Source organism: Hibiscus syriacus, unplaced genomic scaffold (genome assembly GCF_006381635.1).
Source record: "Hibiscus syriacus cultivar Baekdansim isolate YM2019G1 unplaced genomic scaffold, ASM638163v2 tig00110418_pilon, whole genome shotgun sequence".
Lineage (NCBI taxonomy): Eukaryota > Viridiplantae > Streptophyta > Magnoliopsida > Malvales > Malvaceae > Hibiscus > Hibiscus syriacus.
Genome location: NW_024062730.1, coordinates 1,173,590 through 1,245,678, shown reverse-complemented (window position 1 = coordinate 1,245,678; position 72,089 = coordinate 1,173,590). Strand labels below are relative to the sequence as shown.

General features: G+C 33.3%; 6 protein-coding genes across 7 annotated transcripts; 1 reads left to right on the top strand and 5 right to left on the bottom strand.

Annotated features, from left to right (window-relative positions):
* Positions 1–28,986: 28,986 nt before the first annotated feature.
* LOC120124488 (zinc finger protein BALDIBIS-like) lies at positions 28,987–31,584 on the top strand. Of its 2 annotated transcripts, XM_039143151.1 has the most exons (4): positions 28,987–29,393; positions 29,472–29,868; positions 30,435–30,629; positions 30,660–31,584. In XM_039143151.1, the coding sequence occupies exons 1-4, from the start codon at positions 29,315–29,317 to the stop codon at positions 31,147–31,149; spliced, it is 1,161 nt and encodes a 386-aa protein (XP_038999082.1). In that variant the 5' UTR covers positions 28,987–29,314; the 3' UTR covers positions 31,150–31,584. The 2 variants fall into 2 exon arrangements, with proteins under 2 accessions (XP_038999082.1, XP_038999081.1); XM_039143150.1 differs by having other exon boundaries at positions 30,435–31,584.
* A 3,673-nt stretch (positions 31,585–35,257) lies between these two features.
* On the bottom strand, positions 35,258–36,249 carry LOC120124491 (fasciclin-like arabinogalactan protein 12). The gene has a single exon (XM_039143153.1). The coding sequence runs from the start codon at positions 36,158–36,160 to the stop codon at positions 35,396–35,398; it is 765 nt and encodes a 254-aa protein (XP_038999084.1). The 5' UTR covers positions 36,161–36,249; the 3' UTR covers positions 35,258–35,395.
* LOC120124435 (fasciclin-like arabinogalactan protein 12) lies at positions 35,396–36,160 on the bottom strand. Its single transcript, XM_039143113.1, has one exon. It carries the CDS (start codon positions 36,158–36,160, stop codon positions 35,396–35,398), a length of 765 nt encoding a protein of 254 aa, XP_038999044.1.
* A 3,347-nt stretch (positions 36,250–39,596) lies between the features above and the next one.
* Positions 39,597–40,819, bottom strand: LOC120124489. The gene is made up of 2 exons (XM_039143152.1): positions 40,519–40,819; positions 39,597–40,448 (listed from the first exon to the last, which is right to left on the bottom strand). The coding sequence occupies exons 1-2, from the start codon at positions 40,817–40,819 to the stop codon at positions 39,730–39,732; spliced, it is 1,020 nt and encodes a 339-aa protein (XP_038999083.1). The 3' UTR covers positions 39,597–39,729.
* LOC120124434 lies at positions 39,730–40,819 on the bottom strand. The gene is made up of 2 exons (XM_039143112.1): positions 40,519–40,819; positions 39,730–40,448 (listed from the first exon to the last, which is right to left on the bottom strand). Exons 1-2 carry the CDS (start codon positions 40,817–40,819, stop codon positions 39,730–39,732), a joined length of 1,020 nt encoding a protein of 339 aa, XP_038999043.1.
* A 3,922-nt stretch (positions 40,820–44,741) lies between these two features.
* On the bottom strand, positions 44,742–46,526 carry LOC120124433. The gene is made up of 3 exons (XM_039143111.1): positions 46,208–46,526; positions 45,027–45,450; positions 44,742–44,778 (listed from the first exon to the last, which is right to left on the bottom strand). Exons 1-3 carry the CDS (start codon positions 46,524–46,526, stop codon positions 44,742–44,744), a joined length of 780 nt encoding a protein of 259 aa, XP_038999042.1.
* Between the last annotated feature and the right edge of the window lie 25,563 nt (positions 46,527–72,089).

Genomic DNA, 72,089 nt, shown 5'->3' with positions numbered 1-72,089 from the left:
AGATGGGTATAGTTCTTAAAGGATTATGATGTGATAATTGACTATCATCCCGGAAAGGCTAATGTGGTAGCAGATGCTCTGAGTAGAAAGACGTTTGCAGATTTACGAGCTATGGATGCAAGATTATCTTTAACGGGAGACGGTGGTCTTTGTGCAGAATTAACCCTTAAACCAGCATGGTTGGAACGAATAGGAGAATTGCAAAGTAAAGATGAAATGTGTTTGAAAAGAATTGAACAAGTAAAGAACAAAGAGATTAAAGATTTTGAGATTAAGTCAGATGGAAATCTATATTGTAAAGGAAGAATTGTAATACCCGACAATGACGACTTGAAGAAAGAAATTTTATCTGAGGCTCATTGCAGTCCGTTAACGATGCACCCGGGTGGAACCAAGATGTATATGGATTTGAAGGATCGATTTTGGTGGTCAGGGATGAAGCGAAGCATCACCGAATTTATGTCTAAGTGTTTGATATGTCAACAAGTCAAAGCCGAGCATCAAGTTCCATCAGGATTATTGCAACCGCTTTTCATTCCTCAATGGAAATGGGAAAATGTTACGATGGATTTTGTTTCGGGGTTACCCTTGACTCCGAACAAAAGAGAATCAATCTGGGTAATTGTTGATCGATTAACTAAGTCAGCGTATTTCCTTCCGGTTAGAACATATTTCTCTATGGAAAAGTATGCAGAGCTGTATATTAGAGAAGTTATTAGATTGCATGGAGTACCTGTTTCCATAGTCTCTGATCGAGACCCTCGATTCACTTCTAGATTCTGGAAATCTTTGCATGAAGCGTTGGGAACTCGTTTAAACTTTAGTATGACTTTTCATCCTCAGACTGATGGGCAATCAGAGAGAACTATTCAGATATTGGAAGATATGTTGAGAGCATGCGTAATGGAATTTAAAGGATCATGGGAAAAGTATTTACCGCTGGCAGAGTTCGCTTACAACAATAGTCATCAGTCGAGTATTAAAATGGCTCCCTATGAAGCTCTTTATGGAAGGAAATGTCGTACGCCTTTGAACTGGTATGAGCTCAAAGATAAAGAAGTGCTTGGTCCTGAGTTGATTCAGGAAGTAGAAGAAAAGGTCCAGATAATTCAGAGTAATCTCAAAGCTGCAACAGACAGACAGAAATCATATGCAGATCTAAAAAGGAAAGAAATTGAATTTCAAGTTGGAGATAAAATGTTTTTAAAAGTGTCTCCATGGAAGAAGGTGTTGAGATTTGGTCGAAAAGGAAAATTGAGTCCTCGGTTTATTGGACCATATGAGATTGTAAAGAGAGTAGGACCTGTAGCATATCAGCTAACTTTACCACCTGAGATGGAAAAGATACATGATCTCTTTCACGTTTCAATGCTTCGAAGATATAGATCTGATCCTTCCCATATCGTAAATCCAGAAGAGATCGAGGTACAACCGGATGACTTATGAGGAAGAACCGATTCAAATTTTAGCACATGAAGTTAAGCAATTGAGGAACAAGACTATTCCTTTGGTCAAAGTGTTGTGGAGAAATCACAAAGTAGAAGAAGCAACGTGGGAGCGTGAAGAAGATATGCGACATCAATACCCTCATTTGTTCGTGCAATAAAAATTCGAGGACGAATTTTCTTAAGGGGGAGAGATTTGTAACATCCTCCATGCCGGGTTAGTGATTAATTTGCAAAGTTTCAACATTTGGTGATTTAAGTAAAATAATGGAAGAGTGTAATGATCTATTTGAGTTATTGGTGTAGGATGAATTATAAAGAAGGGGAATTAAGAGGGCAAAGGAGTAATTGAGTAAATGAAATAATTAAATATCCTTAGGGTGATATTATAAATCACGTGGGCATTGAGATAAGCATTCCAGACTCTTCTCTTCTTCTCTTCCTTCTCCAACCGTGAAGCTTGCAAGTAAAGGTAAGAATCTGAACCTTGGTAGTTCCTTTGATTTTTAGCTTGGAAATTGAAGTTTGGATGTTATATAAGCTAAAGGAAAGCTTATATGACATTAAGACAACAAGATAAGTGTTTTAGAGATAGATTTGGAAAATGAGTTTTTAGATGAAATTTTGATATGAATGAGTTTTTGAAGTTTGAATAAGATTTTTGACTTGTCAATAAGCTAACTAAGAAGCATGAGGTATTAGAATTCAAATTAGAACATGTTAGAATTTGGGTTAGATTCTTAAATTCTACATGGAGAATTAGATTTCTAAGTTTTAGAAATATTTAATGGATAATAATTAGCTTAAGTAAGAGTATGCAAGTTAGGAAATAAGAAAGAGGATGATATATGAAGTATTAAGCTGAAAAGAGTGGATTTGCGGGCATAAAAGAGGATTCTGGGCAGAGTGCATCGATGCATATTCTTAGTGCATCGATGCATAAAGTTTAAAACCCAGAAATTATTTGAAGGTGTATCGATGCATTGGTAATGCATCGATGCACTCTTTTAAAATAGAAACATCGAATGCAATTAGTGCATCGATGCATAAGTCATGCATCGATGCATCCCAGTAATAATACAACATCGAATGCATTTTATGCACCGATGCATCAGTAGTGCATCGATGCATACCCTCATTAAAGGATGAAATTGGCTTTTCTATGAGTCTAAGGAATGATAGTTTAGAATATATTAATTAGTATACTGATAAGTATCATTGAATTATTATGTAGATACTGAGCCTACACGAGTTCGGGAACAATCTACAAGTAGGATCGATCGAGGAAAAGGCAAAGAAATATAGGTGAGTGCATATGCATAGCATAATTATAGAAATATACTCCATTCTAGACTTGTGATAAGTCTAGATTTTATATCTTGGTACATGAGCATATTCTGTATTATGAGACATGACATGAGTTCATATAAAATGCATTATATGACATGACTATGTGGGAAAAGTTATGAGCTATGTGAAAAGGTAAGAATTTACATGTCTACGCGATATAGACTCCGTGAAATGTAAAAGCCCATGTTATGTAGATGAGAACTATAGGTATAGTTGGCATGCCAAGGGTAGAGGGTCTACGCGGTCCTTCGAGACATATGTATATTCTTTGGAACATGTGTGAAGTCTTGAAAGACACATACTTGATCCCTAGTATATGTATATGATTCTTAAGGAATTCTATGTGGTCCTTATGGACATCATTATATGGCACTACGGTGCAATTCTACGCGGTCCTTCGGGATATATATATTCTTTGGAACATGTGTGAAGTCTTGAAAGACACATACTTGATCCCTAGTATATGTATATGATTCTTAAGGAATTATATGTGGTCCTTATGGACAGCATTATATGGCACTACGGTGCAATTCTACGCGGCACTTCGGTGCATTTATACGAGCTGTGGTGACAGCATAGTGCACAACCTCACATTACTCAGATACCTTAGGTTCTCAGTATGATATCATGGGCCAATAAACCTATTAATACAAATTCATGAATGTTAAAGTCATACGCTTACAGGTATGGATATTGATGATGTAGACTACATTGATTAAGTACATGTTTGCATCTTATTTCATATGATCGTGACATTTTCATTACATTGCCTTGTTATTATTATTGCCTCACTAAGTCGATGACTTAGCGTGTGAGTGTTTCACACGTAGGATCCGAGAAAATAGACGAGACAGGTGAAGCAGTTTGACAACGTTACTCCTGCAACCACCAGATCAGAAGCAACTTAATCAGTAGGTCATTTTGTTATGTAAATGGCAGTTGGCATGTAATTAAAGGGTTAAGTTGTGTATGCTCTGAATATTTTGGTAAACTTATATTACAATATGTATATTATCATATTTTCTTAATATAAGTTCAAATATTTTGCTATTATTTGTTAAAAGTTGTGTTTTAAAGTCAATGTAGTATCTCTGACTCATATCCGAGTCGGGTACGGGTTGGGGGTGTTACATTTTTAGTATAATATTAAACAAATTTACCTCATTACGTAGAGTATCAACCTCATTCTGTAACGATGAAACAATCTCGCGTAGAGCGGCAACCTCATCACGTAAAGTAGATACCTCACCACGTAGCGCACCATTGTCATCACGTAAAAAATCCACCTCACCACGTAAAGACCGAACCTCATCACGCCATACACCATTATCTTCACGTAAAGTACCGACCTCATCACATAACTCCCCTAACTCATCCCGTGGAGGTGGAGAACAGGGAGATAAATGTCGTGACCTCTTTTCCGGTCGTCTATCATGAGGTGATGGTGGAGAAGAGGCTCGATGATGTGATGGAATAGGTGATGGTGGAGGTGGAGAAGAGGCTCGATCAGGTGATGGCTCCGGGTGTCGAGCTGTAAAATCGGCCCGATTAGGTGATTGCTCTCGAAGTGGGGGTGCTCATCATCCGTCCCATCAAAAAACCGCTTACTAGCTCGCCACCAATCAGTGGCAAGCTCAGCCTCTGTGGGTGTCAGCCTCTGTAATAGATAGTTGGCCTCCTAACAATATAAAAGCTCAAACAAAGTTAAACTTGTACTAATAATAACTTGTTTATATATGGTATTATTTATGTGTTAACATACATCATTCATCGTCGTACATGGGAGTAACTCTTCCCAATCCAACATGCGGATCCTCTTCCAGGTAATAGCCCTAGGAATATCATTTGATCTTTTTATCGCATATGTCCGCATGCTGGGGAAAGCCTCAAATATCCAAATCTACAAAATAATATAATACACAAACATTAGTAATTATTAAATAATTAATTATAATTTTGGAAACATTATATAGATATTCTTACCTTAAAGACCCAAGAAAAGCCTGTCAAAGTGTATTTAGAACCATCGCCCCGCAAACTTTTTCGGTCCTCAAAGGCAGACGACAACTTCTTTCAGGTAGCTTTCCATAGATATGAACCCCACGGAAACAGGTTCCATGCATTTAGGTCTTCTACAAATAATATTAGGTCCTCAGAGATAGGTTGTCTGCCCTCTTTGCCTAAAAAGCCGACATGCAAAAGTAATAAATAGCATACTCGGACAACATCAAGGTCATCCATCCGAGTAAAACCATTTTTAACAAATAATCTCTTCAAGTCGTCGATGTGTAAACTTGGCTTCGACTTTGCCAGCTCAGGAAAAACCCGAGATAACCATGATGGGTGGGAGATATGACTAGTGTACCGGGTTACTTCATCGTGTCCGAAGCGTAGACCAGTGATTAAGAAAAACTCCTCCCGCCCAAAACAAATGAAACCATATCTCTTCATCACCACGTTGTATCCTCTCGGGTAGATCGTTATTCATGGTCTGAAGAAACAAATGTGTCAACATAGCATCTCCACCCGTATGTTGTACTTTCAGCCATGGCCCGAAGCAAGTATCCTCAAACAATTTTCTTTGTAGAGGTGTAAGCGTCGACGCAATTTTAGTGGCTAGTCTTAATTTATTCCTTAAGGTCAATGCAGCCGAAAAAAATTTCTACAAAAACAATAAACATACCAAGTTAGATATACCAAAAACTACAAATTATGCACTATAAACAAACATGATATTAAACAGTGAAAACAAAGCCAAATATGTTTCAAACTAGCACGGTATTCCCATGCTGTCATTATTCCATCATAGTTCACAAAATGCATCAAATAACATTCCAGAAGTAAGCACTTATATAAACATTTAAAAGGACAACATATAGGTTTAGTGCAGGTTCAAAGACAACATAAAGAGTAGTAGTTTATTCTTGAAACTTAAATTAGCAACACTGTGAAGTTAGTATTTGTCTTTGTTTTGTTTTTTTGTTGAAGTAATGCAATTCATTCAAGTTTCAATTTGCAGAATAAGAGTAGTTTCTGAAACTTAAATTCGCAACGCGAAACTAAAATCGCGTTGTGATTTTCATTTTCACGTTGCGATTTTGGTGTTGCGATTTTCATTTTCGTGTTGCAAATTTAAGTTTCAAAAACTATTCTTCTGCAAATTGAAACTTGAATTAATTGCATTTCTTCAACAAAAAGATAAAACAAAGACAAATACTAACTTCACATGGTTAAAGACTAAACAGTTTAGCAGTATTGGTAGCAAACGAATGAATTTACTAAGCAATCTCAGTGAAATGGTTAATCTTTATATATATTGAAATTATCAGTAGATTTATCATCAATATAAGAAAAATCTAATAATAATACAAAAATTTCAAAATAAAAATAAGAGATTAAAAAACTAACCCTCGGTGGTTGATTTTCTATTTCTGACCGTGAATGGTTGTGAGGGTTGCTCTGAGAGATGGAGATAGATGAATTTCGCCGGAGATGCGGACGAATTTCGTCGGAGATGGGGATGGATGTCGTCGTAGAGAGTGAGAGATGGAGATGGGACTGAGTTGTGATTTAGGGTTTTAGGTTATGATTTGCGATAATACTGCTTACATTTGTGTTGCGAAATTAATAGTGTGTTTCGCTTTGCGAATTTGACTTTTGTGTTGCAAATTTGGCTATCGCGTTGCGAATTTGACTTCTGTGTTCGCTTTGCGAAATTGGAAACTGGGTTGCGAAATTGGAGTTCGCGTTGCGAATTTGTTGATCATTTTGGCAAATCTAAAAAAAGTTGGTTAAAATCGTATATTATAAGGCATTTTTGGTCACTGGTGTTATTTTCTCTATATTATAATCATCATATTGTACTCGGGCTTTTTTTTTAAACAAAATACTTAGGTGGCGTTTGGTTCGCTGAAATGTTTCTGAGGGAATTGGAATCTGTGAAGGAATTGGAATCTGTCAGGAATTGGAATCCAATTCTATATTCTGTTTGGTTGGCGGAAAATTGAATTAGAATCCAATTCCATATTCTGTTTGGTTCGCAGACATGTCATATGAATTTGATTTCAGTAATGTAAAATGACAGGATTGCCCTTCTTATTTTTTTGCTTAATTTTAGTTTGTTTTATAAATTACATGTAACAATATATTATAAAAATATTTAAAAAAATAAATTTTAATTTTATTGATTGATTATTCATTTCAATAAATTATAAAAAACATGCTAATAAACATCATAAGTTAAAATCATCCCAATTAGGGATGGCCATGGGTCGGGTTTTTGGTCCACCCGACCCGACCCGAGAACAAGGGAACCTCCATCCGAGACCCGACCCGACCAAAATAAAGTTTCACCCGACCTGACCCGAATATATGAATTAGAAACCCGACCCGAAATAATAAAAAATTATTTTTATTCAATAAAAACAATGACTTAATTGGAAAAAAATATATATAGAGAAGGGTATTATTATAATTATTTCTAAATATATATAAGGTAAAATTATATATTTTTTGGGTCGGGTCGGGTATTTTTCACCCTAAACCTGAACCCGGCCCGACCCGAATATCACACTTAAAAAAGACCGATTGACCCGATCAAAATAAAGTTTCACCCGACCCGGCCCGAATATATGAATTAGAAATCCGACCCGACCCGAAGTAATAAAAAAATATTTTTATTCAATATATGAATAAGTTACCAAAAGATTGATGAGGGTAGTATGGTCAAATTTCAATTCCCTCCAACAAGGGAATTGAATTCCATCATAGAATGGATGGAATTCACTTTCCCTCATTTGATGGAAAGTTGAAGCCATGAGGAATTCCAATTCTCTTCGAAAACTTGAACCAAACATGGGAAAGTGGTGGAATTGGATTCTAATTCCCCCTAATTCCAAGTGATTCATAACAACCAAACGTCACCTTAGGATTTGTTATTAGTGCGTAATCACCTCTAAAAATATCTTAGTCTTTCAAAAAAAATGAAAATATTTTTTTATAGAAAATTGCTAGTTTTATTATAAATAAAAGATCTAGAATTACAATGAAGATTTACAAGTATAACCGTAAATTAAAATATATTTAGGACATTTTCTTATAACTATTGACACAAAAACTAGTCACTAGATCACACAATGACCAAAGAAGGGAAGTTTTAAAAACATAACCAAAAAGCTCGAACAAAATAAAGATACTAACAAATCATCGGTAAACAAACCACAAAATGGGATGAAATTACTAAAAACCATCGAAAAATCATAAATCATAGTCAAACAACATGAGAAAACTATAACCGAACGCAAAACACGTATCCAAATAATCTGAGGATCCAAAGTTAGGAAGATCAACATGATAACAAATAAGCATCACCTTGATCTGTGTGGCGATATTAAATCCAACTCTGGGAAAAAGATAAACAAAAACAACAACCAAATGACTAATCATTCTTATTAAAAAAACTAAAAAAAAAGAGAAAATAGAACTGACAATCGACAACTATCATTAAAATCGATGTTACCACAGACTAAAGAAAATCAAAGAAGAAAAAATTGATTTGATCTATAGAAAATAACACAATCTGTAAAAAAAAGAAAAAAAAAGAGAAGAGAGATGCTAAGATTAACATTTGAAAATAAATATATGTGAAATGATGAATTCAAAAACATTTTCTTAATGTGGGTGCATATTAAAATTTTAGAGTATATATAACTCAATTAGTAAAATAAATTATTAATAAAAATTTACATTTTAGAGTAGACATTTACACACCTTAATATAAGTTTGTATTTTCTAATGTATACACGACATGTAAATCATAAAACTAAATTAGAACGATGAAAAGATTATTATATATGATTCGAGTTCCGAGCTACTATTTTTCTTTTTAAAATGAAATCATAATATCATATTAATTATTTTTATTAAATTATAAATATATTTGTTAAAGTGTACTGGAATTGTTGGGATAATAGGGTTTTGTTTTGTGGAAAGTCAATTATTGGCTGAAACAAAAGGGGGCAATTCAAAATTGTCTTGGAGAAAGAATAGCGACCCTGCATTTGCCATTTTACCCCTTCTTACATTTTTCTTCTTCTTGTGCTCCCTAAATCTCCTACAAAACTAAATATATGTTCTCCATTTAATATAAAAAATAGATTTTATTTTATGATTAATACGTAATAATTAAATATGGAAACCATAGGATAGAATTTAAAATATAAAATTATTTTAAGAGAGATACATTTTCCCATTTGTTAATGGTTGGGCCAAAGCGTGGGTAAGTATGTTCCCATGTTAGGGCCTACTTTATGTCGGCATAAAGAGCAAAACATGGGCAAACATGGCCTAATAGGTCAGACGGATAAAAAAAATTGGTCTATTAGGTCATTTCCAAAAAAAATTTGGTATCTACGATATTTTACTTTTACATTGACTTGAAATTTATTATGTTGATATGATGAGTTTTAATAAAATATATATTTTTATTTGAACTTGTCACCCTGACTTAACACATTTTCATAAAAATATATATTATTAAAACTTACCACGTCGATGTGATGAGTTTAAATAAAAAATATTATTTGAGCAAACTCTTTATATTAGTGTGACGAGTTTATTGTAATATTTTCATAAATCCCAAAATAAAATTTGAGTTGACTAATGAACTAATATTTTTATCCGCTTAGCTTATTGAGCTACGTTGCCGTACAACATATGCCCAAAATTGTTTGAAGTTATTGGGCAAATGGGCCGACGTGTTTTCCAATTTATGCCAGAGGTGGTGGGTCTCCCTCCTCCCAAGCCTTGTGTTTTGTCGTACGCTGGTGTTATTAAAAAAATGATAATTAAATTTATCAAGTGATATCGATTAAAAAAATATTTTCTTTAGAGATCTTAAGTTCACACAGTTATATTTATAAAATATATGTGTATATATATATATCAATTGATTAAAAAAATAGAACATATATTACATTATAATCACTTCAAATAATTCAATATTTTTTGATAATTTATTTTAAATTCGATGAATTTCAACAACTTTTTCCTTAAACATTTAAATTCAGGATAGATTAGAATGAGTTGTAGAAGGTATAAAGTTGGAGTCGAGATCGATGGATAAAATTCTTAGATCAAAATCAAAACAATCGAAAATCTGATCTGTGGAATAAAAATATTTCATTTAAAGTATATTATAATTTTTTTGAATTAATCAATGCTATTTGGTATATTGATTAACTAATTCAGATAGAATTTTGTAAAAACTTATTATAGGGCGATCTTCATGGATGAACATATGATTTTATGTTATAAGGTAAACTTCAAAAATTTTAAAAATAGATAAACTTATAAAATTTCAGTGGTGAAAAACAAAAATACATAAAACATTTAAAATATATGATAATTTTAAATTTTCAAAGAGACAACTGTCCACCCACTCCTCGATCCATTTCTAGCTACACTTGTTTTGATACCTAAATAGGGTAAATTACATGTTTACTCACTTAACTTTACTCTCTTTCTCCCGTTTCACTCATCATACTTTTAAATTTTTTTAATTTGCTTACTGAATTTTATACATTGAACTTTTTTTGTCACTCGACCGTTTTCTTAGTAACGAGGTGTTTATGTGTCTTATTTTAATAATAAAACATGTCACATGTTTACTCACTGAACTTTACATTCTCTCATATTTCACTGACTGTACTTTTAATTTTTTCAATTTTAATTTAACGCCGTTAGAAATTTAACGGTCGAGTGACAAAAAAGTTCATTATCTAAAGTTCAATGAGCAAATTGAATTTTTTTTCTTCTGAAAATACGGTAATTTAAATAGAAGAGAGAGTAAAGTTCAGTGAGTAAACTTGTAATTTACCCTACTTAAATACAAATGATATTACATTAACCAGTTGGACAAGACAACAAATGTCCCCAGATGGGCCAGTATTTATTTGTGAATGTGTGATGTGTAAGGTCACTCTCTTTTACATGTCGAAATTGCATGTTTGCAGTTAAAGAAAGCAAGATTAGATGGATCATACAAGGTTAAATCTTTATCATACGAATGGTGCCAAAGCTTTGGAATGCGATAGTTCATTGAGTCGTAGTTCCTTCGAGTTGGGTAGTTGGGTGGCTGCTTCCTTCGCGGCACCGTAACATGTTTGACGTGATCGTAATGCAACACAACACTCGTTCTATTCATCCCTCCAATTTCTTTCATTCATAACTCTTTGTTTTGTAATGTTGGTTTTGATTCATTGAACGACTTTAATGATTCGTTCTATGATATAAATAGTGTATTGTTCTCCTTAAAGTTATCAAGTTCAAGCATTTATATTTGCAGGGTATGTACACATTAGCAATAATTCATTTTTTAAAACATATACTAGCTTATAAGCATCATAACTAATTTTTTCAAAAAAGAATTAGATCATTTTAAAAATATTAGTATTAATATATATTCAAAAAATAATATTAAACAATTAATGTTATCCAAGTATATAATATATTAACAAAGAATATCATTTTATTTCTGAAAAATACATGTAAACCCTAAACCAGATTAGGCCTAAAGTGCCATATTGGGCTACCGATGCAACTCTTGATTTTCAAAACATGCTCATTTTCTTTTCAAATATGCTGAATGATATCATAATTAAAAACATAGACATCTATTATATAAACAATTTATAAAACCGGAGCTTTGTGACACATAAATTAAAATCAAAATAATACAAACTGTGTTTAATAAATTGAATAAATAAGTAAGGTTCTATGAATACATATGCTCACTAAGCTACGGTACAGTACTCTGTAGGAGATGCTGGAAGTCTTGCTGTGATGGTGTTCCACGAACTGCTCATGCTACTAACCTGCAAATGGAAAACATCCGAAGACTGAGCTTACAAAGCTCAATAGTATAATCGCTAATCTAGAGCAATATAACAATTTAATAAGCGAAAGCATGCTAAAGGTATGATACTAAGTAGTAGGTACATCCATGATATGGATCAAGTGGTACATACTTAAGGTTTAGTTATCCTATCCCTAAAGTAGGGGTCACATGCTTCCCTAAATCCTCTGACAGGGGTCTCTAACCCTAATTTCTGAATCTACTATGCATTATCTAAATATGATATTGGGTCTACTGTGCATTATCTGAATGCCATGCTAACTCTGCTACGCATTATCTGAATGCAATACTGACTCTATTGTGACTGACACACTAGTTGAGGTAGGCATCATGATGCGGCTGAGGAGCTACATCTTGAAGTTCACACACCCCTATATCCTGCCGAAATACCCTTAGGTACCTAGGTGAGATCCGAAACTACATAAAAAATACACCAGACCCTTAGGTATACAGGGTGAGATCCGGAGCTACATAAAAAATGTACACCCCGCCAACTTACTCCGTTGAGTCTTGGGGCATCTGCGTCTAGTTGGCAAGAGAAGTGCCTTGGCACTGTCTGGTATAGACATCCTGAAAACAAGATAATCGCCTTAATGCTAAAGTAACTCGGGTGTCCTGGTTGTTTCTTTAGTGTCACACAAAGGCTAGTTTTATGACATCATAGCTATTACTGTTTCTAACATTACTGTTATGGTTTCTGTTTCTAATTGATATCTAGCTCGTTCTCTCATATAAAACACTATACGATGGTTAATTAATTTGTTACTACTGATAATCTATAATGCTATGATTGTTCTCTACTTAAGGGTATTTTAGTCATTCTCTAACTCTAGGAAAACCTTTATGCGTTCCGAGACTTCACGACGATTATTGTGGTTACTGCTTATTAGTTGTGGTTTTGGTTAGCCCGATATCTGAATCGGGTTCTTTTCTGGGTAGCGATACTCTATTCGCTAATCCTACGCTTTCCCTCAATTCGCCCTCGAATTAGATGAATAACTATACGTCCAACATTCTCGTTCATTATTGCAGTATACGACACTGTTGTTTCATAATCTAATTATTTGTCATACCTCTCGTCGGTACAACCTATGTATTGATTCTCCATTCATAAATGTTTGTTACATGTTCACTGAAGATACTTGGATGTGCTAAGCCTACTATGGTTACTCTGGTTGTAACCCACTCCCAGGAGTATCTTTGGGCCCCTTTGGCCATTTACACCCCTTACGGACTAAGCTTTATCCTTACAGACCATCCCAAGCTCTTATGGACCTTAATCGGGTAAAATATGATCATCTGAGGTAGGTAGTATCGATAATCTAGTTGTAGTATCGATACCCTATGGTAAAGTATCGATACTCCAATTAGTATCAGTACAAAAAATGCACTCTATTGTGAAAATAAGGCCTCAGTATCGATACTGCTACCTTGAGTATTGATACTATAGAGGCAATATTGAAACTCCACTATGAATATCGATACTCTCTGCCTGAAATCCCTAATATTTGCCCTAATTCATACAATATCGATAATGTTCATGCCAATATTGATACTCAAACCCTAAAATGGATATTTGTTGAACTATATTTTGATATAACAATTAAGGAAAAATGTTTTTGGACTTGAATTTAATTTATTCAAAGTTTTCAAAAATAATTCAAAGTCCTTAAAACTTGGAATTAAGCATAAAATGATTTTCTGGCAAGAAGTATCGATACTGTTTTTACAGTATCGATACCTCATAAATAGTACTGATATTGATCATATGGTACTGATACCAAAGGTAAGAGAAATATTGATACTCACTAGGTAGTATCGATACTACTATCATTGCTCAAATTCTAGAATGCAAAATTGGTACCGATACCCAAAGGGATACCGATACTACTGTGTATAGTAGTATCAATACCATATGCATAGTATCAATACCATGAGGCTCTAACGGTTAGTAACAAATAATTGATTTAAAAATAACAAAGGTACTATTGATACTCCCTTTAGGAGTACCGATACCCTTGTACTGGGAAGTTTTATTTTACAAAGATTTCATCCCCAAAAGGCTGAAATCAGTTCCAACGGCTAGAAAATACCACAACTTCATTCCAACATATAAATACAAGTTCAAGACACTTGAAGAAGGGTTAGAACACCTATCCAAGCATTCAAACACAAGAGAATAGTTTTTCAATCTTATTTTATCTCTCTTGTAAATATTTGTGTTTTAGTGAGCTTAAATTTGTAAACACCCTACCTTTGAAAGGTTTCTTTTGTTTACTTTTATCATTTTTTAAAGGGGTTTTTGGTTCTATCTTAGCCAAGTGAAAATATAGGGAGTTTGTAAAGGTTACTCTTGATCATTGAAAAAGAAAAGAACAAATTAGTGAATTTGTTAGAAAATCCTTATTGAAGAGTTAATGCAGTGGAGGTAGACTTAGTTGAGAAGTTGAACCACTATAAATCGTTGTGCAAATTGTCTATCTTTCTAATCTCTTTACTCCCTGAACACAAAAACCAATTCAACACCTCTTGGCAAACTCTTTCGGTTGTCAATTCGAGCTTCTGCAAATCCTAACAATATTTTAAGCTCGGAATACACCTAAAAATCATCCTAAATGACTTGGGTTGGTTTTTAATCTTGTTTTGAATTCATAGTAAGTTGTTTAGGGTCTTAAGGTTTCCAAAAAAACACATTATTAACATCTAAAACGTGATTTTATCTTGAATTCAAATGTAATCCCTACTATGCTCAACTACACAAATCTTAGCAAATACTTGAAATTTATGAAAGTTTAATACTCCAAAGGATTAGAAATACACTATCTTGTTGATTGAATCTCGAAATAAAGTTCCTTTAGCTAGCAACCATCTTCCACCATAGCTTAGATGAAAACCCATTACCTTTTCTTCTAACCAAAGAACCCAAAACCTTGATTCTTTAAAATAAAGTTGATAGGGGGTTATAAATGAAATTGAAATTTTAAAGGGGGTAAGAAATGGTTCAAAGGGCTCACTTTTTGCTTAGAGAGCTTGAGGAGGAAGAAGAAAGAAAATGGAATGATAACTCCGTAAAAATGATATATTTAGGTCATTTTCACTTAAGTTATTGATGTTCTTAAAGATCATGTAGGGCTTTATAGATGCATTTAGGAGCATATTATTACATTGGGTGGTTTAGATTTATGTGGCATATTATTTTGTAAACGGTGTTGTTTTACGGGGAAAGTTATATTTTACTGATGATGTGCAGGTTGATGAAGCAAAGGGTGATCATGGAGAATTGCCGCAACATTCCCAGATAGTGAGCAAAGGAGGATTGTCAAGACAATTTGGGATGACTAAACATAAGGGAAATGTCGCAACTGCTATGATGATATTTCTGGGCGCAGAAAAATATAAAAGAGCTGATGATATTTTCATCAAAGTGCCAACTGTCCAACACTCACATGATTTCTATTACTAACCACCTAAGAGGAGACCACTGTCACCTTTGTACATATTTTCACATGAGGAGAATGTACCTTAGGTTATGGAAATTTTTGCACTAAAACCTAGGATATTCCCTTAGTAAAAATAGAAAATGTGATAACAAAAATAAAGAGGGTTCTTTTAGGAAATAGTGAGCTAAGCAAGAGTGAAGGGATGACTAAAGCTTTCATATTTTCAAAAGGGTTCCTCCATAGCCAAGCTCAAGGGAATGGCAAGCTAGCGTTCGAGAGAGTCTAGTGTCACTAAAGTGGTATTCGTGGTGGTCTGAGGAGCAACCGACAATACACGTTGGGAGTTTTCTCTACCATTGTGCTTTTATTTTCATTTGATTTATTGGGTTGTATGGAACACATTATTTTCTTGGATATTTCGAACCCCACCATCAACTAAACTTTATTTGGTGTGAGTTATCATGAATGATTAAGTATTTACTTTAATGAATGATTTAAGTTTTTATGTTTTCTATTTGCTTTGCTCATTGTACTCAATGTCTAAAGATTGTAAGAGCTATGAGAGTAGCCATTTCTTAGGTAAAATTCTTGGTGTTCGAGAGAAACTAGGTAAAAGATTATTAGTGTTTGAGAGAAACTAATAGAGGATTGTTGTGTGTTGTGAGTACTAAATATTGGACGTAAATTATATGTAAGTATACATAATTGAACAAGTAATACACTGATGAGTGAGTATCGTCTGAGTGAGTATCGTCTTTACAGGGATTGGAGAAAATTATGAGTCAAGTCAAAGTAACAAACTAATTTATCTATATATAGCTAGTGGTATGCACAAATGATTATGTTGAGGCAAAATGAAATGTACGTTGGTGGAATTGATTTGGTGGTGTGAATATGTAACAAATGGAAATGTCGTGACAATTTGAATAAAAATGTTAAGGCAAAGTGAAATGATAACTTGAGAATTAACAAAAATGACTTTATAATCCTCTCACAAGTAAGCTATTATGGGAATGATTGATGGGGTCAATAAGGAATCCTAATGCTTGTCTTTTAGAATGGTCTAAAATTTTATGGTTCACTTGCTCGACAGAGTTCACTAAGAGTGCTCCTACGCTATCTCTAGTCATAGAACCTGGCAGACGAGAATGCCACGAAAAATCCTCTTGGTCTGAGCAGTAACATATAACCTATCGAATAAGCTCAACTCCTATTAGTCGTTGAAATCCTACCTTAGTTTCTCTCGAACACTAATATTGGATTAGACTCTAGTTATTAGCAAAAACCCATTGTTCACTTGATCTTCCTCTAAATTATCTCGAACACTAAGGATCTTTAATTTAGTTTCTCTCAAAAACTTAGTAATATACTTAAGAAATGGTCACTCTCATGCCTCCTACAATCTTAAGTAATTCGAAACAATGAACAAAATAAGTGATAAACATAAAAACATCAACATTTCATTAAAAAAAACACTTAATCATTAATCATACTCCCCATCAAATAAGTTTTAGTTCATGAGAGGGTTTGAATCATCCATAAAAATAATCCGTTACATATAACACATCAAATAAAAAGAGAAATTAAGCAAAAAAAGAGTGGAGGAAAACTCTCAACGTGCACTGTTGTGAGCTCCTCGACAACTATGAACCACCTTAGCACCACTTGCTCCTCTCGAACACCAAAATCGACACTACCTCAAGCTTGTTAATTAGAGGAACACCACAAAGAAATAAAATATAAGGAAGAAAAAGAATAAGCTTTTCAACTGCCTCTTTATCTCCAAAATGGAAATTAGAAGATTGTGGAGAAGAAGCCCTTTCATTTGTGGTATCATAATCTATATATACCAAGGGAATATACTTAGGTTTTTGTGCCTAAATTCCAATGGTATCCTGAGCCATATTTCGCACATGTGAGGAGTAGTAAAATAGTTGCCCAGTGGACCCCTCATAGGCAATTACAGCAAAGAACACGTAGTGAAAAAACAACTAGCCTTGTGTAAAAATATCTTCAACTTCTTTGTCATTTTTTGCGCCTAGAATACTACTTCATTTTAGTTCTATTTGCCACAACAATTCTCCTTGCACATCACCTAGAAATGCCATGGTTTTTTCATCTAGTTTGCCACAACAATTTTCCTTGCACACCTTTGCTCTTAGAATATGTGCATCAACATCTAAATCAAACCTTGCCCATAGAATAACACCAATCACAATATAAAATACCAAGGCAAAACAAATCCACCAAATGCAATTACATGCTCCTAAATGAATCTATATGACCCTACATGTTCTTTAAGATAGCCAGTAACTTAAGTGAAAATAACATAAATATAGCCTTTTTACAGAGTTAGCAATGATCGACGTGAGAAATAGGTTTTAGCTACTAACTAAGATCTAATCCACCTTAGAGATAAAGATAGGATTTCACCGAATAAAATGAGTAGCTCTGATTTGATATGTTTGATGTTACTACGTTTAAAAGGTATTGCCGTGGTATATTTATCTGTCAGTTTCTTTGACTAGAGATAGCGTAGGGACACTTTTAGTAAATTATGTTGATCAAATAAACCATAGAAGCTTGAATCATTCTGAGAGGTAAGACTTAGGATTCCTGAGAAACTCCACTATTCATTCCTATTTTAGCTTGTTTGTGTGAGGATTATTAAGTTTGCTTGTTTATTTCTAAATTCTCAACTCGTTTTGCTTTGATATTTTCAGTTGTTTTTATTTCAAACACATCTTCAATTGTCACGACATTTTCATCTGCTACATTGCCACACCATTACATCTCATTTTGCCATTACATTTCCATTTGCTACTCATCCACACTACCACCAAGATTCCACCTCCATACATTTCATCTTGTAACAGCAAAATTATCTATTCATACCATCATACTAACTATACTTATATAATTTAGTATTAGTGCTTTAACTTAACTTGCAATTTTCTCCAATCTCTGTGGGAACGATACTCACTCATCACTTTATTACTTGTTCGATTGTGTATACTTGCATATATTTTGCATCCAATTTATAATACTCACAACACACAACAAGTTTTTGGTGCCGTTGTTAGGTATTAGCTATTTGAAGTTTAACAGTTTTTTTATAGTAATTTTATTTTACTTCTTTATTTTTGTATAGTTTTACTTGTTACTTAAATTCTCTTTTTCAGGTGTTAATTGGTGTATGACCAGAGGAGAACCCAAAGAACAATTGGTACGGATTGAACCTAATATCGAATAACTTTTTAGACAAATGAAATATGCTCAACGTTCTCAAAGAAATATGTTTAGATTGAAAAATCAAGGAGGTGACCAAGTAGAGGATATTTCATATCCAAAAGTTGCACCAAATCCAAATGCTGGGAATGTCGTGTGACCTTTAGCTATTGGAGATCACTTATCTCCTATATTATATGATCTCAACCCTAGCATTATAGCACTTGAGATCTAAGCAACCTACTTCGAGCTTAAACCAGTCATGTTCAACATGTTGAATTCTATAGACAATTTGGCAGCATTCCTCATGAAGATGCAAGCAACACATTCGTGCTTTCTTGGAAGTTTGTTATTCTTTTAGGCAAGAAGAAGTGCATGAATATTTGTTAAAACTTAAATTATTTCCTTATTCTTTGCATGACCGAGCGAGGGCTTGGTTGAGTGAAATTATATCCAGTTCAATGGAGTTGTGGTCCGATTTGTGCAAAAGCTTTTTATTGCGGTATAATATACCGAACATGAACACTCAACTCTAAAATGATATAACATCGTTCTATCAAGTTGACGACGAGTCAATATATGAGCGTTGGGACCGATATAAAGGATTACTTCGTAAGTGCATGAACCATTGATTCTACAACTAGACTCAAGTCGTGATGTTTTATAATGGAGTCAAGACACCCACGAGGATGATGCTAGATGCTTTGGTAAATGGCACCTTACTAGAAAAATCACCTGAAGAGGCTTTAGACATCCTTGATATGATTGCAAACAATGATTAACAGTTCCTCTTCAAGGCTCGAAACTGAGAGGAAGACACACAGGACATTTGAGCTAGATACTAATGATTTAATCTCTGCCCAACTCTCCGCTGTCACAAACATGTTGAAGAGCTTGCAACGTTTCACTAAGGTGAAAGAAGTAAAGGTAGTCATCTCCGCATGTCTATTATGAGGTGACAATCATAATGAGAGTGAATCCCAGACAATCAAGAGTCCATCAATTATGTGGGGAATTTCAACGAAACAAAAACAACAACCTCTACTCCAATACCTACAACGTAGGATGACGTTAGCATCCAAATTTCTCATGGGGAAATCAATGATCCAATAATGCTAGTCACCCCGCTCGACAACAGAATGTAAATGAACCTGTAACCTTTCAAATGAATATGTCATGGCATAATTATAACATGGGGATGCGTCTTCATCTAATACCAACTCACTGAAGGCTACCATGCAAGATTTTATAGCAACCACAAAGACTATACTACAAAAACATTCTAAACCTATCAAGAATCAAAGAGTTTTACTACAAAGTCAAGGAACATTGCTGCAAAACCATAGCTCATCTCTAAGAGCTTTAGAGGGTCAGATTGGCCAAATTATCGTAGCATTATAAGAAAGTCAACTAGGTCACCTAACTAGTGACACTGAAGTAGCTAAACCTCTTGGGAAGGAGCAATGTAGTGCACTCACCCTAAGGAGTGGTACCCAAATTATTCAAAAAGACAAGTTTGGGGGAAGGAAGTCAGACAAGTCCACCCCATGAATATGTAAGTAAAACTAAAATTGCCAAAAGAAATACTCGAAGAGAAGGACAATTATGAGGGTTCAACTAGTGAGTCTATTGAGAGAGCATACAGAAATGCCACAGTAAAAGTCGTTCCCACACCATCAGTAGAAGAAGTCAGACTCCCACCTCCCTTCCCTCAAAGACTAAAAAATCACAATGATGAAGTGTAATTCAAGAAGTTTGTTAACATTTTTAACCAATTATATATTAATGTTCTTTTCTTGGAAGCTGTAGAACAAATTCCAACTTATGCTAAATTTCTCAAGGAAATTGTTACAAAGAAGAGAAAAGTTGAGAAGTATGACTGTTTCGCATTGAGTAAGATGTTGCCGAAGCAAAAAAGATCTGGGCAACTTCATCATTCTATGCTCTATAGGAGACAACTATGTTGGAAAAGCACTGTGTGACCTTGGATCAAGCGTGAATTTGATGCCCAAATCAATATTTTTGAAGCTTGGGATGAGAAATACAAAACCCACATATGTTATTCTCCAACTAGTTGATCATTCCCATGTTTGTTTTGAGGAGAAGATTGAGGATGTCATAGTTAGGAATGGGCATGGGTTGGGTTTTGGCCAACCCTACTTGACTAAAATTTTTCACATCCTTCACCTGGCCCTAAAAATTTACAAGCTATGACTACGAGGGAAAGGTTGGGCTTTGATCGTGGGCTACCGACGAACACACAGGTGGTGGCAATGTACGTCACAGGTGATCAGAGAAGGGTTGATCGACGACAGGGATGACTTGGGATAAGTATTGAATAGTTTAAGGGTTTTGTTTGTTTTTCAGATGGGGAATATAATTAGGGCTCTCCTCAAGTTTAGGTAAGTTATAATTTATTTTATTATTTAAATTCAAACAGTTCCCTAGTCCCAACAATATGGGCAAGGTACATCATCACTTATGGGTCATAGGTTCAAGGCATGTAAACCACACATTTTTACAGGTAAGGGATGGGTAAAATCATGCCCAAGTCCCTAAACTTTCAAAAATTTCAAAATCTATCATAAACTCGTCGAAGTATTACTAATTGGTCCCAAAAATTAAGAAAAATTAATTTAAATTAAAAATAATTTAAAAATTGGGGTGTAACAAGTTCATTCAAATTCAACAATACAAGTCGTTGGTCAACAGGCAGACGGGAATCAACGGTCACTAGGCATTTAAAATTTCTAGTCGGTTATAGCTGTTGAGGGTAAGGCAATAAATAAAGGTTTAAAATTTTGGGTTTTCACCAAACCTTGAATCTAAAAAAATCATATATTGTGCGAAAATTCAAAAATTTGGTAAATCGAGGATACATGTTGTGTCTGGATAACGCTCATGTTTCATCGATCCAACGGAGGTTGGACGATGATGAATGGAGTATTCGTAGTCGGGGGATGACAACCAGAGAACCGCACGAGCCCGTTGTCGCAACATACGTTGTGCGAAAATCACAGAAAATGGCCACCCGAGAATATAAATGAGTGACGAGTTCCAAGTGACTGTTGCTGCCCATTGCTTTCCGTTGACCAACGACTAGTATTTTTGAATTTAAACGATCTCGTCACGTCGAGGTGACAAGTTCGTCCTATTTTTTCTTTAAATTTACAAATTTCATTTTTATTTTTAATTAAACAAATATTTTAATGACTCGTCACCTTGACGTGACAAATCATTATAATACCAATAAAATAATGGCCTACATAGGGTCCACTACGCAGAGACCAATTAAAAATAATATCAGATGTAACTCGTCACCTTGAGGTAACGAGTTCGAGTTGGACTGTAAAAAGTGTCGTAGTCTCCAAAATAAATTATGGGTGGGCCAATACTCCAAATAATTGATCCGCTTGGGGTATTGGGCCAAAAAACTCAAAGCATTGTCTCATTGATCCTAAAGTCAAGCCCTACATATTTTATGAGAAAAGGGAGAAAAGCCCAATACAAACTACAGGCAAGCCCAAATTGTAGTCCGAAACATACTAATTAGCGATGACAACTCGCGTGTATTGGAGTTTATGCATTATATTAATAATAATATAATATTTTTTTATAAATTACAGTTTTTTTATCTCATTTATGTTTTCCTTCACGCCTGGTTAACATTGAGTGACAAGTTTGTAAGTTGTAACCAATCGATAACGTTAGTGATCGATTTGTAACTTTTAAAACTTCAGTGAAAAAAAAAATTAACTCAAACATTAGTGACCAAATGTATAATTTACCTTTGTTTTTCCTACTTACAATGAAGTAAAAGTAATGAATTCCAAAGAAACGAGAATCAATATCTGAAAATGCAACCCAAAAGAATTGGATTCAAATGTCAAATTATTATGAATAGTTTTGCACGATATGTGGTGAAATTAAATATTCTGCGCTCAAAGAGTAGCAACAATCACCACTAATATAAAAATTTAAATTTTAAAGTATTTAACATATAATTATAAATTAGTTAAAATTTTAAATATAAATTATTTAAAGTAAATTAAACTAATGATCACCTAACAATTGTCCTTTTCATTTTAATCAATATTTTTGAAATTTTGTCAATCAGGCTACTCAACTATTTAAATGCATTCAATTAAGCCACTTGCCGTTAATATTTAATGAAGAAGCTGATGTGACAGTTAAAATATTTTGTATAATTACACATTTGGTCAATGTTACTTATATATTCTATCAATTTGGTCTAATTTCAATAAATTAAAATAAACCTAACCCTCAAATCTTTAATTTTAAAAGGTTTTAAAAGTTACGACATATTTTATATTTATAACAAAACAAAATTTTTACTAAAATTTTCATTTATGGTTCTCAAAAGCATCCCGTCCATGGATTAATTTAATTACCAATAATTATTGTTCAACTGAAGCACAATTGTTGCATAAATCTACATGCATGCTACGAATTTTCATCAGGAAAATTGTTACAATTAGGAGTGCAATTACCGAGCCAAACTTTTAAAGTAGTTGAAACTTAAACCAAGTTTCAAAATCAAAGAAGCATAATTGTTGCATAAATCTACATGCATGTCACGAAATTTCAACAAGAAAATTGTTACAATTAGGAGTGCAATTACCGAGCCAAACTTATTAAGGGAGTTAAAGCTCAAACCAAGTTTCAAAATCAAACTCGAAATTGAACCGATCACTATTCAAACTCGATTACAGCTCGTCTAAATAAAACAAAATATAAACTCTATTACAACCTATCTTACTGGAACATAATATAATCATATGAACATGGATTAATTTAATTACCCACAGAACTTATCAAATACGAATATTTCAACAAATATATGAAGTGTCTAAGCAACATAGATTTTGTTTTGTTATAAATATAGAATATGTAGTAACTTTTAAAATCTTTTAAAATTAAAGATTTGAGGATTAAGTTTATTTTAATTTATTAAAACTAGGACTAAATTAATAGAATATATAAGTAATAGCGATCAAATTTGTAATTATACCAAATATTTTAACTACCACATCAGCTTCTCCGTTAAATATTAACGGCAAATGGCTTAATTGAATGCATTTAAATAGTTGAGTGACATGATTGACAAAATTTTAAAAATATTGGTCAAAATGAAAAAGGACAATAATTAGATGATCATTAGTATAGTTTACCCTTTATTTTAAATAATTTATCTTTAAATTTTTAACTAATTTATAATTATATGTTGAGTTATTTAGAATTTAAATTTTTATAAATTAAATTAATGATGCTCTCCATTAGTGATTCTTGTCGCTGCTCGTCAAGCGATGTAGAGTTTTCGTATATGAAATATACCTAAGTCTAATTTTCTAAAAGTTTCTCTATTTTATAAAATACATTTTATCGATAAAATTATAGTGTGTGGCAAAATAATAACTTAAAAGAATTATTAAGATTAACAGTAAAAATTAATAGAACAATTTAACTGATTCAATTTTGTATTTTAATAATTTAGTTGATTTAATTTCTCAATTTAAAGATTTAATCGAACATAAAAATTAAGATGATTAATTGATTTTTTTTACTCCAAAAGTTTAAAGACATTAAACTAGGGATTACAATTTAACCTAAAATCAACGAATTTCGATCTGATCTAACATGATAAGATTAACTTTTTTAAATCAAGTTTGGGTTCATGTATGATAGGTTTAATTTAGAATAAGGTAATGTCGAGTTTAGGTGAAGGGTGAAAACCTTCGGCTCGACGTGAGGGTAATAATATAATTTTATATAAATTTATGGATGCTATAATACTCTCTTTCTCTATAATTTTTTAATTAAATCCTTATTTCAGTTGAAGTCTTGTACTCTAAAAATTTAGATTGGATTGGATTCACATAGAAGATATATATTGTTGGAATCGAGTCAAGTCGGATGAAGGGTATATATTTTTTAATTGAATACAATCCATGTGAAGATTATATATATTTGTTGGATTAAATCAAGTCAAATTTAAGTAAAAATATATATATTTTAGGTCAAATCAAATTCACAAAAAATCTAACATAAATTAACTCGTTTCCATCTATACTTTAAAGTAAAACACTCTAGACCTAATTTTTTTATAGAAGTAACTAATTTTATTTAAAATAGAAAATATCCCAAATTACAATAAAGATTTACAATAACAATCGTAAATTAAGTACATAATTAGGAAAATTTTCTATAATCTTTAAACCAAAACTAACAACTTAAGATCACATAAGGACCATACAAGTAAATATTAAATCTAACCAAGAAATTCAAACAAAAATAGATACAAACAGATTTGATCGCATCGACAAACGAACCACAAAATGGATCAAACTATTGAAAGACGACCACCAACAAACTGCAAATTAGACTTGAACTATGTGAAAAGTTATCAACGAACTCAAATCAGGTATCCAAATCCAATCCGAGAGTCCAAAACAGAGAATATCAATAAGATATGTGATAAGTGTCATCTTATCAGTCGTGACGATGTCAAATCAATTCTTTAAAAAAAAGATAAATGAAAAAACGGTTAAAAACCGAAAAACATGTCAAAAATATAGAAATTAACATACGAACATAACTGAAGCATATATGATATGGAAATAATATGAATACAACAAAAATATATAAATTTTAATTATCTATATAAAAATTTATATTAATTTGTAACACCATGAATACAAAAATAACATAAACAAAATATAATCTTATACTATACTATCAGTATACCTCTGCTTCTGATTAGGGGGTGTAAATTCAGATGTCGGATCTAATATATAAAACTTTGGATCATTAAAATAGTGATATGTATCTGAAAAAAATCAAATATCCAAATTTTAGGATATATGAAAATTAATATCAGATCTTTATTCAGTGTTTTAATAAAAATATTAAAGAATTTCAAAATAAATAACTAAATAAATTTTAAAATAAATAATTAAACAAAATGTTTAAAAATAACAAATAATTGTAAATATAAAAATTTATTATAAAATGTATTTTTTTTATTTCAATATGTTTATTTCATAATATCTTAATAGTTAATATACGTATCATTTACTAATATATCTAACATAGCTACTGCTTGGTCGAATGAAGCTACCTGTAATCATGCTAATAATATCTAATATTTATACTTGGATCATATAAAATTATATAATAAAAATATAATCACCCCAATAGCCCATTATCATTGTAGGCTGATATTGTTTGAAAGTAAAAACAAACAGTCCAGTTACTATTGCAGGCTGAGATTTGGAAAAGTCTTCCATGAAATATAGGGCTATTGGGTTTAGGGCTAAAGCCCCATTAATTTGCTGATATTTGAATAATCTGAAATTAAGATTTTTTTTATTTGTATCCAAGGGCGGAGCTATGTTGGGGTCCAAAGGTAGGGATGGGCATGGGATCTGAACTCGATGAGTTTCGACTCGACCTAACTCGATTGGATCAGGGTTTTTTTTTAAATCGGGTATAGGTCGGGTCGGGTTCGAGTTTAGGGTGAAAAACACTCGACTTGACTTCAAAAAAATATAATTTTACCTTATATATTTAGGGATAATTACAATAATACTCATATATATATATATATATATATATATATATATATAAATTAAATCCCTAAATAAAATAATATTTTTATTACTTCGAGTCGGGTCAGGTTCGAATTTTATATCAAAAAGTTGGATCGGGTTTGAGTCAGGTGGAGGGGATATATTTTTCAGGGCATATCAGATTGGGTGGAGGGTGTAAAATTTTCGAATTGGGTCGGGTTGACCAAAACCCGACCCGTGCCCATCTCTACCCAAAGGGGTCCTGGCCCTTGTGAAAATTTTATATATATGATAGATTTTAGTCTAACATTATTCTCATTCATGTAAAAATAAGCATTTAAATTTCAAAAAAAATAAGAATTTATTAAATATTTAATCAAGTAGAGGCGAACTAAAGAAAAAAATGTCATATTCTCAAATTTTATGGTCTAATAACAATTTAGGTCAATGTAAGTTAGATTAGACGGATTATACATTGTTTTATGAATTTCAAATTTAAATACTTAATAAGTCATTGTATTTTTCTTAAAAACTTCAATATTTCAACTCATACCAATATTTAATTCTAGCTCCGTCTTTATTTGCATCCAATCTATTTATAAATATTTGGTCGAAATTATTCGGAAAAAAAATTAGATTAGATATTCGAATATTCAAAATGTATTATTGAATTATCGGATCAGATATTTTTATATACCCCTACATTTGATATTATTGATAATCTCTTTCGTGGGTCCCCTCTCCATTTGCCTTACGCGTTTTGTCTTTGTCGACTCGCTTCTCACGAGCGCCAACCTTTCCAATCTCTCTCAAACTTTCCACCTTTTTTATTTAGGCTAAACTATGTATTTAATATTTAAATTATTATTTTTAATCATTTTAATAATTAAATTTTTAATTTTTTTAAAATCATACTTAAAATTTAATTATTATTTTATTTTAACACCCTTGTTAAAAATTTAACGCATTTTGATCCATTTTAGTACTCAAACTTTTATTTTTTTTTTCAAAAATTAACATTAAATTTTGAACATAAGTATTAAATAAAACAAAAACTAAACTTTAGGTATGATTTTGATAAAAATTAAAAGTTTATATACTAAAATGGGCCAAAATTGATAATTCAGATACTAAACGTGAAATTTAACCTATTATTTATTTATATTTTCTTTGTATTATCCAATCTATTAGTCTATTGTTTTAAATATAATTTTATAAAAGAAAGAGTTATTCTCCCAATTCAATTTATTTATTTATAAATCTCAAAATATAAATCTCTAATTTTATTTAACAGTTTTAATATCTTGTCTCACTAAATTAATTTATTATTGATATTTAATTATTGATATTTTAAACCCAATAAGAAAACCTCCCGGCTGATGCTTGTCGTTACACTCGTAACATTAACCATTTTTCTTTAAAATATCAATCTTCAATCACAATGTGTTGGCTGTAAAGGCAACTCACTTTTCATTCAATAATTCCCCTCTCCCCAAATCAATTTGATTCCATCCTTTTCAAACCTTTTCTTCAATATTTTAATTAATACCTAACTTATGAAATATCACTAATATATCTATTATTTTTTCAGTAACTTGTTACTATTTTAAAATTAGTTTAATACAAAAATAAACGTATAAATTGTATCCAAAATTAATTTTTCGTGTCTAAATATTTTTGTTAAAAATAAGTGCATAGTGTTTTCTCCGTTACACTTTTAGGTGTCTACCGTTAAAAAAAACTAATAAGTTACATGTGTCAGTTTATATTTTTTATTTTTTAAAATAAAATATTATTTAAAAAATTTGAACATGACATGTGTCACTTAACGAGTTTTTTTAACTGTATGCACCTAAAAGTTAATAGATAGACTCGGCTCAACACGTCATTCATGGTCCCAACCAATAATATTTTTCATATCATTTTTTTAAGGTGAATATTCACCTCTTTCCTATGTGTAAATAAGGAGTATCTATTTTAAAACTAATAGATGCGATTCACTGGAATTATAAATGATGTGGTGAGTCAGATCCATGAAATATTTTCTCATATCCTTCACTTATTTGGCCCAAACTTATAGCTGAAATTCTGCATTCTTTTCTACATATCAATCGAAGGCAACTTTTTGTAAGAACAACTGAAACTCCATGCATGTGGGTGTATGTTGAATTGGAATGCTTTGTATGCTAAATGTTCATAATATGCAAATGCCCATTTAAAGCGAATGAATCATATTAATTTAAACTATAATAAAAATATAATTATAATAAAAATATATTTTATAATAACTCATTATTAATATTTTTTTATATAAATCATGAATTTTATTTACTTTTTAAGTAGTTAAAGTAAATGATTAAGTAATAAATTATTTTTTAAGGATATTAGTATTAAATTATTAAAATAAAATATAAATACATAATTGAGTGGAGCCCATGTATTAGTAACGGTAAAATTATAATTTGTTTTAAAACGCAAAGTTGAAAAAGAAAGAGCTAGAAATCCTAGTCTTTGCGGTTGATTTGAAACCGTCGTTTCCAGGATAATTTTTATTTTATTTTTTACCCGTTTGACATTGATTTTGCGGTCGAACTTTTTAGCTAAAATTGTTTTTAGAAAGCCACACCAATGTAACTTTTCAAATTTCATTGGTCAAAACAAAAACTAAACCAAACATTAATGACTATTAGTTTAGTTTACCCTTTTATTAATTCCCACCTTTCTTTTCAATCTAACCTTTTCTATTTTTTTGAGGTAATATCTTATAATAATTTTTTTAATAATTTATAACTTAAATATATCTATAAATACAACTATTTGAATATATGATCTTTAAAAACAACAATCATTTTTTTTACTATACCCATTTGTATGTGGTATTAGAGTGTTATTTCTATATAAAATGAATTAAAAAAAGGTGTTCCATGTGACTCTTTGGCTGACTTGGAAAGAGAAGCCGTGTAGGATAAGGTGGGAGAAAGGGATGGCCATGGGAGCAAGAAAATATTCTCTCCACCTAGCTTTCTTTTTGGAGTTTTCTTCTGGGTTTTTCTTTTAACCCAAATTTCAAAACTAACTCATCTACCAAACCCCCCCAAGAAACATCGAGTTCAAATATCAACCTTTCATTAAAAAAAACAATAAAAGAGAATTGTTGGGTTGTGTTTATATTCTAGTAAACCCTATTATTTTCTTGTACTATCGTAAGTTTCTGAAGTATAAGATTAGTTTTCCTCAAAGCTGCTTCAGCTTGTGGAGTTTTGGTTTTATTTCGTGCACTTACTTTCGGTATAGATTTTCTGTTTTTTCAGTGGTTGATCAGTTCATCAAATCGAGAAAAAAAAAACGATGTCTCAAGAACCAAATCAAAACCCTAACCCTACTGTCAATCCAACGAAGAGGAAGAGAAATTTACCAGGGACACCAGGCAAGTCTGTTTATCAGATTTAATTTTGTTTTGAGAACTGTTTTTTATATGGGTTTTAATTCTCTTTTTATTGATCAGATCCAGATGCTGAAGTTATTGCTTTATCTCCAAAGTCTCTAATGGCGACCAACAGATTCCTGTGTGAAATCTGCAACAAGGGTTTTCAGAGGGACCAGAACTTACAACTGCATAGGAGAGGTCACAATCTGCCGTGGAAGCTCAAGCAAAGAACCAACAAAGAAGTTAGGAAGAAAGTTTACATCTGCCCTGAGAAGACGTGCGTCCACCATGATCCGTCGAGGGCACTCGGTGACCTCACTGGTATAAAGAAGCACTTTAGCCGTAAACATGGCGAGAAGAAATGGAAGTGCGAGAAATGTTCCAAGAAGTATGCAGTTAAGTCGGATTGGAAAGCTCATAGTAAGATTTGTGGCACTCGAGAGTATCGTTGTGACTGTGGAACCCTCTTTTCCAGGTATTATACAAATAGGGTTGTAAATGAGAATAAAGAGATTAGAGATTCTTTGAGTTTGATTTAGTCAACACTATGTTCGAATGAATTCAACTTGAGTTTGAACTCAACTTGCCTTCTAAACGAACCGAAATGAGTTACTTGATATCCAATTAAAAAATTTCCCGAGTAACTCGAGTGATATATTAAAATTTTAGTTTTTTTAAAAATTAAATTATTGATAATATTAAAATTTATATGTTTTTTTAAATGTAGTATAAGATTTTCATGTATTTAAAATTCATGTTTGAGTTTGAACGTCAATCGAGCTAAATATGTGAATGTTTAAAGTTCCAGTTTTTCAAGTTGGGCTTCAGTTTTTGATTTCGAATTCGAGTTAAACTTGACAATTTTAAGCTCATCAGCTTCTGAGTTTAGTTAAACTCAACTTTGAAATTTTTTAGTTGGGTAAACCTCAACTATATTCGAGCTCAACTTAGCTCATTTATAGCCCTATATATATAGTTTAGGGTATGTTTTGGTATGATTATTTTGTTGAAGAATTAAATGGCCATTTTTTTGTCATGCAGGAAGGATAGTTTCATTACACATAGAGCTTTCTGCGATGCATTAGCTGAAGAAAGTGCAAGATTTAGAAACGATTTGATTAACATTGCAGACCAACCTAATTCCCACCTTATTAACCCAATTGGTAGTATTCAAAGCAACGTCGATGCTTATTTTGCACCCAAACCTACAAGCTTGACCGAAATGGTTGCACCAATGAACGTTTTTGGTTCATTATCGCAAGCACAATGGCTCAGCCAGTACCCACCACAAGCATCATTGCAACGAGTACCCAAGGAAGATGACAACAAGGGAGATTTGTCGGAATCTATAACATCTTTATATTCGAATAATACTCAGAACTGTCTCCGACAAAACAATACTCACATGTCAGCCACTGCACTCCTGCAAAAAGCAGCCCAAATGGGATCTACGAGAAGCAACCCTTCAATCAATAACAGTGAGTTATTTGGGTTATTGAGTTCCTCGATGATTTCGAACCCTAATGGTGGTGACCACAACAAGAATGGAGGTTCTTACAAGGTGTTTACCCCAAATGAGTTGGTGAGAGAGTTGAACTCGAGCTCGAGGTTGAAGATGAAGATGAATGCAAATGAAGTCGAAGCGAGCTTAACCAGGGACTTCCTTGGTGTGGGAAGCGAATCGAGTAGACCATCGATGTTCCGACGAGAGCTTGGTGAGTTAGCTTCAATGGGCTCCGTTCAGCCATGGAGTTGATCATTACAATGGTAGTTTAAAGGTGGTTAATTCAGCTGAATGTGCTAGCTTAATGAAGGGAAAATGAAGCAGCACTGAGTCAACTCGGGACTCGGGAGTCTTTTGAATGGGACCATTGGACTGCGTGGTGGAAGGGAGTGAAGGAAAGAGACAATGCAGCGTTGGGGCCCTCCATGCAACGTTGAGTTTTCAGTTTTCACTTTTTTAAAAATTAATTTTCGTATTTATTTTGTTGAAAGCTTTTCAGAATTTTAGTTTTTTTTTTAATATTTGCACTGTGTTTCCCTCCTTGTGAGGGCGATGTGACCCTATTTTTCAAACTTAGTTTTCATTTTCTCTTCTCGCATTAGAATTTATTTACATACATTATCAGTTTAACGTGTATAACCTCAGTAAAAATAAGCTTGTATAATTGTTTTTGTTGTTTTGGATTTATGATTTTTTAGGTAAATCTATTTTTTTAAGGTGAATAGTTTGATATCGTTTAAGTATGTCTTGAGTTCGAATCTTTGTGTACGTAGAAATCTCTCTTGGAAAATTCATCCACCAAAGTCAGGCGTGTAATGCAACCGGTCTAGATTAGTCAAGTAAAAATCTTAAAATCGAGAGTGCAACCAGAAAAAAAATTATTATTATTTACTCTCACAATAACTTACTCCTTCCGCTCCCATTAAATTTGTTCCTTTTAGATTTTTAAAATTATTTTATTCAAAATGTTCTATTATAAAAGTTAACAAATAACAACAATTACATTTTCTATTTTTACCCTTTTTCTTTCAAAAAAATCAAAACAATAACTGTCAATTAATAACCCTAGAGAATATTACCTTGCTTTCTAATTAGTTATCATTTTATTTTTGATAGAAAATCGCTAGTTTTATTAAAAATAGAAAATATCCAGAATGGCATAACCGTAAATGCAAACTAAATTATAATTATGATATTTTACTATAACCATTGATACAAAAACTAGCAATCTAGATCACACAAGGAACAAAGAAGGAAAAGATTAAAAAACCTAACAAAAATGCTCGAACAAACTAAAGATACAAACAAATCTGATGCAAAATAAAGATTCGAACAAATCTGACTACATCGGAAAATAAAACACAAAAGGGGATGAAGCTATTGAAAAGCCACCGAAAAATCGTAAATTAGAGTCAAGCGACATGAGAAAATTATCCACGAACGCAAAATACACATTCAAATCAATCCGAGGTTCCAAACAGGGAAGATCAATATGATAACAAATAAGCGCCATTTTGATCAGTCGTAGCGATATCAAATCCAACGCTTATAAAAAAGATGAAAAAATATAACAGTCAAACGACCGAAAACTACCAAAAGACAGAGATAAACGTGCAACAAAGACAGAGATGAACGCATCACAAAGATAAAATTATTCTTATTAAAAAAACAAAGAGAAAATACAATTGGCAGTCACCAACCAACATCAAAACTGGTGTGTCGTCGGTTAAACAAAATCAAATAAGAAAAAGCTGATTTGATCATTAAAAAATAGCACAAATTGTAAAGAAAAAGAAAAGAGGGGGAGAGAGGGAGGGAGAGAGCGGCTAGGGTTTGCAAAAAATAATCAGAGTGGCTTTTAGTTAATTCGTTATCATTTTATAATTACAATAATCTTCTTAGTACACATCTTAAACTTCACAATATGTCGTATGTTTTCCTTTTTCTAAAAACATCTTATATATTTTATATTGTTTGATAAAGATTTTTCATTACAAATTAAAATTTTAATATAATTTAATAAAATTTAATAAAATTTATTGAAAGTTATTGGAAAAAGTATATTTACCGTATAAGAAAGTTTTTGTATTCTATGCTTATTTAATTAAATTCTAGTCCCACATCGCAATCTTAGTACTTGAAGTAAAAAAAAAAAAGTTGAGATCTTACTTTGAGAAGAGAGTAAAAAACAAATGACTTTATAATATCGTTATAAAGCTCCCAAAGAATCTTCTGTGTATTCATCACTTTGTCACATTCCTAAAAAGAGAATAATCAACTTTACCTTAAAAAAACAAAATAACAACTCTGTTAATTATTAACACGTATTTATCATTTCACACAATATTAAACACTATCAACAATTTGATTAAAATTTTTAAGGGCAAAGTACACTAATGGTCCTCTTACTATGGGATACTGTTTTATTAAGTCATTCGACTATTAAAAGTTACAAAATGGTCACCCGATTATTCATTATGTTCAAAACTCGTCATTTTCCGTTAAAAATTGATGATGTTCTGAGCTAAACGTTAACATGCTGACTGAAATATGATAGTTATTTGAGATTCTAGGAACATATTTTATCATATCATAATCAACATGTTAATGCTCAGCTCAGAATACCATCAATTTTTTAACAGAAAAAGACGAGTTTGGAACATAATGAATAGTTGAGTGCATGGTATCAAATCGCGGTCGCGTTTTCGATCATTTTGGGTTTACCGTGATTGTGGCCGTTGCGGGTGCTATTGCGGGTGTAGCGGGTACCTCGGGCGGCGGCGAAACCGCTATTTCGCGGGCGCTATCACGTTTTCGGATCGTGATTTGAAACCCTGGTCGAGTGACCATTTTGTAACTTTAATGGTCGAGGGACTTAACAAAATAACACTCTATAGTTGGAAGATCATTTTGTAATTTTCCATAGTCGAGGGACTTTATAGAGCAGTATCCTATAGCCGGGGAACCATTTGTGTACTTTACCCAAATTTTAAATAGAAAATTTATTGATGATTAGATACTATAGAGTTGATATTTTTTAGGCTTATATAACAAACAAGTACCTAAAGTATATCATCTTTTTCATTTAAGTACCTAAACTATGTTTTGGTCAAAATAAGTACCTAAAGTATTTTTTTTATAAAAATAGGTATAAAATTATTCAATTTTTTTCATTAAAGTACCTAAAGTATTCTTTAATTAACGCTACATGTCAAATTTTAGAGCTTAAATAGAAAATTTTGAATAGTTTAGGTGCATATTTTGACATAAAATACTTTAAGTACCTATTTTGATTAAAAATATAATTTTAGGTATTTATTTTGACAAAAAATACTTTAAATACTTAAATAAAAATGAAAGTACACTTTTAGGAGCTTATTTATGATATAAGGCTGTTTTTTAAAATACACAATTGTTTTACTTGATTAATAAGTTAGACGGGCCCAAGATGTCACCCTGGGCCTCTTGTTGTTTCTTTGTTTTAGGAAGTTGGGTGTTATGTTACAAGGAGATGGAGATCCATCATAGATTTGGTTGTTGGTTTGAATTTGAAGGGTTTTTTCTCCCTCTATATTTTGAATGTTTATAGTATATATATTTTGGATATTTTGTATGTTTGAGTATAAATATGTAAGGTTTTATGGTTTTATTTGTAATTTTTCGTTAAATAAAATTTTATATAAAATAAAATTTTGTAAAAAAGCATAAGTGGTTCATGTAGTTTAAAAAATCAATGTGACTCTCATATTATTTCTCTCAATAAGATTCTCTACTCAGAAAACATACCTAATGTGGTTCTTTGACCAATATTTTTCGTCGTTAACTGTTACATTGATGACGTAGCAGTTCACGGTACTGACGTGGTGGTTTATAGTGTTGACGTGATAATCTACGGTAGTTGATAACGTGGAGGATAACACAACATATTGACTACATTGATAAATATGGATATGGATGGATTGATACGTCAGTATCGTGGACCGCAACATCAACACCGTGAACTGCCATGTCAGTACCAGAACTGCCATGTCAGTACTAGAACGATTAAACGACGAAAAACGTTGGTCGAAGGGTCACATTAGGTATGTTTTCTAAGTTGGGGAACCATATTGAGAGAAAAAAACAATATGAATGTCATATTGATTTTTTTCTTCAAAAGTACAAAGATTTTGATGCCTTTTTATCTATAAATTTTCATATATATGGTTGATTGAGTAAACGTTATATTGATGTACAGTGATGCAAAATCTTTACAAAGAAGTTAAAGAAAGTACCACAAAATTCACAATTACATGAAATAATCCAGAAGAAATATATTACAATGAGAATTTCAAGACCAAATTAACAACACAAACAAATAAAAAAAAAACACATATCAAAATTCAATTTTATAATGATGATAATTGAAAAAAAAAGGAAAAACATTCATGTTGATCACCACCGTTGAATATTAATACAACCCATCACAATCAGTGTCTTCATTTCTCCATGATCATGGTCACAAATAAATTGCACCAACTACAGCAGCAACACCAAACAAGACTATATTTTGCACGGCAGCCGCTTTGGAGTTATCCGCCGGAGTTTCATCGGGGCTATCGGCGACAACAGAAGCCTTCTTCTTCTTCGACTTTGCCGGTGCCGGAGCCGGAGCTGGAGGCCTAGGAGCGAATAATTGCAGAGGCCGAAGTACCTGATCGATTTGATAAACGGCCAGCTGACCGTCGGTGTAAATCGTGCCGGAAACACTAGTGTTTGTCAATCCACTTGTGATATTCACCGAGTTCCCCGTTGTTGTAATATTGAGAGGGAACTTGCCATCGCCACTGTCACCGGCTTGTGTTCTCAATGGATTACTAATAGTTTGGAACTGAGACGAGGTGAGGTACGTCGGGACGATGTGGAATTGCACCAGCTCGACTTTCTGCTCGTCGGAGAGCGAATTCAACGTGCCGGATTTAAGGCTCGAGAACGCATTGTCCGTCGGTGCGAATAGGGTCATCCCGTTGTTGGAGTTGTTGAGCTGACCGAGCAGCTGATCGGCCACTTGTGTGGATTTTAGAAGACGGATTAAGAGGGTGAATTGGCCGGCTTTTTCGAGGATTTTGGTGACGTTCGTTGGACCAGGAGGTGCCGGGGCTGCAGCCACCGGAGCTATTGGTGCCGCCGGTGCCGCTGCTGGACCTTGGGCTGAGGTTGTTGAACCATGTAGGACTAAGAGGATGAGAAAAGAGAGAATGGTGAAGACATATTGTAGCTTCATTCTGTGTTTTTGGGCAACTCAAAACAATGTAGATCACAAGGGAAGAAGTGGTCCTTCAACAAAATGTGTTGGATGATTCCATTGGAAGGGAGAGGGGGTTTTATTGAGGATCAAGGTAGGTAAAATATGCTAGTTTAGTTTAGAAAAAACATAGTTATTAACTTTAGAAAATAATGTTACGTCATTTTCATATATAAATTCATTAGATTTTAAATTGATTGTTTTAGTTGGGTTTCTCAAAGCATCAATGTTAATATAATCAGATTTATCAATCAATTTAAGCAATGATAGATCGAAGGAAATAATCGTTTCTCTAATATAAAATTTTACGTTCGTCTCTGATTATTAAGTGTTCTTTAATAGTCATTGGTAATTAAAAGATACTATTTGTTTATAAATTTCTTAAACTATTGTTAAAGCACACATCCTACGAATATAACAAACTCGAATCTAGAACTTAGAGAACAATCCTATAAGCTGTAAATATATTTATTTAATGAATAACTTGGATGTAATACGTTGAAAGATATAATTGACAAAATATGAATGCAAGTATGCAACCAAATATCTTAAAGTTTGAGTGTTGGGGAAACTATATTGAGTGGAAAAACAGGAAAAACAGAGCAGAATGGAGTGGACGGGTAACCAAATAAAGATACGAATCATGATGGGCAATGCCTAGCTTAGGAAACAAGTTTCCAACTGGTAAATTGGGCGATTGGGCCCTGTTTGTCACGCCTAATTGCCCGTCGTGGGGCCTTCATTTCCATCGCCACTTCGATTCAAGCCGATAATCGCTCCTCAAGATGGATGGATGCATAGATTTATGTGAGATACAAAGAAGTTATATTAAAAGAATTTAGAGGATACGAAGTTATAAAATTTTAGAAGTGCGGAATTAAACAATTAAAAAAAATACAAAAGTAAAATTTAAAATATAAAAAAATTTAAAAATTCTAAAGATACGACCGCATCCCAACCCCTCAGTCCATCCCGGGATACCTCCCTCCTGCTTTAATATTTCGCTGCTCTTTCCTTTTCTTACATTCATTTATTTTGTAGGCAAAAGCATTTATTTTTTCCATGTTCATAACGGTAAGTTAAGGTTAGAATTTTTCTCTTAATTTTAAAATATATATAGTTTAGGGCAGTAAGGATGAAAATTCCATCTAGATTTGATGTATTTTGATTCGATATGATATGATAAAACGATTATTTTTTTAAAAATAGATGGGTTGAGTTTTTTATTATTATTATTATTATTATTATTTTTATTTTAAATGGTAGAATTAGGTTAAGTTTGAGTTTAAAATAAAAAAAATTGACCCAACTAAATATTATAACGATCCTGAATATATTTATGGATAATTATAATGATACACATTTTATATATTTTTCAATTTTACATAATAAAAATAATATATATAATATAAGTCGTGTCAGGTCGAGTATGAGTTTTGACCTAACATTGGTTGGAATTTCAGATAGGATGAGGACCTCCTAAATTCAACTCGAATCGAATACATATAGAGGGAGTTTAATTTTCGGGTTAAATTCAAGTGGGCCAAAAACCTAGTATGACCTGACCCATGATCCACTTATATAGCACATAATTTTCATATAAGATTAAAATTATTTAAAATTTTATATTAAAAGATATCTTGTCTTTTTAGATGTTACAATAACGACTGTGTGATGTACGCTATAACGCTGGTTTAAATATTTGAATTGTATTTGAGAGTAACAAAATTTTGGATGACTTATAGATACTCAAGTTCGAGTCTTTATGTATACAGAAAATTCTCGTTGAAGGACTCATCCACCAAAGTCAGGTGTGCGACTCGGGTAGGTCAGGATTAGTTAAGGAAAAACCTCGGAAACTGGAACGTCAACAAAAAAACGATTTCAAATTTACTATCATGAGATAGTAAGGTGGATTTTGATGTTTTTTGTTTCTCAATTTAAACCCAAACGAGTTGGTAAGACACAATTAGGATTTTAGACCATTGATGCTGGCCTGGACAAAAAAATCACATACAGAAATGTCGTTGGTTACTTGGTTGGGTTGAGTTGAGTATACGCAAAATGCAAGTTTGCATGTATGCATCTATTTTGTTGTAAGAATCGACAATTTTCAAAAGCTTTTTTTTCAGATGCTCTATCTTTTCACAGCATTGGAAAGGTAATTTAGGTTCCAAGTAACATTCTTCTGGTTTTCGCTCCTGGGATGAAAAGTACCTGTTAAGTCCCTCTATTGTAGGGTTTATGCCAGTTTAATCCTTCTGCTATTGAATGGACCAGTTTAATTCCTCTATTATAAATGTGGACCAGTTCGACCACTGATGGGGTTCGGGATCTTGCAAAGATAAAGAGGGTACTGTATTTGCTTTTACTTTTTGCTGGGAAATTGAACTTGCAAGTTGGCAGTGAATATTGAACAAATTGCAGTTTCATCCTTTGCTTGATAAACAAGCTGTCTTCCAACTCCAACTCCAACCACCGGGACGGATTTAAGATTTTATATTAGGGGATAAATTTGAACTTATAAAATTCTAGGGACGAATTTGAACTTATAAAATTTTAGGAGGATGAAAGCAAATTTTCAATAAAAAATACATAAAAAAAATCTAAAATATATGATAATTTTAAACTTTTAGAGGGTGATCGCCCCCATCCGCCCCTCCAAAGTCCACCCTTATCCCTCGTAATTATTTCCTTTTCTTTCCCTTTTTAGAGAGATGAATTACTGGAATTTAGATTTAAATTTTAAACTTAATTAACCCATCACAAAATTCATGTATTAAAATTTACTCTCTATTTATATAGTCAAATTAATATTTGATCACCAAGAATCTTAATATCACATAAAAAATCTTAACTAAATAAACGTAATCGTCAATTAATTTTTAGTTAATAGAATTAACTACAACAAATCCAATTTAATTTATAATTAAATTTTGAGTCAATATCAAACAAAAGTTTGTTATGTTATTCAAATTTGGGAGTCAATTTCGAACATATATATATATATATATATATGTATTTGACATGAGATAAGATCCAATTATGTAATATAAAATTCTTTTAGTCTTATACGAATTTAGGGTCTTTAAGTAAAAATAGATAATTGAGATTAATCGTAGTAAATGAGAAGATATTCATTGAAAAGAAAAGATTTAACCTTAACAATATACTTCACTCATCTAACAATAAAAAATCTTAATAAAATTAAAAAAATTACATTAGATAAAAGAATTCAAACTCTTTATCATAGTAATAGTATTTTCCCTCAAGTAGATAAGTACTTTAGTTTCTCAAGTACATTAGATACTTCACTCATGAGATTGTTATTTGAATTAAGATTAGAATTTTTTTTATTGAAATATGCCAAACTAGTTAAACATATATCGATAAAAGTTGTGTACATCTCTGTTCAAAATAAATGATAATATCATGGGCAAAATCCTAGCCCTTATTAACGTTACAATTTCAATCACAAAGGAAACAAAATATACATACATTGCATGTATGCCTTTTTTTTTTTAAATCAGTATACATTGAGCTTATCCTTATATTGAAGCTGAACCGGCTTGTCCTTTAAACCTGCAAGCACTGCAGAGAGGCGAATATAGCGATTGTGTCACGTATTTGTCTTCACCGCCCATCATCGGCATCGGCACGCCTCGTTTCACGGTGCTAACGTAGTCCGGCCGATAAGTCTTTCCTAACACTCCTTCCACTAGAGGGCTCAGTTGGGTGAACTTGAACTGTGTTTCCAAATGTGCAAAGGCATCATCAGGTGGCAACTGGTAATTGTGAACCTTGTTCTCATGTTCACCTATGGCTCTAACTCTTACGTTCAACTCCGCCAGCCCCGCAACCGTGACTTTAACGCCGTTGGTTTTGTCGGTCCTTTCGACTATGACCTCCCTTTCTTCGGAATTAGTCCTCCATTCGGCGTCTCCTTCGGTAGGTAGGTTTACGTCTTCGCCGTCCCATCGTACGGTGAGAGCATCGAAGCTTTCATCCCATTTAGACACCCTCTTTGTGGCGAGGACTAGAGTGTATTTGTCGAACATGATGGCAAGGGCTTGCACCCACGTATAGTCTCGTGTACGTCCTTCCGGTCGAGTTCCGATGAAATGTGCATTGATTTGGAGGTTATCGTCCGATACAATGGCGAAGTTTCCTCCCTTGGCTCCATGGAAGTAGAACATAACTCCATCACCACCAACAAACCTCGGATCATAACATAGAGACCCGTATCCATTACAGTTCGGCTTTCTCCCTGTCAAAGAACTTCAAGTCATCAGCTTACATACACTAACATACATACATATATGTGCACATGTACTTACATTTGCAGGTGACATCACATTTGCTGCTGCAATCAAAGAAGCATCCTTTGACCTTCTTATTCTTCTTGGGCTTCCTTTGAGGGCATTGTTTGGGACATGTGAGTACCTTTCCATTACAGGCTCCTCTCGCTTGGCAATAAACTCTTTCTCGTCCGCTACTGCTCGGTGCCAAAACATCGTAATGCGTTGAAGCAGCATCGTACGGTGCCTTCTTCTTGCTGTTGCCTTGCGCATTGGTAGCTTCCATGGAAATGAAAACTAGGGCAAGGACTGCCAAGAGGAAAGACCATCTTCTTTCCATGTCTGTGTGTGTTTTTAAAAGCAAGGGTTTGTGTTTTTTCTTCTTCTCCTACCGATCTTCAAGTGTTTTTTCAGTTTGGAGAAGATATGGGATGAGACATGGTGTCAGGGAAGTGCTATATAAAGGCCAGTTGGGCGGCCATTTTGCCTGCAAATACTGCTAAAGCCATGTGAAGTTTCTTCTTTCCATAACCAAGAGAGTTGAGAACTAGCTCCTTCTCATTATATTTATGTTTCTTGGAATTATGATATAAGGGTTGACCATGGGTTTTGGGTGATTTAATATGAACATGTTGAATTTTATATATATATATATATATATTATATTTTTGTGTATTTAGATAATTATTGGACTATTATATTTTTATACTCATATTTGTATTTGTATTGAATATAATGTTATTTGGAATGCAGATTTATTTGATGTAAAGATTAACATTAACTATTGATATGAAGTTTAATTCTATAAAATTGATCTTTTTGAATTTATTATGTAGCCTAGTAGTGGTAAAAGAGAATGTTATTTTAATAGGATTCGAACAGTTGCGTCTATGTGTACAAATTATCAAAATTCTAAATATATTATCTTATAATCACTTCAAATTATTAGAAAGGAATAAACATTTTTAAAACTTATACACAATTTTATATTTATTCAAATATATAAATCTATAAGAATTATGAAATAGAGGAGATACTAAGAGTTCACGTAGGAAACCATAAACAATAGTACATGGAAAGAAAGATAAATTTCATGAACCTCGAACATAAGAAGACACTTAATTTTTAATCCTATTAATCCTCAGTATATATTTATAGAATAATTACTTGATCTTAAATAAATTTTGTGTAGCAATAAATCAACTAAAATTAGATTCCATACTATTAATCAACTTCTAATAAAAAATATAGTCCTATATGCATTTAAATTATGTGACAAAATTTGTATCAGTAAGGGATCTAGAAATATTTTTAAGGTGTACACATGACATACATATTAATCACATAAAAACTTTATATGGGGCATACACAACTAAATTTCAAGGTAGACAAAATTATTAAAATATATAATTATTCGAAGAAAATTTAAATTTTAAGATGGATACGTGCCCATGCTAAATCCTTAATGGATGTGCCCCAAATTCGTACTAAGAGATTATGCCCCTACACTCCCGATTAGGGCTGTAAATGAGCTGAGTCGAGCTCGAGTATTGTTGATCTCGTCTCGACTTGAAGACTCTGAAATAGAGCTCGACTCTATTCGAAAACTCGAGAGCCTAAAATTTTCAAGCTCGACTCAAACTCGAAATCGTGAACTGAAGCTCGTAAAACCTCGAAAAGGCTCGAAATGAAAAAAAAAATCTTAAACTTAACTCAATTGAAGCCTCAAACTCAAACTCGAACATGAACCTTAAATGCATGAAAACCTTATATTGCATTTTAAAAAAAATCAACATAAATGTTAATATTATTAATAATTTATTTTTTTTAAAAATCGACACATAAATATTAATATTATTAATAATTTGTTTTTTGAAAAAAAAATCTTAATATATTATATTTTCGAGGTGCTCACGAGTTTTTTGAGTCGAGTATCAAATAGCTCATTTCGGCTCGTTAAGAATTCGAGTCGAGTCTATTATAGTCTAGTATTTATCGAGCTTTAACCGAATCTATCTCGAGTATCTTGAAATCTGTCTCATCTCATTTATAGCCCCATCTCGATTGGAGATGATTTAATCTAAGAATGTAGCCCACCATAAATATCAATTTTTTCTTTTCATTTTATTTTTTACCAAACAAATTACATCGCAGACTTGTAGACCAAATTAAGACAGAATTTAAATCACAACACTCTTAACAGTCAATAATTTTATAGTAAACTATAAGATAATTAATAAAATTGTTAATTTTATTTAATTGATATCCCCCATTCCAATAAAAGCTCAACATCGAATAAAAACACAACTACCATAGCAAAGTTTAGGAATAATAAATTATGATATTAATAAACTTAGCTTGAGATGGGGGCAAAACTTTCGAGATAATGTTCTGAAAGAAATTAATTCACGAGCTAATGCACTCCCAAGATTAATTGCTCAAATAGGATGAAATCCACAGTGTTGGACGTAGGTCGCCATGCACTCCGGGCGACCAACCCTTGCTCAAACAGAGAGAATGAACGTGTTGCATGGCACATGCACGTCCCAACACATAGGTCGCCATGCCCTCCGGGCGACCTTGTAGGTCGCCATGCCCTTCGGGCGACCTACCCTCGCTCGGTTTCCCTCGGATTCCCTCGCATAGCTCGCTCGGTTGCCCTCGGATGCCCTCGCATAACTCGTTCGGATGGCCTCGGTCGGATGGCCTCGGATGCTCTCGGATGGCCTCGGTCGGATGGCCTCGGATGCCCAGCGTGTTGGGACGTGCATGGCACATGCAGTCTCTTGTAGCTCGCCGGGAAGACATGGCGACCTAGTAGGTCGCCCGGAAGGCATGACGACCTACGGCCAACACTGTAGATTTCACCCTATTTAAGTAATTAATCTTGAGAGTGCATTAGCTCGTGAATTAATTTTTTTCAGAACATTATCTCGAAAGTTTTGCCGAGATGTAGACTTTGGGATGCAAAATAGTAATAACTTTGATTCTTGAAGCTCAACTACCAACTGACATCAACGCTTTATCATGTGACCCAAGCCTCCGATAACGGCGCCATCGATTAAATAAATAAAGCTCCATGGTCAAACTGTTTCTTTTTTCCGGTAAAACTGCGCCTCCTAGACCGCCGGCACCCTTTTAATATTACGACTACTTGAATATTCTTTTTCCGGTAAACCCTGAATAGTCCTCTCATGAAACTTAAACTTTCAATAATTACAAGTTGCATTAACTAAGATCTAAAGAGAATAGCTCAGGTCAACTCCATTAAATAGACGGCAAATCCATCGGGGCGCCAGCTTAGATTGCATGCATGGCCTGTTGTAGAAGAGAATATCACAACAAGTGGGGACATTTCATTTTAAATTTAAAAATTTAATGTATGATAGTTTGAGTTATAAATTACTTCTGAAAACATGAGAAACCATAAGTACATGTATAATGTAGATTTATTTATTTTATTTTTGATAACTCGTCGATATGTTTTTTTTATATTCAGATTTATCCATGTATATTCAATTTTACAAACTTAATAGAAAGAAGAAAAACATTTTATATATTATATATTAATGGATTTTTTATGTCATGATATGATCTAATTAAATTATATTATATTTTAAAATATATAGTTTTACATCTTAATTCGAACTCACATCCTTCGGACCCTAAGTACCGAAGCCTCCGATAACAGCATCACGACAATCTCTTATCCTTTTTCTTTAATGAATTGTTGAAAGATATATGAAGATGGTGAAAGAAAGAAATTTTTTTGATGCACTGTTCTTTGAATTTCGTTTAATAAAAAGTTTATGATACGATCTATTTGATATATATATATTAAAAAATGGGAGTTTAGGGGTGGACGAGAGAGTTTTTAAGCTGTTATAGTGTCCACTCACATACTCATGATTCTCTAGGGTTTTAATGATTTTAACAATTCTCTTATAACCTATGTTCAATACTGTAGATTTTTTTAGTGTTTATTTTGTTTTATGGTTTTATTATCTTGTTTAATTTTGTTACACAATTAACTCCAGAGTAAAGTATTTCGGTAATAATTATTAAGAAATATTTGTAGTACATGAGAAAAAAATATAATGGGCAATTTTCATAGGGCCCTTATTCTTTTATAATATCAAAAGTATAAAATGTGAAAACATGCAAAACAATATAATTGAAAAATATTGGTTCACTGCAGACAAGTTTAGTCTTCATGTTTGATCATTATCAGCACGACGATGAAGGAAATGAAGTCCAATAATTTAGATAGCGGCAAGTGATCCAGATGGCCTCTTGAACCTGCAAGCATTGCAGAAAGTCGAGAACAGATATGGGGTTTGGTACTTATCTTCCCCGCCCATCATCGGCATTGGCACCCCTCTCTTCACTGGGCTAACATACCCCGGCCGGTACGTTTTTCCCAGCACTCCTTCAACTTCATCGCTCAAGTTTTCGAATTTGAACTGTGTTTCCAAGTGAGAAAACGCATCATCTTCTGGTATTTGATACTTATGAACCCTGTTTTCTTCCTTCCCGATTGGTCTCACCTTATGTACATCTCCACCAATCCGGATATCTTGACTCGGATGCTGTTTTTGTCGTCGGTTCTTTCGACCAACGCGTCGCCGTTGGTCCACTCGGCTTCTCCGTCGTAAGGGATGTTGACGGTCTCGCCGTCGAACTGGACGGTGAGAGCGTCGACGTGGTCGTCCCAGTGCGAGACTCTATTTGCTGAAACGACAAGAGTGTGGGTGTCGAACATGACGGCCAAGGCTTGCACCCATGTGAAATCACGAGTCCTTCCTAGTGGTCGGGTGCCGATGAAATGAGCATTGATTTGAAGATTATCGTCTGAGACAATGGCGAAGTTCCCATCTTTTGCTCCATGGAAGTAAAACATAACCCCATCACCACCAACAATACGAGGGTCGTAGCAAAGAGAACCGTAGCCATCACATTTTGGTTTCCTCCCTTAAAACATACATAAAATGAGAATTTTAGAATCAGTCCAAGCTAGTTAAGTACAAGGTTTATCTTTTTCCTCCATTTAGGTTTAAGGAAATATTTTAATGAAGTACTTGAGGTAGGTTTAAGGAAGTATTTTAATGAAGGACTTGAGGTGATGTACTTTGTTACTCTCTTTAATACAAAGTACCCTATTTCAAAAAGAAGAAGTTAAGTACAAAGATTTAAATAAGACGAGACATATCACCAGCTATTCAAGTTTAACTTAGTCAAAATTTGATACATTTAAATTAAATGAATTCGACTCGAACTCGAAACTCAATTAAAATTCTTAACGATCTAAAACAACTCAAAAAAATAGTAGAGTAAATATTTAAAACTTTTAAATTAAATTATTAATAATATGAATATTTATATGTTGTTTTTTTATATATAATATAAGTCTTTTATTTAATTAAGGTTCAAGTTCGAACTCGAGTTCGAGCTTGAACCGAGCTCAAGTTTGAGCTTCAATCGAGTTAAATATGAAAATATTTCGAATTTAAGTTTTTTCAAGTTCGAATCAAACTTTAATTTTTTATTTTAAGTTAGAGTCGGACTTGATAATTTTAACCTCGTGAGCTTTCGAGTCGAGTCAAATTCAATTTTAAAATTTTCAAATAAAGTTGTGATCAACAATACTCGAAACTCGATTCGACTCATTTATAGCCTTAGTTAAGTATATTTAAAATTAGGGTCTAGGGTTTAGAGGGATTATGCTTACACTTGCATGTGGCTTCACACTTGCTGCCACAGTTAACATGGCAAGCCTTTTGTTTCTTGTTATTCTTAGGCTTCCTTTGAGGGCATTCAGATGGGCAAACAAGTGTCTTCTTGTAACAAGCACTTTTCGCTTTGCAGTAGGCTCGTTCTTGCCCATTCTTCGACGGTGACAAGATAATTTTCATCATCGCCTTGCTGTTCCCCTTAGAATTACCGGATGCAACACCGCCGTTGCCGTTCCCCTTATCAGCACCGTGCACAATGGCGGCTTCAGTGCATAGCAATATGATGAGAACCCATAATATAGTATGTGTCTTCATCTTATTATCGATTTGGCACACTTGTTAAATGTTTTGTTCTGTGTTTATTTTTTTTTGGAGTGGTAAGAGATGATGAAAATGTTGCCGAAAATGAAACTATTTATAAGGGTTTTGTCAGCATGAACCAGACCCTGGAGTCTGGACTTTGTGGTGGACTTCATTTTATTTACGTTTCTTTGCTTTCATCTTACACAAATGGCAACAAGATAAGGTTTTTAGAGGAATGAATTAGCCATTACATGCTTTGATTTCAGTGGGGTTTTGTGGTCTAAATATGATTTTAGTCCCTCTACAATGTTAAAATTTAAGATTTACTATTTCTACTTATTATTAGCATGGCTAACTTGATAGCATGATTACTTATGGTGTTAAAGTGGTGATGTATTTTTTTTTCATCACTCGGTTCTACAATCCAAACTATGTGAAAAATTCAGTTAATCATATTCCATAATTAGTAACGAATATACATATTAGCCAAAACTTAAATTCAGCCATTTATATGCTTTGATTTCAGAGTTTTTTTCCTACTTACGAGATATTTTTACATATATCATGACAACAATTAAGCACATATATAAATACTACGACAGGAGCCAAACTTGTTTCTGAGATTTTGGTGGCCCTCAGGCGAATAAAAAATTAGGCCCTTTAATCAGGGATTTAAATAACAATTTGCATTTGTGTCTTTGCTCATGTTGTGTTTATTGCTATTGCCGACTGATGATGTTGTGGTCACTACAAGTATTGTGGTTGTGAATTTTTAATAACATATGTTATTGTGGACATACCGGTTGTGGATATCGCGGTTTCAGACGATGTCATTATCACTACATAACGGTCATTGTTTTGGTTACACACTGTTATTTAAGTGATTTTTCTAAAAATAAATTTTAAGAGTAGCTCTATAATAACAAATATTAAAAAAAATAGTTCTCCAATAACAAATATTAAAGAAAAAGTAAATTTTAAGAGTATACTCATAATAGTAAATATTATAAAAATGTACTTCCAATAAAAAGTACTAAAAAAATTGAACTCATAATAAAAAATAAATATTAAAAAGAAATTGAATTTTAAAAGCATACCCCTAATAATAAATATTAAAAAATTAGGCCAATAAGTATTAAAAAATTGGACCTTTAATAATAAATGTTAAAAAATATTGACAAACACTTGACACTTATACAAATAATAGACAAAAATAAATTATAAGAGTAGGCCCCTAATAATAAATATTAAAAAAATTGATCTCATAATAATAAATATTAGAGAAAAAATAAACATTTATTAACAAATGTAAAAAATAATTGAACCCTATAACTAATATAAAACCATATTTTTACACGCATAATATATTATAAAATTTCTGGGCCCTGGGCTGCCCAGTCCCTCTATCAATAGTATACATTAACTGTTATTTAACTAACAATTCTCATTTAATTTGTGTCATTTTGATTAAAAAAATTAAAACTTTGGAGTTTAATATACTCTAAAAAAGAATAATGATTATTTGAGTAAATGTTAGAGACTAATTTTAGCATTATATCAATAAGAATATATCGACACTTGATTATGCCAAGTAGAAGGATTAAATATTAAATTTCAATATAGTAGAGGGATTAAAAATTTGAATTAAACCTTTAATAATTTTTTTGGCCAAATAGCTGTCAAATATCTCTTTGAAACTAAGCGTACATAGTTTCACTTTACTTGAGTTCGTAAGTTCATGAATGTTCAATAATCAGCTATAAGTTAGGGTTTTGCTTCAGTTATTCGAAAAGTGTTCTCTCCATTGTTTACAGTTTTAAAAAATTTATATATATTTGGATAAATAAATATCTCTATTTATTTAAAGAAAAAATAACTTCAGTGACCGAAAATGATTTATAATATACGATTTTTTTAAAAAAAATTGGATTTGTGAAAATAACCAACAAATTCGCAACGCGAACTCTAATTTCGCAACACAGTTTCCAAATTCGCAACGCGAATTTTCCAGATTCGCAACTTAGTTTTGAAATTCGCAACGCGATTTTAGAATTAACGTCGTCGCGAATTTGGAAAATCGCGTTGCGGAAAAGAAATTCGAGTTACGAATTTGGAAACTGTGTTGCGAAATTGGAGTTCGCGTTGCGAATTTGTTGGTTATTTTCGTAAATCCAAAAAAAGTTGATTAAAATCGTATATTATAAGATATTTTCGGTCACTAAAATTATTTTCTCTTATTTAAATTAATTTTTATTTATATATTTCAGTTTGGTTGATTATGTTATTGATTTCAGATTCTAAGCAAAAACATCTTTTAAGAAACGAATCTCCAACCTTTAAAGATAACGTCCCTTTGAAAAACAGAAGCAAAATAAAATAAATAATAAAGTCTTTGCCACTCCTACACTTTTGGACATTGCTTTATCCCCTTAGAAAATAATAGTTTATTTGGATATAAATTTAAAAATTCAAATATTTAAGTACAATAATTTTTTAAAGAGTCAAGTACATAAAATGGTCCTCAATTGTAGGATGTTACTTTATTGAGTCACTCGACTATTAAACATTACAAAATAGTCACTCAACTATTTAAATGTTTCAAATTCATCATTTTCCATTAAAAAATTGATGATCGTCTAAGCTAGACATTAATCTGTTGACTGAGATATGATATAATCTGATCTTAGAACCATTTGAGTTGCATTTTATGGATCGAGTCTCCGTTTATGTTATGTCGTCGAGTCAATACTTGAAAGCAACGGTTGTGACTATATACATTATGAAAATATGATTTTATCATATTCTAGTCAACAAGTTAGTGTCTAGCTCAAACGCTTGTCAATTTTTTAATGAAAAAATGATAAGTTTGGAATGTATGTATAGCCGGATGATTATTTTATAAATTTTAACAGTCAGATAACTTAATAAAGTAACACCCTATAATCATAGGACTATTTGTGTACTTTTTGCTCAAAATAATAATTTTACTTATAGTTTCCTCCCGTTATAAAAAATTAAAATTTAAACCATTGTATCATCGTTGTAAACACTTTTATTCAATCAAACTAAAATCTTAAATTGACCCCAAATTTAAAACCAACCTACTTAAAATTTTAGATCTAAATTTAAACTCCGATTTAATCTGGTCTCATTCTCAAGTAGGGATGGACACATATTTTTATGTTAGGGTTGAACTTTTAAAAATTTAGAAAGGAGAGAACTTATAAAATTTTAGGAGAACGAAAACATATTTTCAATACGTAAAAAAATATAAAATATATAATAATTTTAAATTTTCATATTGTTTTCACTCGTCCCATTCGATTCATCCTTCTCAGGCCCAATTTACAACCTAGTCAAACCTTTTTCCATTCCCACAAATCTTCCAACGTCCCTATTCCCATCTATCCCTAAAAACAAACTAATCGAATCACCTATTATCCCTAAAAGTTGGTCATTATTTTCGTCAAAGTGTTAGGGCTCTCCCCTATTTAAATTTCGTTCTTTTATTTTAAAAATTAGGATGTTAAGACATATTATGAGGTCCTTAACTTTGAAACCTAATAAAACCCAAGTTCACCAAAAAAAGAAAACAGTTGAGAAGATCCATGCGCACCGTTTCATTCACGGTGTGCTTTAGCAAACCCTCCATAATCAACGCACATTAGCGCACTCCAAACCCCAAATTTATTCCCTTACTGCCCAACATTCCCTCAAAATATTTCGGCAAAAGTGCCAAAATAATGATGTGGGAATTTTTAATTCCCAAAGTAATGTACTCATTCGATTAATTTTTGATATAGGATTTTTATAGAGTTTTGGGATCTCTCGATGTCTTCAGGAGTGTTCATTGTTAGATGGGATTCCAGAAATTTTTTTTGGCTATTTTACACAAATATCACCTTAACAAAAATTAATTACTTGTTAGTAACCGTTTAAGAATATTTTACGGATCTAACATATTTTTAAATACTTTCTATAAAATTATTCATGCATTAAATTACATAATACAATTATATCTACCAATTACCACTTGACACTTTCTGATGCATTTTTTACCCTTTCAAAATCCTATATGTATAGTATATTCTAGGAAATTTTGAGGGTAAGTAATTTAAAATATAAATAATTTTATAAAATATTACAGATTATCATCATTTTGAAAATAATTTTGCAGAAAAACGCGGTACATGTACCGCATAGGATTTTGAAAAATATTTATAAAAGTTTTATAACTAATATTTATTTTTCAAAATCCTATGCGGTGAATGTGTCGCGCCTTTCTGCAAAATTATTTTTCAAAATCCTAGAATATACTATACGTATAGGATTTTAAAAGGGTCAAAAACGCATCAAAAAATGTCAAGTAGTTATTGATAGACATAATTGTATTGTGTAATTTAATGTAGGAATAATTTTATAGAAATTATTTAAAATTTGCTAGATCTGTAAAATATTCTTAAACAGTGCCTAACAAGTAATTAATTTCTGTTAAGGTGATATTTGTGTAAAAATACCAACTTTTTTTTTAAAATGCTAAAGACGTCGAGATTTCCACAATTGAATTCACCCAAAGACGCCGAGAAATCTGGTCCACCCCTGAAGACGTCAAGAGATCTCAAAACCCTGTAGAAAACACCCTATATTAAAAATTAATCGGGTGACTACATTACTTTGGAAATTAAAAATTCCCACATCATTATTTGGACACTTTTGCCAAATATTTCCCCCATATTTTTGTAAATTTTCGCCCCCTTTAGTCCCCAATAACTATCAATTTCTTTTGGATTCGATAGCCTTATCCCTTTTATCACTTCCCTTTTTTCTAATTAAATTCCCTTATCAACCAAAACACCTCACCAAATTAAAACTCATACCCTATCTCACGTTAACCAAAAAAAAAAAATAGCCTTTCCCCTTCTTTTTATTAATCGACTAAAACCTTACAACCATCAAACACCATTGACGCCGCCCACATCACTGCTATTAGCCGAGTTCCGTCGTGCCTTTATCGTTTCATCACTATTTTTGTTGCAATTTTTCCTCTCATTCTTTAACCGATCAAGAAATCATGATGATGACAAGATACCAATCGGGCAATACATCTCGCCCATCACCGCTCCTCTAGTGATCGACATTCCGAATAACTCTGAATCTCTGCCACATCTTGCTCCCATTCCTCAACCAACCGCTTGACGTGGAGGGAGACGCGTACGACAGACAGGCACTCATCACCCATGCTCGAGCCAATGCTGTCACCATCCACTCATCATTCATCCGATTATATGGTGCCACCGCAAGGTTCTATCGTTCCATCCGGATCACGCCAAAACCGACCATCCTCTTCAGCCACTCCGACATTTTATTTGATGCTATCTGCGACACATTCGCAATTGATATCGAATGTCGCTCATTCAACTCATTCGGTAGTACCAGAATATGCCGAACAACCCGAGGTAAATTACATTCTTGTTAATGTCGAACCATTACTAATATTGTCGTAACCGGTTTTCGTCCGGGCACGAAAATTTTAAATTTGGCGAGAAAATTTATGTGAATAAATGGTTTTGAAAATAATTTGGGAGTCGCCATCGGCCTTTTGGGTCAGGTAGGTCGAATACCTAAAAATTATTTTTTTAAAAGAGTTTTAAGAAAACACCAATAAAAAAATTGAACTGATCTGCGTTTATAACCAAAAATTCGTTCTTTTTAATAATAAAAAAGGATTCGTGGTCGATTACGTTTAGGGAAGGATTAGCATCCCTACAACGCCCAAAATTGGTACTTTTTAATTATAAATTGTCTCTATTATTAAAAATTTCAAAATATATTTAATTTATAATCCTATTATTTCAAAATTATATAAAAAATATTTATTTATTTAAAAATATCGGAAAAGGACTTCTAGGTGCCTTAAGACAGTTCTTTTCTTTGATATTAATAAATATTAATTTACATAAAATTAAATAATAATTTTTTTATAATATTTAATTTTAAAATACCAGAATAGGACATCTAGTTGTATTAAGACTGTCCTTTTCTTCGATATTTGAAAACTAAATATTAAAATAATTTATTTGAAATAAATATTTATTTATTATATATATATTTATGACTACATAATAAAAATATTTAAATATATAAACAAGTAAAATTAAAATAAGAATACAATTAGAGCTATATATTTAAAAGCAATAAAATAAAAATATTTAAAATTAGTGACTAAATTATAGTAAAATTAAAATTAAAAACCTAATTCAATATTAATCAAAATTATATTGATTAAACATGCTATTTTTCTTATTTTATTAATTTAGTGACTAAAATAAAACTATATAAAATTCGGATATTAGAATAAAATAAATTAAAAATATAAACCAGGGATTAAAATATTATTTATTAAAACTAAAGGACTAAATACGTATTTATCCTAAATATATTATTTAATAGAAAGGACTAAAATAAATAAAATTAAAATTAAAGAACCGAATTAAAAGGATTATAAATTTGATTTAGTGACTAAAATGTAAGAGTTACAAGTTTGGATGGCTGCAGAAAAGGTTTAACCTTTAGTTAATTACACAGATACCCCTCCCCCTTAAACGACGTCGTATGGAGGAGGGTTTATAAACCCTAAATCGGCTGGCCCTTCGGGCCAACCATTCATTTCTTCATTTCTCTTCTTCTCTCAAACAGAGAGAGATAAGATTTCTCTCTGGCTTCTCTCTAAAATTAGAGAGAAGCCGTCCCGGTCAGCCACCGCTGTCGGGCTCCGATTGCTACCGCCGGCGGTGGCCGGAAATTACAAAACCCACCCCAAATCAAAGCCCCTATTTTTCTATATCTAGATCTAAGGTTGTTTTAGCTTAAAACCTTACCAATCGTCGTAGATCTAGGATATTTCTCTTCGACGTTTCGGTTCTCTGATGACTTGTGGAGGCTCTCACGACGGCGATTTCCTCGGTAAGTCTCTTTTTCTCTTCTTTCGGTTTGTATTTTCTGGGATCGTTGGTGTAGTTCTTGCTTTGTTGGTTGCTGTGTTCTCTTTCTCTGTCTTTTTTTTCTTTTTTTTTCTCTCTGGTTTTCTCCGTCTTGCAGGTGATGGCTTTATAGCCTCGATGAGGCTCTCGTCGGACCGGGTATAAAGTCAAGTTCGGTGAGTCACCGAACTATGTGGTGACTCACCCCTAGAGCAGCAACTTGGGTGGTGACAAGGCGCTTCTGGAGGCTTCGAGGGGATGGCGTGGCACTGACGGCGGTGTGGCAGCAGCTGAAGCGTCAACGTGGAAGTGGCGGCTGAACAGAGGCGGTGGCTGGCCTTCTGGAATCTTGGAGGCGGCTGGGGGGGCTAGGGTTTAGAAACCCTAGCTGAAACCCCAAATGTTTAGGGTTTCTGGTTAGTCTGGGCCGGTTCTGGTTTGTTTGTAACTGGGCCGGTCCAGTTTTGTTTGTAACTGTTTGTAAATAATAATTATAATATAATAATATAATAATAATATTTAATAATAATAATAATAATTTTAATTTTAATAATAATAATAAAAAAAATTAGTGTTTACAGCTGCCCCTCTTTGCTTATTCTTGTGTTAACAAGAATAGAGCAAAGACGGAAAAACAATAATTTTTTCATTTTTCTTTTTTTGAGTAAGACTGAAATGTTGAAAACATTATTCCAGAGGTCTTAAAAACATCATGCACTGCATGACTTACAGATGATCCCAAGGTTTTGAAAACATCAAAAAGCTCCTGAAGGCTTTTTGGAAACATCATGCACTGAAGGACTTACAGATGACCCGAAGGCTTTGAAAACATCAAAAAGCTCCCGAAGGCTTTTTGGAAACATCATGCACTGAAGGACTTACAGATGACCCGAAGGCTTTGAAAACATCAAAAAGCTCCCGAAGGCTTTTTGGAAACATCATGCACTGAAGGACTTACAGATGACCCGAAGGCTTTGAAAACATCAAAAAGCTCCCGAAGGCTTTTTGGAAACATCATGCACTGAAGGGCTTACAGATGACCCGAAGGCTTTGAAAACATCAAAAAGCTCTCGAAGGCTATTTGGAAACATCATGCACTGAAGGACTTACAGATGACCCGAAGGCTTTGAAAACATCAAAAAGCTCCCTAAGGCTTTTTGGAAACATCATGCACTGAAGGGCTTACAGATGACCCGAAGGCTTTGAAAACATCAAAAAGCTCCCGAAGGCTTTTTGGAAACATCATGCACTGAAGGACTTACAGATGACCCGAAGGCTTTGAAAACATCAAAAAGCTCCCGAAGGCTTTTTGGAAACATCATGCACTGAAGGGCTTACAGATGAGGGAAATAGTTTACTAAGTAAAAAAACTAAGGAAATCGTTTTCTTACTTTTCAACAATTTCATTTTTAGAAAAGATTGAATGAGAAACTATGGAAATCGTTTTCTCATTATTTTTCAAAATAACATGTTGATTGGGTAACATGCCCCAATCTCAAAATAATGCTCATTTTTGTGGATTACGTCCATCTATTCTTCAGATGTTCGCGTGATTCCTGTATTTATGGTTTTGAATACCCTCTTCTTGTAAGGTATTTCTTACCATGAATCTTCTTGTTCTTCCGAAGATCTGTAAAACTTCATTTTTGAATGCACTCAGATGTATCAATGTAATGCATTGTCTATTGTGCAAATGATGTTCTTATGAATGCATGAATGTTGATGCAATCTTCATTTGACTTCAAAGTGGTGAACTCGATTTTCCTTCAGTTCATCATTTATTGCCAGGGTTACCTCTGGATATCAGTATCGCAACTTATGCTATCAAGCTTGCATTCATGCAGAATCATCTGATCAACTTATATCTTTACTGTCTTCTTTGCTTCATGAAAGTCTTAGAAGAATTGTTTCATTTGTGGAACTCTTGTCGTAGTCAGAACTATGACCTTGATGCCCCATTTTGTCTTGGATAAAACCAACTTTATTTGTTTGGACTTGTGTAGAAATCCCATAAAGTTTTCATCTTTGAAAAGAGAATCTGTCATCTTTAAAAAGAGAATCTATCATCTTTGAAGAATGTAGATGTAGATATGCCTGACTCAGCAGGGATTAATTAGGAGAGTAGAGTATGATCTGATTTGACTCTTGAAACATATCACAAGGAATATTTATTCCAATTCCTTTCATGTCTCCACATCTAATTGGATCTCGAACAAAACAACTCAAACCATATCATGTAAAGATGTTTAACAACAACCTATTGTTTGATCTTAGTTGGCTCTACTAGTTTCTTGTTGTCAAAATTTTCAGCTTTCCTTTTGTGGAAAGAAATCTTCATTATATCTCAATTCTAATCTTGGGGTTGAAGAGGAAAAACTTCATCTTGTATCAATAAATGGAACCATATGATCGCAACATTGGTTCAGCATCAGAATAACAGGTTCGTAAAACATTTGACAGTGCATTCATCTTTTCCTGTGGCTTCTGCTCAGATGTTCGTAAAACATTTTGACAATACATTCATCCTTTTTTGTGGCTTCTGCTCAGATGTTCGTAATCATTGAAGTTCTTTTCCTAGTGTTCAAAGCTTTTGAATGATGTCACAAGACCATTTGCAAGACCATTTGAGAACAAAAACTCAGTGGGGATTCAAGTGTCATGTTGGTATGACCAAAAAGTTGGTCAAATTCACAAGATATGCTGGTATCGAATTGAATAGGAGACACTAACTGATCTTGATATCATCTCGGGAAAAGACAAATGTGATACTGATCACATTTTCTTCTATAATGATCTTTACAGGAAGTAGAAACACATCAACTGTAGGATCAATGTACAGAAAGATATCCGTGGAATTTTTGCAGCTGGGGATGAAATACAAATGATAAAACCAAAATAGATGAAAACTCAGTTCATCTTGGCTGGCAATGATGATCCCAAATAACAACGGGAATAACAGTAATATAAGTGAGACTCGAGTCTCCCTTTTTAATGTCATCAAGGAAGCAAAAACTGATGTGAAAAATAGCTTCATAATCTCAATAGTATGGTTGAAACTATTTGCTAGGAATCTCAAAGAAATATTTTCCATTATCACCGACACACAGAGGACCAAATTCAATGCTGAGATCTTAAGGAACTGAACCCTGGATCAAGTAGTCTACCTGGGGATCATCTTTATTCATGCAACCGTAATGTAGTTTATCAAAAAACACACTATCATGTGACATACGATTAAGAAGATTAGGTATTTGAAAACATACTTGCTGAGTAAACATTTATTCAACATCATGATCATAATGTAATTGCCTGATGAACGAAGCAATTATGTATAATCAACTTGACTGTCACTGTTTCACCATTTTCATTCTTCATATCTTTCTGTCTCATTGAAAATATTTGTTCAAGTCAATGATCTTTACACAGGATATTGTGGGCCTTCAGCATACCCCAACATTGGCTAATACAAGTGTTCAAAATGCATCAACAGTTCTGATTCTGATTGAAATGGGTTTTCAGCATGCCCCAGCATTTTGCTGATAAATATTCAGAATATTTCAACATTTCTGATTCTGTTTGAAAAGGGTCTTCAGCATGCCCCAATATTTGCTTCTTGTTAATCTGAGTCTTCAAAATATCCCACATGGGTCTGTCTGAAGTGAGCTTTAAAATGTCCCAATATCTGCTGATACAGATGTTAAAAGTGTGCTCAACATTACTTCTTGTTGAGATGAGCCTCCAAGAATACCCAAATATTCATATTGCTGTGAGCCTTCAAAATGCCCCAATATTCTATTTCTGGTTGAAATGGGCCCTCAAGATGTCCCTCTAGATTTATCTGATTCATTCTCAATCTCTGTTTGACTGGAATGTCATGATTCCCACGAGGTCCAATTTTGACAATGAATTGTTGTAGGTACTTGTAGTTTTATTCGTGCCCCAAATCTATTTATCTTGAATACTCTCATTCTGGTGTCACTAAACAGTAGTGTTATCAAGTAAATGAAATTATCTTCATGTTATCACAAACTTAAGAAGTATTCAATCATTCTAACAGAAATATCTGAGATATGTGTCTTCTGAATGAGGTGACCATTTTCTGTATCTGGAGGGATTTAGTCAGACAGTGAAGTAAAAATAGCTTGGTAATACGTTCCAAGCTGACACAGTGGCTTATCATCTTTCAGTGAAGGCCATATCTGAAATATACTTTTCTGTGGGAGAGAAACCAATTTATGCAAACAATAATCTGATGTAATGGCAAGACTACATATACAGTGGTACAAGCTCATCAAAAATCCGCACCCATGCAACATGTTGATTCTGATAACAACTCATCTGATTATGAAGCGATCTTTCAGGATGATTTCACATATATTGATAGTTCTTCTGATATCGAGGAAATCATGAATTCTGATTCTGATGAGGAGAGAAAATTGTTATACTTGACAAAAATGGGATTCTCAGAGGCTGAGGCTTTAATAGCCATGGAGAGATGTGGTCCAGATTCATCATTTACAGAGTTGACAGATTTTATATGTGCTGCTCAAATGGCTAAGGCTGCTGATGCACTTCTTTCAGGAGAAGATAGGAAGCCATTATGCAATGATCCCAATTACAAGAAAAGGCGAAACTTGGGCTATGATTTTTGGGAAAGGAATAAGCAGAAGAAACTTGAAAAGAAGCTTCTTAATGAAGACAATCATGCAGTTCATCTTTTAATTCCAATGATTGGTTCTGTGGTTCCTACCGAACCAGATCAGATAACTCAAAGAACACCTCCAGAATATGCTATTGGGCTTCCTTATTTCTACTATGAGCACATGGATCTTTCAAATCCAATGATTGATTTTGGGGTTCATACCAAATCAGATCAGATAACTCAAAGAACACTTTCAGAAGATGCTATTGAGTCTTCTACTATGAGCACATGGCACTTGCTCCAGTTAATGTTTGGACTGGAATATCATAGTACTTATTCGATGTAGAGCCAGAATTTGTAGATTCGAAGCATTTTCATGCTACTACACTGAAAAGGGCTATATTCATAATTCTGCCAATTGAGAACAGATTTTCTCTTATTCTGCTTCCTCCATGTGCTGATGCTTTTCTATTGACAAAGAAATGATGGCCTTCCTGGGATCCAAGAACAAAGTTGAACTGTTTATAAACATGTACAAGAAGTGCCAAATTGACAGAAAGGATCTGTAAGGCTCTTGAAGCTTATGACAATGAGCCATCTTCGAGTGTCTAGAAGTATGTTCTTGATGAGTACTGAAAATGGAATCTGGTATGGATTAGAAGGAATAAAATGGTTCCACTTGAACCTGATGAGGTGGAAATGCTTATAGGTTTCCCTAAAAACCATACACGAGGAGGAGGATCTGCTAGAGACATGTTCCCCGGTGGTATCCATGTCCTGTCTTTTTTCTTCTGGGATCAGTGATGCAGAGGCTGTCTTCTATTGTCTTGGCATATTTTTGAAAATAGATGTGCAAGAACTGAATGATGATCTGTTGGAGCAATTGATGAGTAGATTTGTCGAATTCGACCTTGTTGTCGGTGGCATCCAGCGTAACAACCTTACTTATATAAAAGGCCTATAAGGGTAGATTCTGTTCCAATGTCTTGTTCTGTGCCCTAAGTCCTCAAATTCAAATTCAGCAATCTTCTGAAGGACATAATGGATATCATCTTGACAAAGAAAATGATCGTCATAGAAAAAGTAGCAATGATGTATCAAGACTTGAGCCAACACCAGAGTGCAGGTAGTGACTTGTTCATGGCTTTATGATGTAATCTTCTAGAGAACATGAATTGATGGTTGGGGAAAATAATCTGTCTGGTGATGCTTATTGCCCTCAGCATGAGATAAACGATAATCTTTTTTGATGAGCTGCTAATGTCATAGGAGAGTGGCACAAGTTCAATTCTCCAGTCTTTCTGACTTCTCAGACCACTTGCTTTCAAAAATGTGAAGTGCTTCATTATTCTGGCATCGTTCATTCTTTTTCTACAACAGAGGTAGAATAAGCAACAATTGCTTTAAGGACCTTCCTCATTTGAGACTGTACTGTTTGAAAATGTTTTTTCTCTTTTCTTTATTGAAGAATGAAAGAATTTTGCAAAGTATTACCCCTTTCAGGTTCACAATATAATCGAATCATAAACAACGAGTTTAATGAATATCAAATAAATCAACTACACTTTTAAATCATTCAAAAATCATAGTCCTATGGCAAGTGTCAAAATTATTGACTGATTTGAGGTGTAGGTTGATTTTGGTAAAGTAGGTTCTTTCAAGTTGGTTCAGTATGTCGCTTCAGCTTCCACTAACTTGAAGAAATGGTTGTTATGCTCATCTTGTAGAGATGCTTCTTGTTTCCAGAATCTCAGGAACGTTTTTGAGATGTGTGGTGCTTCATTAAGAGCTTAAGATCGTCTCTTATGTCGTTGTTGCACCATTCAATATTCGAGCCACCTTTTCAAGTTTTCAACTCGAATCCTCATTTGGTTTCAAAGATGTTTTTTTTAAAAAAAAAAATTTATATCTTGAACCCTCCTTTTATCATTTTTCATATCATGCATTAAAGATTTTAAAAACCAATTTTTGCAAATAAAAATCAATCTTGGGAGGCGGAATGAATTCTGAAGATATTCTCTTTTACTTAGAAATCCATGTACGATTAAAATGGACTTTTCAGGTACGTAACATAGGCCATGGCTTATGGTCACGAAAGAAAGGGATAAAAAAGGCCCAAATAAGTGTTTAAGGGTCATCAAACCAAGGATCAATTCATTCTGATGCCATCAATCTTGTTTTGTTTGACTTGGATCTGCCTTGCTGGGGAATTTTCCATCAACTGGATCCCTCTAGACTGCCAAATTTTGGATTCATTTCCATTTTCTCATATCTCCAGCATTTCTTGCTCTTCTTGTTTGTACTTGATCAACCTTGTAACTTGAGGCTCAATAAATCACCTATCTTGATTCAATTTTCCTTTTTCTTTTTTTTTTCTTTTTTTTTCTTCTTTCTTTGCTGGATGAGTATAATACTTCAATTGCTTTGAGCACCTCATTTTCCTTTTGCATTTTGGAGGTTTTCCATTATTCTTGATTGGATTGATCTTCAAGCACTCTGTATTTGACATACTTTGTAGTTCAAAACTTTCATGACTTCATGGAAACTTGTCTTCGTAATAAAACTGTATTGACAATCTTTATTCTTGTGAGCCAATATCCTTTACCTTGCCCCCCAATGTAGAGGGTGATCCTTGGTTAGGGTTGAATTAGAAGAAAAATTATTCAGGCTCAAATGGGGACAACAAAGGATATATATATATATTTAAAGGATAAATGAAACAATGCCGTTCATCATCTCATACACAGAAAACTTTGTAAAAAGAGGTATCCACAGGGGGATGAATATTCAAGATTAACTTTATTTACATGAAAAAAAATGTAATTAATGCATGATATATTTATTTCAATCAATCACTTTCCCCTTCTTCTTTGAGTATGCCCTAATTACTCGAAATTATCATCAATGAGTTGGTCCATGATGCCTCATCTCGTCTCTTCTTGCAGTAAAATTCATGGATAGTTGAAAGTTTGGTTCTTTTGAGGTCTTTTGGTTTATGGTGGTTTTGTGTTCGAAAAGACAAATGTGTGACTTTTGAAGTCATGTATATGGTGGAATGTAGTATCATCAATCAATCGACTCTACCCGAGAAGGTAAACATTTTGTGTCTCAAAAACAGGTAGAGACATTTCTTCAGAGTCTTAGATAAATGTAGTGTCAGGATTTGGTTTTGGTAAAGGTCGAGTAATTGGTGTTGGATGGGATATTGAAGATATAATTTTACCACTTGCCAATAAATCTATAACTCTTGAAAAATTAAAATAATATTTAATCTACTTGATACTCAATAATTTCAAGATTAAAATTTGATTCCTTGCTCATAACCTTAATAAGCAACACACATTTATTTATTGCACAAAAAGCGGAGAAAGGAACAAAAACAAGTTCAAACAAGATGCTGAAAATAAAAAGTACTACAGTGGTAGATAACACTTCCACTTATTTATTTTATTATGCCTCATTACTCCTATAATGGTATGTAATAGGATCAGGGTTCTTTTCTTCATTTGCCCCCCATTTCTTGATCATTTCTTGTGTCAAAACCCCTTTGTCAACAAGCATCTCTATTTCTTTTAACAGTGGCCTACAATCGTCTGTAGAATGCCCCTTTACCTCCAAGTGGAAATTACAAACACTATCTTGATCATAGCTATGAGCAGAAGGGTTTGATGTCACTTTAGTTGGTCTTGGTGTGATGTATTGACCTTTAACCAAATGAGGATACAAATCTGAAATGGACATTTGGAATACTTCCAAAGTTTTTCTTGATCGCCTGACTTTCTTCGGTCGATCCGAATAGTTACTTGCTCTTTTTCTTTTGTAATTACTAGAACTCTGGATGCAACATTCATTCACATGATCGGCTTTTGCTTTTTGATCCCTCAGGCTCTTGGATGTGACTTTTGAGTTTTCTTCACTGATTACATTCTCAATTAAATCTCCACTTGTCACAAGATTTTTGAATTCGTTTGTCGGATTTGCCTGCATTAACTTGAAGAAAGGTGCTGGAAGGGAATCACGAAACATACGTGATATTTCTTCTTCTAACATGGGAGGTTGAACTTGTGCTGCCACTCCTCTCCATCTTAGGGCATATTCTTGAAATATTTCATTGGTTTTCTTCTTTACTCTTCGAAGATCCATACGTGTTGGAGCTAAACCTTTAACATACCGATATTGTCTCAAAAATGCATCAGCTAGATCTACCCATCTCTTAATCTGTTCTTGGGTCAACTGATTGTACCAGACTACTGTTGGGCCAACAAGACTATCATGGAAAGAGTGAATTAACAGGTCATCAGAATTTAAATATCCTCCCATTTTTCTGCAAAACATTCTCAGGTGGATTAAGGGACAACTTGTGCCATCATATTTATCAAAATCAGGCATTTTGAATTCATGGGGAATAATCAAATCTGGAACCAAGCTAAGCTCTCTTGCTTCTAATTCTTTGTGGGAAGTATCAACACATTTCATATTTTTGATTGCTTCATCCATCTTCTTGAATCTTTCCTCATATTGCGAATAATGAACAAAGCTATTCTTTGGGTTCAATTGGGATGCCCCATAGGGTTTTACCATTTTCGACTCTTCAATCTGACAGCATGGTTGCTCTTTATCAATTATCTCTTCTTTATCAGATGTCACATACTGGATAATTTGATTTGATCCATCTGGTACTGAATCTGATGTTTCTTTCCTTATATCCGGAGGTAACCCTGTCAATTGTTCTGGCCTCTGGTCTTGTAGTCCCTTATAAGATTGCTCCATTGTTTTCATGATGATAGTAAAGTAATATGAATGAATGGTCTTGGTTTTTACTGTTACAGAACCTTTCATGAATTATTTACATGTTTTTATAATCAAAGTACATAACAATACTTAAATAAAAATTTGAAAAATGCATAACTGGAAAAATAAGAATGCAAAAATGTGCATTTCATAGGCAAACATAAAAGTATAAATGCAAAATGAAAAATGCAAAGATGCAAAATGAAAAAGGATGTATGAAAAGGTGTTTCTCAAGAGTGATCATCTTAGAACAGATTTCATTGAACACAAAAGTTTCGGTACATCAACAAAACTTTTACATATAAGGGACAACTTTTAGTCCTAACTTCAACAAAACTTTACATATAGGGAATAACTTTCCCATTTTCTTCTCTAAAACCAAGTTATTTTATCAGCTTGGTCCATATTGCTTGTCTGAACTGCAGCTTCTTCCATGACATTCTGGTATTCTTTTATCTCCTATGTCAATTCTCGGAGTTGCTCATTTTCCCTTGTGAGAGAACATTTGTGTTCAAAAAGTTTTTGGACAATATCTTCATGTATGTTGCAAATCTTTTTTAGTTTGGTGACCCCTGCTATCCACTCTTCTGGGGTGTTTCCTATACCAGCATTTTGAAAGGCTTGACTGACCTTCTGGAAGTCTTCATGTATGGTTTCCATTTTGGTGCTCAATTTATCGTTTTCAATCTTCAAATGACGTATTTGAGCTTCAAACCTCAGCAAATCTTCTTCTCTCTGGGCGCCCCTACTGATATTCTTACCTTTGAAGACTTTTGGTATTAATCTATCAGGACCCTTGGTTACCAAACTAGGTCGATCATTTACCATAAATTGTAAGGTTCCATGATCCAAAAGAGTTTGGACTCGGCGTTTGAAGGCAAGACAATTCTCGATGGTATGTCCTTGAGCTCCAGCATGATATTCACAATGAACGTTGATGTCATACCAATTTGGATATGGAGGTTGGAACGGTTTTATATAATATGGATCCACTTTTCATGCTTCAAGTAGCTTTTCATACAACTCTTTATATGATATGGGGATAGTATCAAGATGAGAACCACCTTTTGTCTTGGATTGAACCTGAGTTTTAGACATCGGGAGCATACCAAACTTTGATGATTTCTGATTACATGATTTCTTCTCTTCTCTGGGAGCTTGTACGATTGTCACCATTTCTTTGGTATCTCCATACGATTTGTGAATACGAATAATGACTGTCTGTAATTTCTCTAATTGGTTAGGAATCGAAATCCCTTGCGTATCTGAAACTGCAGAGTTAGGTTCATTGAGCTCTCTCTCTTTCTGTGCTGGAATCTCTTTTCCTTTGGCCAACACAGATATTCTATCCATCATCTTGGACATCTGCTCTCTTATTTCTCGTATCTCCTCTTGCTCCTTAATGGTCATACGATCTTTGGGTGCATAGCTTGCTTCTATCCTCGGAGTTTCCTCAGAATGTCTTTCTTTGGCCGCATCATATTTTGTTTGTCATAAAACTTTTTGTCCATTTACGATTTCTTTCCAATATGATGAACAGTCTTTCAAGTAAACACCTTTTGGTTATGCTATGATCATGCAATGCAAACAAAAGAAATGAGAAAAAATAAAATAGTTAGTACCAACTAATGAAAAAAATCTATCTATCAAGGTATAAATCTTAACCTCATGCTTTCTAGTTCCATGCTTTGTTTGGAAAATTTAACCTAACCGCATGATTTTTAGTTCGCATGCATTTATTCAGGAAAAGGAAATAAAATAAATTAAAAGCTAGAGCTTATTTCTCCTTTGTGTATACCTACTGACAAAATTTCGGCATGGTTTCAGATCGGGAGAGTTTCTAGGGTTTATTATATGTAGGTTTTCGGTTCTAGGAGTAAAGGTACTCGAACTGTCCTTGTTGATGCCCCCTTGGGCTGTCAACCCTCAATCCTAGTCCATTACAGACTTAAGCGGATTGAGTTCAATTCGAGGGGATACATTTCTCTATACCTGACACGGAGGATAAATTCTCACGAAGACATAGAGCATATGAACCCCTAAAGTTACTTGCTAGGTCTGACACGGAGAATAAATTCTCACGAAGACGTCGCTTTCACTCCTACTTAAAAGGGACAAACTCAATTATAGAGCTTTATGTTATGCAATGCAAGTGTTGTGTGTGAGGAGAAATATTCAAACCTCTAACAGATAAATAAAATAATTAATACCTGAATAAAAAAACAATATTAATATAAAAATAATAAATAATAAAAATTTGAAATAAAAGAATTAAAAATTAAATAAATGAATTTTTCATTTCTAATTAATAGAGACAATTTATAATTGATTTTAAAGTTTGACGGTCCCCAGCGGAGTCGCCAAGCTGTCGTAACCGGTTTTCGTCCGGGCACGAAAAAATTTTAAATTTGGTGAGAAAATTTATGTGAATAAATGGTTTTGAAAATAATTTGGGAGTCGCCATCGGCCTTTTGGGTCAGGTAGGTCGAATACCTAAAAATTATTTTTTTAAAAGAGTTTTAAGAAAACACCAATAAAAAAATTGAACTGATCTGCGTTTATAACCAAAAATTCGTTCTTTTTAATAATAAAAAAGGATTCGTGGTCGATTACGTTTAGGGAAGGATTAGCACCCCTACAACGCCCAAAATTGGTACTTTTTAATTATAAATTGTCTCTATTATTAAAAATTTCAAAATATATTTAATTTATAATCCTATTATTTCAAAATTATATAAAAAATATTTATTTATTTAAAAATATCGGAAAAGGACTTCTAGGTGCCTTAAGACAGCTCTTTTCTTTGATATTAATAAATATTAATTTACATAAAATTAAATAATAATTTTTTTATAATATTTAATTTTAAAATACCAGAATAAGACATCTAGTTGTATTAAGACTGTCCTTTTCTTCGATATTTGAAAAATAAATATTAAAATAATTTATTTGAAATAAATATTTATTTATTATATATATATATATTTATGACTACATAATAAAAATATTTAAAATATATAAACAAGTAAAATTAAAATAAGAATACAATTAGAGCTATATATTTAAAAGCAATAAAATAAAAATATTTAAAATTAGTGACTAAATTATAGTAAAATTAAAATTAAAAACCTAATTCAATATTAATCAAAATTATATTGATTAAACATGCTATTTTTCTTATTTTATTAATTTAGTGACTAAAATAAAACTATATAAAATTCGGATATTAGAATAAAATAAATTAAAAATATAAACCAGGGATTAAAATATTATTTATTAAAACTAAAGGACTAAATACGTATTTATCCTAAATATATTATTTAATAGAAAAGACTAAAATAAATAAAATTAAAATTAAAGAACCGAATTAAAAGGATTATAAATTTGATTTAGTGACTAAAATGTAAGAGTTACAAGTTTGGATGGCTGCGGAAAAGGTTTAACCTTTAGTTAATTACACAGATACCCCTCCCCCTTAAACGACGTCGTATGGAGGAGGGTTTATAAACCCTAAACCGGTTGGCCCTTCGGGCCAACCATTCATTTCTTCATTTCTCTTCTTCTCTCAAACAGAGAGAGAGAAGATTTCTCTCTGGCTTCTCTCTAAAATTAGAGAGAAGCCGTCCCGGTCAGCCACCGCTGTCAGGCTCCGATTGCTGCCGCCGGCCACCGTTAACGGTGGCCGAAAATTACAAAACCCACCCCAAATCAAAGCCCCTATTTTTCTATATCTAGATCTAAGGTTGTTTTAGCTTAAAACCTTACCAATCGTCGTAGATCTAGGATATTTCTCTTCGACGTTTCGGTTCTCTGATGACTTGTGGAGGCTCTCACGACGGCGATTTCCTCGGTAAGTCTCTTTTTCTCTTCTTTCGGTTTGTATTTTCTGGGATCGTTGGTGTAGTTCTTGCTTTGTTGGTTGCTGTGTTCTCTTTCTCTGTCTTTTTTTTTCTGTTTTTTTCTCTCTGGTTTTTTCCGTCTTGCAGGTGATGGCTTTATAGCCTCGATGAGGCTCTCGTCGGACCGTGTATAAAGTCGAGTTCGGTGAGTCACCGAACTATGTGGTGACTCACCCCTAGAGCAGCAACTTGGGTGGTGACAAGGCGCTTCTGGAGGCTTCGAGGGGATGGCGTGGCACTGACGGCGGTGTGGCAGCAGCTGAAGCGTCAACGTGGAAGTGGCGGCTGAGCAGAGGCGGTGGCTGGCCTTCTGGAATCTTGGAGGCGGGTGGGGGGGCTAGGGTTTAGAAACCCTAGCTGAAACCCCAAATGTTTAGGGTTTCTGATTGGTCTGGGCCGGTTCTGGTTTGTTTGTAACTGGGCCGGTCCTGTTTTGTTTGTAACTGTTTGTAAATAATAATTATAATATAATAATAATATTTAATAATAATAATAATAATAATTTTAATTTTAATAATAATAATAATAAAAAAAATTAGTGTTTACAAATATGGCATCCTATTTTTGGATTTTCAGATGACTTCGCTTTCGAATTTCCGAATCCACTGCCACAACCAAGCCCCGAGTCGACGTATTCCTCTAGTTGAAACTGCGACTAGCAACCATATTCACCATCGTTTGCTGCGAGTTACGATGAAACACCTCCCCACAATGATCATACACCTACTCCGTACTGACTAAGGAAGTACTTCAAAGTTATCTCGACTTTGAAGATGAAGAGCCTTGGCGATTCGACAGTATCCGACACCGTAAGTTTCAAGTCTGTAACTATATTCCTGATCGCACTCTCGATTCCTTGCATTTGCATAATTATGTCATGAATTATTTTGATGCAATTGGTTGGCGTTCTTATTCCGAAATTCGATATGCTACTATTATGAGTTGGTTTTTGAGTTTTATACGAATTTTACATTTTTGTCAAATCGTATAGCTTCTAATACCGCAGGGTGTGATTTCATTTAGATTACTTGGACAAAATTTCATTCAATCGTTAGCGGATTTTAATTTTTCTATGGGGTTCATGACTAATGTCCTAAACCATGATTTTCTAACTGCTTTACGTGAGATTCTGCAGGACTTCAACACTGAAGTAGCATACGAATGACTTATCGGTTTGCCCGGTGCTACCTACAATGCACGCAACACCAAGGGATGACATATTCACGATTTCGCTCTCTGCTACATACACTAGTTCCTTGCATATAATTATTATGGGCATAATGACAGTACTTCCTCGCTAAGTAATGTTGAATTATTTTTTTCTATGGTGTATGCAAATCGGTATGAAAGTAAATTTGGGTTTTTGGTTCGTGCGCGCCTTAGAGCGTGTTTTACATTTTGATCGCCCATTAATTCTCGGACCTTACATTACTCGCCTTGCATTTCGTTTATTTCTGTTAACATTTTGATTCTAATCAATTTACTTATGCTTTTACAATGGATCCTTTGGATGTTAGGTGTTTGGATTTGATGGGACTACTTATCAAAACTCCTAGTGCACTGCACATTGTCCCTCCCGACACAATTACCCCGCGTAATGAGAGTGTATTTCTTCGGAGGACTACTCAACCCGCGGCACCAGAGGAGCATCCACCCTCAGACGTGCATAGTGAAATCCATGAAGTGCATGGCCGACTAGACTCATTTGAGAACAACATTGCCGAGATACTTTCGTACCTTCACCCGGGAACTTCTAGACGTGGCCACGGTCGATCTTGATCAAGGAGTATTTTCACCCTCTCTCTTTTGCATTTTACTTTTTATTGTTCATATTGGGGCAATATGATTTTAAGTGAGGGGGTGGAATTAGAAATCAAATTAGCCTTTTCTTATTCTTTGATTGAAATTGAGTTATTTCTTGATTTGAATCGTTGATAATCTTGGTTGTCGATATTTAGTTTGATTTAATTTCTTTGTGTTTATTTGTGAATTCAAGCATGTTTTTGTTAAATTTAGGATTCAAGATAGCATGGCACGACTAGTTGATGTAAATTTTTCTTGGTAATTTCTTGAATTTGTTGAATGAATTGGAGCATGACTTAGTTCAATAAGCCTTTCGTGTGAGTTTTGAGCCTAATGAGCATATCTTTTACTCTTGCTCTTTGTTTCAATTGTGTGTGTCGAACTAATTGATTGCATTCTAGAACTTGTAACTCGATGCTTGTTGAGACTACACTTTTTGATTATGATGCTAGGATATGATAGAGGCATTAGGATTAAACTCGTTTCCCTTCCCAAACAAATAGCCTACCCTTTTTTATTTTCTCCTAGTAAATCACTTTGAGCCTTATATCATTTTCTTTGATACACCACATTTTTAAACCCAGACCTATTTTATTTTTCCTCTTTTTTTTACCCTTCTTCAAGACAAGGTGAAATTATTTTTGAAAAAACCCAAAAAAAATGTTCAAAAATTACAGTGCAGAATCAAACAAAACAGTCTAGAAATTTACCCTGTTCGAACAGCAGAAAAAAAATAATGCAGTTTGGTTCGAACAGTGTAGAAAAATTCAAACAGTGCAGTTTTGATTCGAGTGAGCAGAAAATTCAGTGCAATTTTTTTTGTTCGAGCATAAAAAAAGAAAAAAAACAGAAAAAATGAGTGAATAAAACTTTGTTTTTCTTGTTTTGTATTCCTTTCATTTTTACCTTCCTTTGAATTAATTTTTTGGAATAGTCTCTATTTTGTCTTGAATTTTAAAACCCCATTTCTCGACCTTTATCCTACCAGAACCTTAGCCCGTTACAACCCGTTTTGAAGTCCTCTTGATTGTTGCATCATTTTCATACTAAGTAGTGGAGATTAGATTTATCTACAAGCCTATGGTAATGTGTTGATTAGTTTAGGTTTGAGAGATTCTTTCACCCGAAACACATGAGTGAAATGAGTGAACTCATGTGAGGAACTAAGTCTTGTATTCTTTGAAATTGATGGATGATTGAAATGCCATTGTTGATTCACACTTGTCGTAACCGTTTTTTTCGGTTAAAACAATCGTTTAATTGTTTTAAAAACAATTATGACTTTTATTTTTGGAAAATGAAGTGATTTGGAACTGATTTGGAATAAATTTGGATAGAGTCGCCATCAACCTTTGGGTTAGGTAGGTTGAATACCTAAAAACGTCTTTTAGAAAACAATTTTATGAAAAATCATTTTTTAAAGACAGAAATTGGTATGCGTTTTCCAAAGACTCGATTAAAACGGGTTCGGGAGTCGGTTATGCGTGGGGAATGATTAGCACCCCCACAGCGCCCAAAATTGGTACTGTGTCGCTTACGCATTGTCTTAAATGGTGAAAACCCTTAATCAAATACAAAGTTAAATTATGATCCGTTTACTGAAATTTAATTAATTTGTTTCGAATTAGTAATTTAGGAAGGACTGAAATAAAAACAAATAAATATTACAAACCTAAATACAAATAGCAAAAATATGTATTTAAATTTATAAAAAAACAAAATAGGGAAAACAAAAGCTTTAAGGACATAATAAGTGACAAACATAAAATAGTAGCTGATATGTAAACATTATATAACCTGAGTAGTAAAGCATCAATAAATCCTAAAGAAATATGCAGGACCAAAGTATAACAAAGGTTAAATGTCATTCTTAAAACAGAAACATAACAAAATATAAAACAACATGAATAAAATTACTAAAACGAAACAATAACAACCTAAACTACTTAATCACGATTAATTTAAAATACGATGGCCCATGTATAAATATAAATATAAACATGTTTAATAAGAAATTCAAGACTAAAATAGAATATAAATAAATAAAGATCTCAAAATAAAAAGAACTGAAAATTCATTAGTGACCGGAATATAAATGTTACAACAGTTTAGGGACCTTCAGTTAATTTAATACTTAATTTTCAAAATATTAAAACAAACGTATGGAAGTAAAGACATGTATTTTGGGCTAAAATTGATAGTGGGATTAAAGTTTAATTAAACACACTAGTATTCAAATCCACTTTGGTTTGTCTGCCATTGCTTGATTTATAACCGATTACTTTAAAGAATTTCAATTTTGCATAGCATATTTTATGAGTCAGTGGCCTATGCGTTGAACTTAAACCCCATAATACATTAGTTATAATCCATTTAAAGGTTATTTTGAAACCCTATTTCCCATTTTCTAAATCCCAGCCGTTTGGTGTAAATTAACAGAGAGAACGCTCTCATTTTTTGCCCTCCTTTCTTCGACCGAGAGACAAGCATCAGACCACCCTACACGGTGGTCCTTGAACCATAAACCAACACCACATATTCCCTCTCTGTTGCTCTCAACCCCTTCCTTTTCCTTGCTACCCTCTTAGACCGAGAACTCTACCAACCCAAACCTCAACGTCATTCCTCTCAACGCCGGTGAAAGACACTAATTAAACCCGACGAGAGGCCAAATTTCCCAAGGTAAACGTTCTAATCTTTACTTCTCTCTATTTCCTCTTTCTTTTTCTCTCAATCGAGATCCTAAAACCGACAAAACCGCCATGAATCTGCGTTAAACCAACTTCAAACAACCAAATAACCCAACCTCTCTTCTTGTTATCAATTCCAGAAAAGAAAACCAAAAATGAAACCCCCTATAGGACCTAAAGACCCCTGATGACTCATGACTATGCTCGAACACTCAAATCGGGCCTTAAATCGAACATGCAAGGGTTAAAACACCACACGACCCTCAACTCTCCGATGAGCTCTCCGATGAAAGGCTTGAAAACCAAAGGTTAACAAACCATTCCTTTTCTTCTGTTTTTTGTTCGAATAGCTTTAGGACAAAGTTTAAAAAAAATTCTGGAAACGTTAATACCCTTTAAAAATTTCTCTTTTAGTATTACGTATTTCTTGAAAACAAGAATGGGAAAGCTTTCGATTTTCTTTATGTGTTTCGAACATGTAAGAACCTTACAGAAATTTTCATTGCTTAGTTCTCTTTCGAAAGGGGAGATGACTAACTTAAGCTCCGACGATAGACCGAACAAACAGGTAAAAAAAACCTTATCTTTATTTGCTTCAAAAATACAACGATGGCTTGTTGTAAAGAAAAAAAAAACTCTTTATTATTTTTTATTAATATTCAAAATCTATTTATTTTATTTATGAATTTCGTATATAATTTCTTGCTGGAATATGAAAATGTTAAACGTTATATGGTACTACTGTTGATTTCAATCGAAATAAAAGAAAC

Coding starts and splice junctions, on each gene's coding strand:
- LOC120124488 (XM_039143150.1), top strand. CDS start 29,315: ATGTCTCAAGAACCAAATCAAAACCCTAACCCTACTGTCAATCCAACG. Junction 29,394..29,471: donor AAATTTACCAGGGACACCAG/GCAAGTCTGTTT, acceptor TTTATTGATCAG/ATCCAGATGCTGAAGTTATT. Junction 29,869..30,434: donor TGTGGAACCCTCTTTTCCAG/GTATTATACAAA, acceptor TTTGTCATGCAG/GAAGGATAGTTTCATTACAC.
- LOC120124435 (XM_039143113.1), bottom strand. CDS start 36,160: ATGAAGCTACAATATGTCTTCACCATTCTCTCTTTTCTCATCCTCTTA.
- LOC120124491 (XM_039143153.1), bottom strand. CDS start 36,160: ATGAAGCTACAATATGTCTTCACCATTCTCTCTTTTCTCATCCTCTTA.
- LOC120124434 (XM_039143112.1), bottom strand. CDS start 40,819: ATGGAAAGAAGATGGTCTTTCCTCTTGGCAGTCCTTGCCCTAGTTTTC. Junction 40,449..40,518: donor ATGTGATGTCACCTGCAAAT/GTAAGTACATGT, acceptor GTTCTTTGACAG/GGAGAAAGCCGAACTGTAAT.
- LOC120124489 (XM_039143152.1), bottom strand. CDS start 40,819: ATGGAAAGAAGATGGTCTTTCCTCTTGGCAGTCCTTGCCCTAGTTTTC. Junction 40,449..40,518: donor ATGTGATGTCACCTGCAAAT/GTAAGTACATGT, acceptor GTTCTTTGACAG/GGAGAAAGCCGAACTGTAAT.
- LOC120124433 (XM_039143111.1), bottom strand. CDS start 46,526: ATGAAGACACATACTATATTATGGGTTCTCATCATATTGCTATGCACT. Junction 45,451..46,207: donor GTGTGAAGCCACATGCAAGT/GTAAGCATAATC, acceptor GTATGTTTTAAG/GGAGGAAACCAAAATGTGAT. Junction 44,779..45,026: donor TTGGTGGAGATGTACATAAG/GTGAGACCAATC, acceptor CAATGCTTGCAG/GTTCAAGAGGCCATCTGGAT.